General features: G+C 49.4%; 2 protein-coding genes across 2 annotated transcripts; both read left to right on the top strand.

Annotated features, from left to right (window-relative positions):
• Positions 1 to 15,458: 15,458 nt before the first annotated feature.
• CXCL14 (C-X-C motif chemokine ligand 14) lies at positions 15,459 to 23,577 on the top strand. Its single transcript, XM_035560816.2, has 4 exons — positions 15,459 to 15,825; positions 16,697 to 16,802; positions 20,856 to 20,966; positions 22,603 to 23,577. The coding sequence occupies exons 1-4, from the start codon at positions 15,762 to 15,764 to the stop codon at positions 22,616 to 22,618; spliced, it is 297 nt and encodes a 98-aa protein (XP_035416709.1). The 5' UTR covers positions 15,459 to 15,761; the 3' UTR covers positions 22,619 to 23,577.
• A 17,043-nt stretch (positions 23,578 to 40,620) lies between these two features.
• NEUROG1 (neurogenin 1) lies at positions 40,621 to 41,157 on the top strand. Its single transcript, XM_035560821.1, has one exon. The coding sequence runs from the start codon at positions 40,621 to 40,623 to the stop codon at positions 41,155 to 41,157; it is 537 nt and encodes a 178-aa protein (XP_035416714.1).
• The last annotated feature ends 29,479 nt before the right edge of the window (positions 41,158 to 70,636 follow it).

Below are 70,636 nucleotides of genomic sequence, written 5' to 3'. Positions count from 1 at the left end.
TGCATGAAAATCAAAACATCTCCTGCACAGCCGGGGCAGAGCGTGGGTCTTACTGCGTTGACTGAACAGTCATCCATGTGAATAGGAGTCTGTAATTCATGTGGTACCTTTCCATAAACTATCTTTTAATTTATTCTAAGGATCCCAGAGGAAACTAAAAATCCTCAATAGGCACTTCAATTTCTTGCCATGTCAATAGTTTCAGCCGTATTGCACTCTGAAAAGTAAAAAGATAATATGACCAAATTCTTGGAAATGGATTGCTGACAATATGTGTGTATGTGTTTTTACTCAAATCTATAAACCAGTTGTGCATCACAAGACATACAAGTCACTAACCAGTCCATAACTCAAGATAAATAACATTCCCCAAGGATCCTACTGGTTATATTAAGCACACAGATCACCTAAAGTCAGTTGTCACCGCCGGCAGGAACCAACCTAAAATAAATCACCGAAGAGATTGCAGTGCAATGACTGGAGCCAAAGGTTTTGGGGGAAAGGGGTCGTTCGGGGATCTGTGTTTGCCTCCTGCCCAGCTTTGTCCTTGAACCCCCTCACTCCAGGGTAGGGAGTATTCACGGGAAATGCAATTAAAATATAAACATTTGAGGAAACCCTCCATGCAAAATGTTTTACCCCAGCTCTACACTGAGCAAAGCTGACTTTAGAAAAGCCTGGGGCAACTGAGCAGCAATATGACAGCAACCACCACCACCAGTTACTCAATATATAATTCAGGCTTGACGTAACACTGTCGTATGGGTGGAGAAGGTAACCACATCCCTCAGGGGGATTTGCTACACGCTCATACGGATGAGAAAAAAATAAATCCAGAGTGGCTGCAGGTAATCAAACCTCAGCAGTCGGGGCTGATCGCTGCCTTGTCCGATGCTGCAAATTGCTTTTGTCTGGGAGGAGATTTGTGGAGCTCTTCGGCACAAGAATTGTGCCCATAAATGACTGGATTTATGAGCGTGCCCCCGGGCTGTCAGAAACACTGCTGCCGCAAGCTGAGGGCAGCAGGCACCGTTTTCAGCCAGGAGGTACTTCAACGATGAAAATACCAAATGATACACTGTGACAGTCATTTAAAGAAAACTTGTAAATAGTTTGCAGGCAGCACCTTAGACCTTTGCCTCACTGTTTCCTCTCCCGTGACAAACCCAAAGCATTTTGGCAAATGCCTTTGCCACCCTCTGCCACTGCTTCCAGCCCCAAATGACACAAAAAAAAGTGAAACATTTCCCCAAACAGAGGCTGGGGAGGATGGTCAGAAAGAAATTAAAATCAAAACAAGTTTTCAGCAGGAAACAATGGAACAGATGTAAGAATATTTATTACTGGAAACTGCTAAACATGCCAATTAATTTTGAAGGGACTTAAATGGATTAAGCCATTTTTTACTGGAAAATGTGAACAAGTCATGAATCATAGTAGTACCTTCAGCAACCTAGATGGGTTTTCCTGGAAGCCTGTACAGAAATCAAAGAAAAGAAATCTGAAACGTCCAAACTGGGCAATAATCCTTCTGTTGCATCAATTGCATCAGTGCCCCTGTATCCCTAGAAATGACTCGGTTTTATCTCTCTGGGGACTGACACCAAGCACGAAACCGTGGTAGTTGCTCAGAGCACACCCAGGCCAGCAGATTCATCCTGGGTCCAAGTGGCCAAAATTCCTCTTCCTTGGGGAAAATCCACAGCACGGACCGGCCCCAGAGCTTGCGCAGATTTCTTTCCCACCAGTGCAGACAGCCCCTTCCTAGGAATGAGAACTGAAAAGTGCTTTTCCAGTAAATCTAGGAAACCATCTAATTTTTCCAAAAGGAAATTAAAAGTACATCACGACACTGAAATTTGTCCCTTGTAAATGCTGATTTTGCAGAGGGACATTTTCCTTCAGAAAACCATCCAGAGACACTCTGCTCAGCTCTACTCATTATCACTCCCTTCCCTTCCTCTCACATTTTATATAGCACTCCATGTTTTCTTACGCAAAATTGTCTTGTTCTTCCCAAAATAGTACTATGTTTAGAGAGGTTAGAAGGAGGCACTAATAAAATTCTGGTTATTTAAAGAGTACAAGATAAATGTGAGACACTCACTCTCCTAAACAGAAAGCAGCTGGAAGAATACTAACAATGTCAGTGCTATGTGTAAACTCCATTTTCCTATCGAAAACTATGGAAACAGAAAAAGAACCCAGAAAAATTCACTCTTTGCTTAAGCTGAGACTTATTGCTGCTGATTCTGGATGTAGCTGCTACAAGAGACAGATTGCTTCGCGTTTCCAAGCTTTGCTATTCTGATCTCAGCGAGTTTCATTCTGATTTCCTTCCTAACACTTTAAAGACCAGAGAATGGTATTTTCTTTGGCAGATTCATAGCAACTGTGAAAATATTTTGTCCCTAAATGCGAGGAGGTTTTATTTTCCGCACAGCGACCTAAACCCCAGAGATTTTGACCCATTTATGCAGATTGAATAACACACCTCCCACTTCTCGGTATTCGGTGGAAGCTTTGGCTCTAGGAAGAACCTAAGACAAGACTTTTTCAACAAGGGCGTGGTGGTATTTGAGCAGTCCCTGCAGGTCCTTCAGCAGGCCATGGGGTGAGATGGCCACGTCTGAAGTCCAGCCCCATCTCTGCTGGTGAGCGAGGACACCGGTGTGACTGCCCCAGTGTCTGCTGCCAGCTCGGGGCAGCCAATTCCCACCACACGGATCCTCAGGGAGAGGAGGAAAACACCATAAATCCAGACTGAGCCCTGCAGGAAGGCTCTTCCCCCCGTAAGGCCAGACTTAAATCCTAAGTGTTGCTGTCATGCAACAGACACGGGAGCCATCCTTGTGGAAAGGGTTAAAAAAAAAATCAAGTAAAGAGAAGGAAACGGCCTCAGGGCACTTCAGCTGCTGAAGCAGGTGTCACTTAGGGAAACCTCCCAAAACACAGCCTTTTCCCTACCACTGATAGGAAGGCCCACAGGAATTGCTCTCACACTTAGGCCCAGGTGCTACAATCAGCCGCGCTCAGCCCAGGGGGGACAGACCCTCTGCGTCTCGCCGGCTGGTTTGTCTCAGCCGTAGGACAGACGGAGCCAAATCACACTGCTGGTGACACCGGTGCTGTGACGCTGCTCCAGGCCACACAGTCCTGCTGGAAGGACACCGAGGAGCAGGAACTGGCCGTCGTCGGTCCCGTACAGCAAGCAGGACGCCTCAGGCCAGGCCTGCAGCAGGGCTCCTCCTGCAGCCAGACCTGTTCAGTTGTAGCCCTTCCTTGCTTATTAAATATTTGATTATGAACTCTAAGTTCCTTGACAAAGAGGACGTTCTTTGTTTTTCTTTTTTTTTCTTTTTTTTCCTTTTTTTTTTCCCAGCATAGTTTGGGCACAGGAAAAAAAAAACTTGCTGTGGCGAGTTGCTCACACTGTCTCCAGATGGATGGGTGAAGCCTCCAGCACACAATGGAATTGGTTTAAATAACAAATACTGCTACTCATGCTGTGTTTCTGGATGTAATGCCACTGACTGATCAATAGTTTCATGCCCTTCCAGAACATTGCCACATTGGCCAGCTCTGTCCCATGGGAAGGTCAGCCTCCATCCAACCAACACCAGTGGTAGGCAATAACCCCATCCTCAGAGCGCTACCCAGCTCCTCTTCCAACCCAGTACCCCATTATTTATGCAGCTTCTCCTCACTGGATAGAGATACAAGGCAGCGGATTTCAGAAGAATTAAAGAATTACTGTGGTTGAAAAGGGTAATGACATTCATCACCATAAGCTAAGATTCAAGTTGATGTTGTGGTAGAGGCATTAAGGCACAGGTCTTTAAAGTCAAACACACAACCACGAGCATGGGGAGGAGGAGGAGGAGTGGCTGAAGGCTCCCATTGCTGCCATGTGGTGTCCACACAACCGGCGCTAAAAGCTCTCTGCTCACACCATCCCCTGTTTAAAGGAGAGCTGCATCCACCCCAAAAACCTGTGTGTACGTGGCAGAAAAGCAAAGCAACGTGACACTCCTTTGGCTCAGTCCCCGGAGAGGTCGTGTTTTACTAAATTAATAATCTATTTAGATCTGTTCAGCTTCAGCTTCTTAAGAAACTAATCCAGACAAGCCCAAAAATACTAATAACATTTCAGTATGGGCTTGGAGAGAGATTAGGGAACATTTGTTTAGCTTCCAGTGTTTTCTGATTGTTCTCAACCTTTCCTTGCACAAGCACCTAAATGAGGAAATACGACCAAAAAGACTAAGTAGTAGGGTTTGTGTTGAATTAAATTCCACTAGGAAAAAAAAAAATCGAGGTAACCTCAGTAAAACTGATCCACTTAACATTCAGCAGAAGAAATACAGAGGAACACACTTAGCTCTGCATGTAGAAAATTGGGGATTTAAAGCTCCATATTTTAAAATTGCTTCAATGAACTTCTTCAACTGCAACTTAAATCTTAGCTCCCAGCTCACCTGCAACTCCCTGAAAGTTGTCGTACTTGAATTCTCCAGCCTTTATTTTTCTGGGGGGTGTTTGGTGTTGGATTTTTTATTGTTTTGGGGTTTTTTTTGGAACCTTCAGCAGAAGCATGTTGATCCAGGTGATGGAGACCAGCACCAAATCCAGATTTTTTTATTCACAGAATAAAAATCAACTTTCTCCTCAAGTTCCACCTTTGGCCCTTAAATATTTGCAGCATAAATATATCAAGGCAAGGCAGAGTGGGAAGGCTCCAAAGTGCAGATGTGGAATTCGGGTTGCTCTGCTTGTGCCTGCAGACGGAAGGAGTGAGCAGAATATTTCATTACCTCCAGAACAGCATAGAAAAGGAGGCTGGCTGTACAGGAAACATCTCAGGGTGAAAACAGCAAGTAAAAACGGCTGGGAAATAAAAATAAAGCCAGTTCATCAGGGGAGAGCTGGGGCAAGGTGTTTTTGCTGTAAGCATCACTGCAAAAAATATTGGGCAGAGAGTGCACTGGTCTGAGCCTGGGGACCCCGCAGCAGTGAACCCACCTGGCGAACTTGCTCGGATTTATTGGCTGATAAGTGGCTCACGCAAGTAGGTATGAAGCCATAATGAGATTATGTGTGGATGATAAGGAGGTTATAGTCTGTAAGGAAGCACAACGCAACCCCCCTAAAAGGCTTTGGTGATTAATGGCAGCAATGTTCAACAGCAGTTTATACAAGGTTTGGCAGCTGGACAAACTAAAAAGGCCGGACGAGGTTGTGTTGGAGACATGGAAATGGAGGCATGGGGCCAGTTTCTCTCATCCTGCAGGAGAGAGAAGTGACACCCATGGGCACCCACCCAGCAGTCGTGGGGCAGAAGTGCTGCCAGGGCGGGGCCACAGCATGTGTGGCTCCAGCAGCCAGGAGAGGACAAGGATGCTCACGAGGGCTAAGGCATTGATTATGCAAAATTCACCCTGCTTAAAGGAAATCACACCTTAAAAATCTGATTTTGAAAAGGACTGGTCTCATGATTTTGCCTGTGCAAGCCCCATGGTATGGGTTCTAGGAGTTCTTTGAATAGTTTACAATCTTTGCATGGCCATGAAGTCCTTAACATTCCCACTATTTCATGAGTTAATGGGCACTGCTGTTTTACAGGCAGGGGGAGTGGGACTAGGGCACAGCAAGTGATGTCCAGGCGTAGCCACAAGCTGGGGCTGGAGAACACAGCCCCGGGCTGCCACCGCCTGCCCTTGTCCCATTGCCCTGTGGCTCTCTGGCATCACCAAGCATCATCCTGTGGGCTGGAAACAGCCCCAGGAGCTTCAGGAGCCCAGCAGTGACAGGGTGAAGACACGCAAAGACACCACAGGCACCACCCTGGGAATAGGAGAAAATAAGTGGGAAAGCACAAATGAAGGCAGAAATAAGCCCTAAGGATATTTTAAGTCCTTGCAGCTCCTGCCTCTCCAAAGAAAGGCTCGAGGCAGAGCTGGAGGCTGTGTTATAAGTTCCTGGTACTTAGTACAGGTGTCAAACTGCCTCAGCCCTCCCCTGCCTCCCCCGTGTGCGGCAGGCACCTGCAGCACCAGGCTGGGGGAGTCCATGCGGTGTCCCCCTGCAAAGAGCAGGCAGGTACACAAGCTCAGAGTCACCAAATTGCCCTAAAGCAGAGTGCTTTCCCAGCTCCCAGCCCCATCACTTGCAACCCTTCCGAAATTGTCTGTGAGATATCAGCCCTCCGTTAAGCTGCACTGGAAATAGCTAGCAGGTTTAGATACTTCTTGTGGGAGGAGAGAGAGACAGTGCAGTCACACTGCTTCATTTCCATAAGAGACATGGCTAAAGCTGCTCACGTTATCAGGTTACTGAAATGTTGCTTTGGTGCAGGGTGCCTTCATCATTCCTCAAATAATTGCATGTTTAATCTGCTCAAGAGAGGCAAAATTTATGGAGGTATTTAACATAGCTGACATCTGCCTTGCTGTATTATGAAGTGTTTTTTAATAAATCAAATTCTTCGCTGTAAGACACAAGTTTTAACATGAGGAACGAAGAACGGAGGAAAGGCATCTGCCTGGACCCAGGCTGAACATACATCAAACCCACGGGCTCCTGGGCAACAATAGCCAGAGCTATCAGCGACCTGCCCATTTTCATAAATAACGTCCTGACAAAAATGAAAACAGAAGGTGATTCGTCAAGTTAGTTTTCCTTCACGGGTCAAAGTCGGGGTGATTTATAGCATGCATCTTGAACAAATTAGGGAAAAGACATGGGATCTGGCCACCGAGTTGGTTAAAACTACACGCTGAAAAGAGCCAGATTGTTCCATAGCAGATCTTCAGCTGATGGGACCATGCTGCCTGACATGTCCTGAAGGCCTGATAGGTGCTTTATATTGTTTAAGGAATTCCCCAAATTATGTGCAATACTCTATCAGTCCTGCCAGTCCTACATCTAGCAAACTCCACCATTGAAAGGCATTGTGTCTTGGACGTGGAAATGTCCAAGAATGATACAGCATAACTCTGCAAAGCCAGAGATGGGCCTGGAGAACACCTGGAGGACCCTTCTGAGGCAGAAATGCATTAAAATCACAGCTTGCCCTGCCCTGTGCAGGGACAAGGGGCCAGGCTGCCCTGGTAGGAAATCTCCACCACATTCTCCGCACGACAGAAGCAGCCCCCGGTTTTGCACTGGGATTGCTGTCATTTGCACTGTGGTTGTCGTGGTGCTTCTCTTCCCACTCTGGCCTTGCCCAGTAGATGTTGGAACCACGGCTGTCCACAGACCGGCTCTCATTTACATGCAACAAGCACTGAACAGGTTTGAACAACAGTAAGCACTGACACTCTGCAGAAAATCTTTGTTTTTTTTTTTCCTTGGAGGTTAAAGAAAACAAAGCAAAGGGCATTAAGCTGAAGGCTGCTGGAAACATCTACCAGTCTCTTGCTCGTTTCTTTCCACAATGACAGGGAATCTGAGAATTTGGAGCTCATGTGTACCGTGCCTGCCTCTGCTAGAGACAGGCTACATATAAAATTCAGGGGCCTCGCCCTGGAAATTGTCTCCCAGCAGCACAAAACAGAAGTTGAAGAATGCTAAAGATCAGCTTGTCTTATCATGCTTCAGCCCCAGATGGGTTTGTACAGACAGAGGCACAAATTATCCCTTAAAATAACGGGCTGACACTTGAGAAAACACTTACAGCACCTTTTTCCCATTTGTCCTCACCAGCCAGATTCCCATCTCTGCAGCACCAAGCGTGACGCCAAGTGAATTGCACAAGAGGCCCACAAAGAAGGAAAGGGCTGGCACAGAAATCCCAAATGTCAGTAATGCCCAATGGAGAGGGGCAGGCCCAGAGGTGTCTGAAAGTTAATATAATTGTCTTTAAATGTCTTTAAATGTGACTTTAGGATACTACATCCTCAGCTGTCTACTGCTGCTGTGTCCAGAATTCCCAGAAGAAATAAAAGGGGAGGTTTCGGAGAGTTTCAGCATAGCTGGAAATACCACTGTGCGTAGTCATGGGGGTGAAGAAGGGAAGGGGGGGAAATGGTGCCTTAGCTTGAGCTGGGCCATTTTAAGAGCTCCTTAAAGAAAAACAAGGCCACCCTGTCCTACAAATACAATGACCAACTCAGTAATTATGTTCCTGGCTGACGAAGCCCTTCTGACCAGCCAGCGTGACCACAGATAGAGCATCAGGCCAGTGCTGTGGGAAAGGCAAACTTATCCTGCCTTCTTCCCTTTCTTGCAGCCAGCCTTATCTGATAGCTTCATTTGGAGCTATTTACATGCTAAGGCCATTGCTCCGGGTACAAACATGCCTAAAGGCTGTGTGGGCTGCCGCTCACTCTCACAAAGTGCATTTTGCTCTCCAGGAGCCAACCCAGCATCCCGTTTTCGCTTCCGGAGAGCGGCTCCCAGGCAACTTTCTTCCGCTGACCTTCTCCGGTGAGGAACATCAAGGGCCGCAGCAGACCTTTGAAGACACGGCCAACATTCCCAGTGTCTCCTTGGCAGGAGCAGAGCCTGCAGGGCGGCCATCCCACCTGGCGCCCTCGGAGCTGCGGGGTGGGCCGCACACGGCGGGGGCGCGGGGCACAGCTGCGCTCGCAGCGAAGCAGACTTTTCCCAAGGCAGGCACAAAATGCAATTAGAGAAAGCAGGATATTCCGAGTGTAAGGTATCAAAACAACCCACTCACATGCAGGAAGCGGAGCGTGGGGCAAGGCTCGGGCTGTATGGAGCTGGCCTGCGTTGTGCTGGCACCGCTGCTTGCAGGCAGGGCGAGCAACCGCTGCTTAAAAGCTTTCTCGTGATGTTCTCTGTATTTCAGTTTTGGAGCCTGTTACTGCAATTGAGGTGTTCTTGTCACTGGAATGTAGCTCGTAGGTCACCAAAGTGCCACTTCTATGGATATTTCAGTATGGCAAGGGGAGAAGGTGCTGCGTGGCACAGCCAAAGGCATTACAAAGTGGAAAGAAAAGCCCACTGAGATGAGATGCCTGCAAGGGAAACCGGTGCCCAATGTAGCTGATACCACCAGGAAACCACGGCCTAGTGTAGCTGATATCACTGCAAACATGTGCAAAGCACCAGAGATACAAATCCTGATGAAGAATTTATGAAGGCGAAGGAGTTAATTAGAGAGCCCTCAGTTTTAAGAAACAGTGACAGTAACGCAGAGATAAATCATTCATTTCGGCCTCTGGTAGCACTTGCCTGCTGTCAGCCAGCTGGCACAGACCTCAGACCAGGGGCTGTGTGTCAGGGCAGGGGCAAAACCCAACTGCTGGAGCACCGGCAGAGAAGAGGTGGCTTTGGCAGCATCACGTCTCTGCAAGAACCCTGAACCTTTGCTCATGAGAGGCTGGGCACCAGTGGCTGACTGCTGGTACCAAAAGTACAGGGCGACCACACCAGCCTAAGAGCATGGCAATTTTTTTTGCAGCTTCCACGAGCCCAGGGCTGTGTCCATCAGCACCCCACTGCTTTGTCTGAGATGGGCCATTGCCTGCCGACCCCTGCAGGGGATCAGCCTCTGTCACGGGTTTTGCCCTTGCAGTCATGTCTTATCCAGCTCTGCTAAAAATATAAGAGAATATTTGATCTCCTAAAGGGAAAATTTCCCAAATTTGCCATATGAAATAACCCGTAAAGCAGCATTTCCTTTGATTTCTCATTTCCTTTTATTTTTCCATTGGTCTCATCACATTCTCTTGTCTCATCTTATAGAGCAAGGCAAGAGGACGGCTAATCTGTTTTCCCTCTGCCCCTCTTAATGTCTTCTTGATTGAAATTCACATTAACTCTTAGGTCCCCGGGTCTCAGAGAACATCCATAAATCCACATCTTGAGGCCCATGGCCTGGCTGTCACCTGTAGGGGTTGGGACCAAGATGCAACAGCTCTGTCTGATTTCACTGAGTTTCTCTGAAATCTTTCTGGGGACAAAGCGATGCCCTAGCACAGGGGGTGAAGGGAAGGAGGAAGGGTGACTGCCCACCCAGCCCCTCCTTGGAAAGCTGAACCACTAGCACAAAGCCAGACCCATCCGCACCGGGGACAGCCTTGGGCACAGCCCTCTCCCACAGCATTAGGGCTCCATTCTGCTTCCAAATTTCTTTAGCAACAACTGCCTGCCTTTTCAGAGACAGCCAACTGCCAGGAAAGGCTGCCAAAGGCCTTTGGAAAGGATCATGAGCTGGACATATTTTTGTCCCCAGGAGTGAAGGCGGTGGAGCCCCGAGTTTAGGGCAGACACCTCAGGCAGCTGGCAGAGCTTTGCAAGCCCTGTCCCGGTCCCACTGCTGATGTGCAGCCCCACAACATCGTTATGTTCAACATTTACACACTTTATCATCCCTGTCTTGTTCTCTAGCTGATTTCTCATTTAATTTCAGCAGCTAACACCCGTGCTTCTTCACCACATCGGTTCTCCTATGTGCCATCCTTGTGTGATTTTATGATTGATTACAGCCTACTAATCTTCCGTCAAATTTTCAAAGTCTGCATCGTTAGGTCATTCATTTTGTTTATTTTTAAAGATGTTACATATGTTTTCTATCCCAAGGGGAGGTGGAAATCAGTCTACGAAAAATACCCATCATTACCAACACACAGCTCAGCAGAAAATGAACAGAGATGGGGAGCACCTATCCTGGCTGCAGCAGATGGGGCTTAATTAAGCTTGCAAGGGCTTTAAATTATGGGGATTTTTATTTAATACCTCTAATTCTTGATTCTGGGGAGTATCATTGCTGTGATTACAGGGCAAGAGCAAACAGATCTCAGTAACCCCTGGAGCAAGCTTTAAAAGAAACCCTCAGTCTGCAGAGGAAACCCCCTTACATGCTGCATCCACACACCCACTGAATTTGGGGGTGGGTGGATTTTTTTGGAAATTTGAATCTACAGGTCCAAAGAAAAAGAAGCCAGGAGCCACCAGAGAGAGAATAACCACAAAACATGTCGCAGTAAGCAGCTGCTGAGGCTGGTTCCCCTCTGCCCTGCAAGAGTCTGAAATGATGCCCAGCTCTGCCGAGATGCGAGGAGATATACCAGGGACTGGTTTCCTTGTGCCTGAGGGTTTGTGTTTGGTGCTGCTGCAGCTCTGAATCTCCCTGAGAGCTCACCTGGGATTGGGTTAGAGACCTGTTCAGCACTGGTCTCTTTTGGGCACGTTCTGCGGTGAAAATAAAACACCTTGCGGTTCGCTTTTTGGATTCCCCAGGGTTTTGAATGACTATGGGCTACCAGAGGACCCAGTTCCTTTTCGGAGAATTGGCATTAATCAGTGTAGAAGGGGGCTGCCTATAGCTTATTACATACAGCAGCACTCTACCCTTTAGGGATAGGGATACCCTTTAAGGATGGCCACGCAGCATCCTTGCCTGAGCATTCACAGTCCAACACCAAGGATTAAAACCACTCAGGAAAGAGAGAAGGCAGCAGGGCCCCAGTGCCATCCTGAATCATATAAAAGCAGTTGCCTTGCTTGCCTTGGCTTTGTTCCCCTACAATGCAGCAAGTGCCAGGGTGGGTAACAAAACAACAGTCCAACTCGTTGCGTCATCCCATGCAAAATAAATACCTGCAATGACTCTCGGCTTCGATGCCTATTGAGAAAACGGCATGAAGTGCAAACTGTGCTTGCACGTGAAAACAAGCGGTAAGTTGTAGCACGCAAGGAAGTGAGTCAGTAGAAAATTAAACACAACTTACTACTTTCTCAACAGAAAGAGCCATGGGCGGGATTAAACCTTTTGTGCTTCTCCAAAGGTGATTCTCGGATCACCCACACAAAGTGTCAGGTCTCCTTTTTGCCATGCTACTGCAGCCCCTTTTAATGATTCATGATGACAAGCTTCAAAGGGCTTCCACACATGACAACAGCCCCAGATCAGACCTACTCATTCTGATCTCAGCAAAAAAAAACCCTGCTCGGTGAATAATTTAGGCTTGTGAAGAGAGCGGTCTTAAAACTGTTCCCAAGAGAAGGAGCGGAGTCTAGAGTTTAATCTCGTAATGGAAATAAAAATAAAAAGAAAATATCAAAAGAAAGCATTGACTGCAAAAACAATACGAGGCTTATTTTGCAGAATTCATCCGTTGTGAAACTCCGCAGAAGGGAACACAGCTGTTTTCCCTGAATTATGTTTCATGTTTCCCGAGACAAAAGGCGAAATCCAAAGCTTTGACTTTCAACTGACGATAGACAAACACACGCACGGATGACACAACTACTGTTCACGGCTTTTGGGGAAAGGAAAAAGCCGTTTGGAGCTAAAGGTGAAAACGCAGCCTCGACCACAGCCCTTCGCACGTCCGCCAATGACCGAGGAGGGCACCGCAGGAGCAGATTTGCAACACAATCCCAAAATCTGAGGCAATTTCCCTGCTCACTCCCATCTGGGGCTGAGTCCCTACTGGCTCTGTGGCAGGACTGAGGGCCTGTGAGCCCCAGGAGGCTCACACCACCTCGCCCACACCACACGTCGGACCTGATGCCAAACACAGGCTAGTTGCGGAGCAAAAAAGGCTCAAAGAGCGAACTGCACCACCCAGGAAAAATGCTGCGTACAGCACACAACACGTCTGTGCGCCTCCGCCTCATTTCTGCATTTTTTAGCGAGCGTTTAAGTCTAATTCCTGCCCCGAATTCCTGACAGGAGCTGCAGGGATTATGTCACGTCACTGCAAGTGCTTAATCTTCTCCTCACCGGGCTGCTCGGGATATTCTTATACATTAAACACAGAGGAGCCAGTCACATCAGTTTGCCTCAATGGCAATAAATAAGGTTCAGTTTCATGGCCATTTTGCAAAGATTTCCCACAATGGCAGCATCTTCATCTTCCTGGTACGAAGTTCTGAAGGACTGTTAATCCAGGCTGTAGCTCATCCTGTACTCGAAATAACCAGCATTTAATGTGATGAAATGACAGACCTTTCAGAGGAAACAATGCCCTTCTAATTAGCTAGACGAGGCGGGAGATGTGCTGCATACACTGACATCGTGGTGCTCCCCTGGGGACAGGCACGGCTCTCCAAGCACATCCCATCCCATCCCATCCCATCCCATCGGTCACTGCAGAACCGAGGGCAGTGACCAGACCTCAGTGACTATGGTCTTAAATGGTCCTTTCGTGGAGGTAAAGCCAGGCTTTGGAGATCTCCCAGAGACCCTGCAGGCACACGAGGCATCAGTGTGTGCTGATCAGCTTGGTGTGTGCTTGTACAAAGGAAATACACCTGGATGAGCAGGGCTTCTTTAGGGTCAGACTGGTGAATCCCGTACACCTCTCCTTTCCCCCAAATCCTTCGCCAGAACTCCTTCCTTCTCTGTGACTATCCTTCTGAGACTGAGCAGGTGTCAGGGGCAGCCATACGTGGCTACCAAAATCTGTCCCAGCAGGCCAGAGAAGCGTTTGAGCTCTCAGAAATAATTAGTGTCAAAGCCAGCACTTGGCCACACAAATCCATTTCCCCACGTAAATTGGAGCTAAAGCAGCCCTTTGCTTACCCAACAGCACACAAGCTTGGCTCTTTCAACACTAACAAGAATCACACAAGACGAGGAGATTCGCTTTTTGGAAAGCTCAAGAATTTCCTTCAGTTTTTCTCCAGCCTGGACACGAGTTTCCTGGTTTGGGGAAAGTTCAAATTGCCGACAGCTAAAGCTGCACCCAAATTTTTATTAGCAGAGGGGGAGGGAAAAAGAGAGCTTGTTCTTCCCAGACCCCCCCTCTGTGCAGGATGAGCACAGCCTGGGGCTGTTCCTGTGCATGGAGAGCAGCGGCTGCAGGAGGGGATTGCCCCGAGGTGCAGGGGGCAGGATGGAGCTCTTGGATGGGACGGGGGTGACCTGATGCTGAGTGTCCCCGGTGCCCTGTCAGCGTCCCCCCCACTCTGAACCCAGCCTTTTCCCCTCATGCAGCTTTTCTCTTCCCTGTGGAAGCAGCTGGATACCAGCAGTGCCTTTCAGAGGTTTGAACTGAGCTCTGCCATGCCTCAGGTGATTGTTTTTATCACCGGGCTATGGAACAACAAAAAAAAATAATATATTCTCTTTAACATTTAACAGCACACAGAGCACCACGTCCGCAGCAGACTTCAACAGGAGACTCGGAGCTTGTCTAAATCTGTGCAGCACAAACATCCAGAGCCTAGCAAAAACCGCCCCCCCCCGCCCCATCACACCAGTAGCAGCTGTGCAACCCTACCCGCAAATGGGTTTTTCACCCCAAAAGCCCCCAAAAGCCACGTTTGCCGCCCCCCCCAGGCCCCAGTCCCAGCGCAGGCTGTTCCCTGTGTGTCGGCACGTCCCGCATGAAGCCCAGGGCCGGGAACAAGGCGTTTGCCTCCACCGCCTGCATGCAACGTGCAGGCTGTGTGTGGTAGGGCTGTACTCGCTGCCTGCCAACACCCCGGCAGGGAACGCCGCGGGAAGGCCGCTGCCAATGGGAGCCGGCAGGAAAAAAGCCGGGGGGGAAACTCAAAATGCTGCCGGGGCTGGGAGAGCGTGGAGGGGGCTCCCCAGCCGCCCCCAGGGATGGGTTTGGGGTTTGGGTCACTCGTGGGGTCTGTGGGTATGTGAGCAGGAGGGTGGGTACGTGTGCTGGGAGAAGGGCTGACAAGGAGCGGGGATGGGCAGCAGCATTATTTAGCAATGTATTTCAGATGCATTTCGATGAAGGATATCAGACCCAAGTGATCGTTGACAATTTCAGCTCCACAGGCAGAGATCTGGAGTCGGGGTTTTAAGGATGCTTTTTTAGCTGTGAGCGGAGTCGGCACCAGGCTCTGCGAGGGAGAGGGAAGGAGCATCTACATCCACAGAGCTGCTGCCTCTTGTCACCTTGCTCTTCACAGAGTGGAATAGTGCTTCAGCACTTGTTAAAGCAACCCTAAACTGATCAGATTTCCTGAAACACTCTGTAAACCAAGCCCACCTAACACTGCTCTTAAGAGATTTTTTTTTTCCATTGATTTCACCAAATTTTCCTCTAAGGTTGAAAGCAGCCCTAGGTGACCCCGCAGGCAGGTGAGACCTCCCCAGCTCTCCTTCTGTGTCTGGATGCCCTGCTGCCCTGCTCCCACCACCCCACTGCCCTGCTCCCACCACCACGCTGCCTTGTTCCCACTGCCCAGCAGAAGCATGCAGGGGCTCTGATCCCCAGGGCATCCCTGGGGCCACAGCAGTAGCAGGGCACCCAATCCATCCCATCCCATCCCATCCCATCCCATCCCATCCCATTGCACCCCATCGCAAACCATCCCATCCCACCCCATGCCAAACCATCCCATCGCAAACCGTGCCATACCACACCACGTCCCGTCCCATCCTACCCCACCCCATCCCACCCCAGCCCATCCTGACCCACCCCATCCTGCCCCATCCCATCCCTTCCCATCCCATCCCCATCCCCTCCCCTCCCTCCCTCTCTCTCTCGCCCCCTCCCCGCCGCCCGCCCTCTCTCCCGGGGCCGGGAAGCGGAGGGAGCCGCGCGGTCGCTCTGCATATTAATGAGCCGGCAGCTTTAAATGAGCCCTTTTAAAAGAGGACACGCGGGGGAAAGCGGCAGAGCTCGGGCAGCAGCACCGCCCGCAGCCGCTCCTTCCCCTGCCCGCAGCCGCCCCGGGGATAGGGACCGGGACCGGGACCGGGACCGGGACCGGGACCGGGACCGGGACAGGGACAGGGACAGGGGCAGGGACCGGGACAGGACCCGGCGAGGGGACGAATTAAACCCCCCCGGAGCTTTTGAAGCACCCACTGGCTCACCATGAAGCTCCTGACAGTGGCTTTGCTCCTGCTGTTCATCGCGATGTGCTTAGCCAGCGTGGAAGGTAAGGGTCTGGGGTTTTTTTTCTTCCTATTCCTATTTAAACTTCTCTCCGGGAGGGTTGGTTTTCCCCTATTTTTCATTTGTTTCCTGAGACCCTCGAGGAGGGTCTGGTGGTCCCCTGCATGTCGGGAAGGTGATGCACGTAAAGGTGTAAGGCAGCTGTGGGTGTCCCCAAAGGTGGAGGCAGCAGGGAAGTGCAAACGGCAAAGTTGGGGCTTCCCTGCAAGCCCAACAGCCCCCGGTGCTGGGCACCAGGCTGTGCCCCCGGTATTCAGGAACACACCTCCAATATCTCCTGAAAACGCACGGTGGCTTGCACAGGAAAGACAGAGCCAGGTTTGACGTGGTGGCACGAATTGCACCAAGGCTGCCAGCGTGCTGCCTTCTGCTGCGCACAAAAACCACAGCTAAAAAAAAAATGCTCAGCTTTTGTCTGGCTGCGAATGCATCGGAGCACCCGGGAGAGGCAAAAGGACTGAAAGTCCCACAAAGTCCAGGCGAGACACAAGTGCGGTGAGAACCTCACCGAGAATTGCGTTAGCTTGTTCAGTTTAAAGGGAGTCCCGACTCTTTCATTTCCTCCTGTTAAATGCAATCACATTTAATCACAGCAGGTGCACTTTAAAAAGCTCCCCTCTTTCCCGAGCCTCAGAACACACGTAGTGCTCCGAAGTACATTTCTCAGGGAGCCGCTACCTTTCCGTGGGATGTAGCCAAGGCAGTATTACTCTTTTTAAGCTCAACAGCGTTACAAAATTCAGCTTTTTCCACTGAGGCTTGCAAGACCGAGCTGGAGTTTGTAGGGGCACATAGGCTGCGGGAGGGGACGCTTGGTATGCAGGAGGCTCTGCAGTAAATGCCTTCTCTTCCAGGCGTAAAGTGCAAATGTTCAAGAAAAGGTCCTAAGATAAGATTCTCTAATGTACGGAAGCTGGAAATAAAGCCGAGGTACCCGTTTTGCGTGGAGGAGATGATTATGTAAGTTTTCCTTCGTTTCTTGCTCTCCGTTTCCCTGTCACTGAGTTGCATTGCTTTACGCTGCAAGTTCCCTCTTTGTTCTTTGCTTTCATCATGCTGCGGCACTCCCAGAAAGAGTCATTTGCTGTAACAGATGCAGTAAAATTTGTAACTCTGATCAAAAACCCAGCTATCAGTTTTTGACAGATTTGTCTGCCCGAAGGATTATTTCCTGAGCAGGCAGCAAGAAAAGGAGAAGCGTTAGTCTGAGTGGAAACAGGGACAGACGCTACCGCAAGCTGTTGCTGTAAAACCCAGAACTATTCGCTCAAGTTTCTTTGGATGAGCAGAGTAAGAACAAGAGCAGAATCTGGTCCGTGGTGCTTTCTGCAAGGAGTTGTTATCCCAGCCAGAGTCTGATTTTTTTGCCTACCTCGGCGGGCAGCGATCGATCCCCCCGTGCCCGGTGGGAGCACCCTGGGTGCCAGCAGGCGCTTCCCTCCACCCTTCACTGCCAGCTGTGAACAATGCTGCTGGGATCTCAAAGCGGTGCCCTGGTGAATTAAACTGAGGCAGGTACGGGGATTTTTGATATCTGTGATGGCTGGCTCAAGAGGAGGTGTGTTTCCCCCCCTCCCCCTTTTAAATGCGGGTGGTTTGTGGGTTTTTTCTGTCCTGTTTTGGATAATTTACAATGCCCCACAAAGCACCAGCACGTGGGGCTGGATAACAACAGAAGGGCAGGTTAACAGAGAAGACTGCAATGAACTCCTGTCACTTAAGAGGGGAAAAAAGGATCCTGAGAGCAGCCGCACACCCCAAAAAGCCATGGACTGATTTACTCCAGCTTTCACTCCCCATCCACATCATCTCAGAAAGGTGCTGTAACAGGACCTCAGCGCCCTGCCCCGCCACGCTGCGCTCTGTAACATCCCCGGGGCCAAATCCTGCCCACGGGACTGGCACAATCACGGCGAGACCCCAGGAGCCTGATCCCGCCCGCGCAGAAGTGGCTGGCCAGGCTCCACAGGGGCTACGGAGGAGGGACGGAGCTCCACACCGGGCTTCTCCGGATTTACACCAGCATCCCTGGGAGCAAGGCACAGCTCGGGGACTGTCGTCCCCAATTCTCTGAAGCCAGGACGAGCTAACGGCGACTGAAGAGGAGCACCGCTGCCCGAATCAGCTCCTTGCAGTTTTACTTTCTTTGCATCGACCTTCGAGCAGCAGAAGCGTGGTGCAGGGGAGCTCTCCCTCCTTCCTCCCACACCATCAGCCCGCGAGCGGCAGGGCCAGGCTCGGCAGCCTGCAGGGAGGGGAGCACCCGGGTGAGGACATACAGCTCATTGATGAAACTTCTCACTTGAAAAAGAAAGCTGGGAAATCGGCAACACCTCGCACAAGCAGGCTGGTTGATGCCGTTCAAGCCCAGAGGCTTGCAGCAGCTCTGGGACAGAGCCATCCCACTGCTTTCCCGTGCTCCTGGGGACACCCGCGGGGCCAGCTGATGCCCTGCCATCGCTGCCCTTCCAGCCACCCCAACGCAGCCTGAGGTCCATAACCAAGCTTAAATTAATATTTAGAGAGCCAATTTGTCAGGAGTCTCCGGACAAGGCACGGAAGAGATGAATTCCTGCACCCCCGCTTTTGTTGCTGTGGTGATTGTTTAATGTGAGTCAATGAAGCTGGTTCCCCTCCTGCCCTCCTCAAAATCTCTTGTCTTCGCACGTGAGAGAAACGTGATGTACGTGGTGTTTGGCAGATTAGACGTGGGTGTGTGGACGCGGTTTAGGAAGGAATGTGTCTTTGGCCACACACCCCCAGCAGAGCTGTGGCACAGGGAAAGAGACAGCCAAACTGAGTCCTCGGTCTGGTCAAAACCCCTCAGGACTCAAACCAGGACCCTGGTGGCCCTGGGGACAGGGTGCTCATAGGCAGAGCTGCAGAAAAGATGCTTGGGGGCACGAGGCACTGAGAGGTCACAGGCTGACCCAGGGGTGCTCATCCCAGTGCTGGAGGGATGGACACTCCAGGAAGATTTGGGCTCAGGGACCTTCAGACACCCAAATCCCTCCTGAGGGAGCTCACTGGAGGTGTAAGAGACATGGAGCTTCAGCCAACTCCTTGCCTGGGATATCAGGTCCTGCAGTGCCCCTTCATGTCCCCTTACAGCTGCCAAAAAATCTTGCAGCACATCTGCACCCTAAGGGGGCATCACCAAGAGACCAGTGCACGGCCAGGTTAGCTCAGGGTGCCCCAAAATGCCACCACCCAAGGCTGTGCCCTCAGCACCAGGAAGCGCACAGGAATCACTGGGGACCATGGGGACATGGCAGGGATGTCCACTCTGCCATCCCACCTCCAGAAGAGAAAACCTACACCCAGCATCAAAGCAAAGTGTCTGTCAGAAAAGCCTCAGTCGTTCCCCGGAGAGGCACACCATGGATCTCCTCCTCTTTACACTGCCCTAGTCATCCCCGAGCTGCCCTCCTTCACTCTTTCTGGTGCAGAACTGGGAATTGCTGATTTCCAGAGCTGCTCCTGCTCCTCTCCTCCCGAGATTTAGCTTGTCCATCACTTTCTGGAAATGCCTTCTATGCTCCATCATACAGAAAACTCAAGCCAAGGTGTGACATCAGGCAGCAAAGACGGCACAGCCGAGAAGGTGGCTGCTGGATGGAGAAACAACACGCTAACCTCGAGTCCCTTAAACCTTGTGTGCCTCATGCCTTCGGTGAGCTCCTGGATTTGCTCCCCTCCTCTTCAATGTACTGATCCCCTCGGGGCTGGCTGAGAGTGCCCTTAGAGCAGAAACGGACCCTAGCTTTCAGCGGAGACCCTGCCCTTCAGTTGTCTGCAGCCCCAGAGGTTCTCAGAGGCCATCAGCTGTTTTTCTATGCATTGGGAAGGGCCAAGCCCTCCCAACAAATCACCTGAAAATTGCCCCGTTCTGGTGAATTCAGCTCACACCTGCTGGAGGTGGAGTGGAGACGGCGAGCAGGGAAGGAGGTTGGTTGGGTGGGAAGAAGAAGAAATTGAGCCCAGTGTCCAACACTGAACTAGGAAACGTGGTGAGCCCCCCAGCTGGGCTGAGAGAGGCAACCTCCAGGGTTTTACATCGAGTGAGGGCCGTCCCCTCTGCACCAGTGGGGAGCTGGAAAAGCTTGCAGGGGCTTCTTGTTGGGCTGGGGGAGATACAGCTCCTTTCGGAACCAAACCACGCTAGAATCCCATCGATATACACAGATAGTTCTGGGTTTTTGCTGTTGTTTTGCTTGTGCTCTTAGCAGTGTTTAACTAATTCCATTGCAATATTTTGGTTAAATCGAAAACCGTTTCCCTGTTACGGGTGGTATTTACAGAAAATTAAAAAAAAAAAAAAAAGAAAAATTGAAAAAAAATCTAACAAAAATTTTAGGTTTTTAGGTAGGGTTTTTTAATCACAAAAAAATGAGTAACGAAAATGGAAAACCATTTGACTTTAATTCCTGAGATATGGTAGCAGTCTTAATAGTCCTGGAGTGCCACCCTCTTGGGTAGCAGCCCCAGGTCTCCCACATCACCTCGGCTGTGGCAGACCGACCAGGATGGCTTCACTGAGTGCCCTGCCATGTGCAAGTGTTTAAATATTGCTGAATGGGAGGGCTGGGGGGGATCGATGATCCAGGTCAGATCTTTTCCCTTGCATGCAATGTTGTTGAGCGTAAGGGAACCCTCTCCTGCAAGGACCTTGCGGCTGCCTGACTGAACCCTAATCAAGTCAGCTATTAACCTCAAAAGAAAATATCTAGCAGACAGGCAGAGCAAACTCCCTGATTAAAAATAAAGGGTATGTCTTCAGCTGGTACGACTTAGCCTAGCTCTGTGGACAGGGCTGACACGCACTGATTGATAACAGCTGAAGATCCGCTCCAGCCTTTTTACAACTCAGATGCTTGCCATAAAACTCAGCGGGAAAACCCTGCCGTTGCCTGCCTGGGTGAGTGCCCTGGGTGATGTGGGCATTTCCCCGGAGGCAGAGCAGAGGGCTGGGCCTGCTGCGGTGCCCCTAACCCCTGCCCGCTTCCCTTGCAGCGTGACCCTGTGGACGCGGGTCAGAGGCGAGCAGCAGCACTGCCTGAACCCCAAACGCCAAAACACGGTGAGGCTGCTGAAATGGTACAGAGTATGGAAGGAGAAAGGCAGGTAAGCGTGAGTTTGCTCCGCAGGTGGAAATTTTGGGGGCGAGTTGGGTGAGCAGTGATGCACAGGCACGCGCTGTGGCCGCTGCATCTGTCACGGAGGAGGCATTTCATTTCCAAACCTACAAATATCAGCAGATGCTTGATGTGATTTCTTTCCTGCGACATGCACTCCTCTCTTCTATTTTAGGATTAGGCGGCTACAGCTATAAATAGTCTTTGTTTTCTGTTAAACTATTTGTCAGCTGATGTTCTCAGTTACGTACGTGTACTCACCTCCTTTTTACGGGTAAAAAGCCAAGATGAAATGCTAAATTACTTCCACACAGTCACAAGGAAAGCAGTCAGCCCTGCAGGGAAGAGGCTGCCCCACTTCATGTCACACGCACCAGTCACAGCACCTCAAAACCTATACTTTCTAATGCCACAAATCTTTGCCAATTTTAACTACCACATCACGCCAGGGAAAAAGTAACGTGCTGGTAAGATGCACCGCCACCTTCTCCTTTGCAAGGAGGATTTAAGTTCTTTTTTTGCAAACTGTCAGGTCTAGATAGACGAGATGGAGACAAACAGACACCTGATGGTTGGTGCTGTCGCCCCTCTGCGTAATCAAGGGAACGGCCAAAGTCCTGTCATGGCCAGGAAAGAGCCTCCGTGTGCAGCACAGTCCCCCCAAAGCCTGACCCTTCTTTTCCACTGGGGAATTCACTCCCCGAGCCAAATCTAAGTGCAGACAGTGAGTTGCAAGCCCCATTTCCCTGCAGAGATGAGCAAGGCCTCACCGAGCTCCAGTGCAGCTACACAGAGGCTGGACAATGAACGCAGCATCAACGTTTTTTCACATTCAAACACTTTTTTTTTTTTTTTTTTTTTAAATAAAGCATCATTGAAATGACAGAGGATGCTCAGCCCCAAGCTGTGCGCTCAGGAGAGGCACAGGCTCCCCCTCTGCTGCTCTCCTCCAGAGCCCAGAGCAAGGCAGCCGAGCTGGGCTGCAGCCGAAGCAGCACCAAGTGGATGTGTCAGACATAAAGGGCCTGATTTAAACCAAGTCTCCGTAATAAGTAAACAATTTGTCAGCACCTTTGGGCCAGCTGCACCAAGCCCACTGAATTACTCCCCAGGGAAAGGCAGGGAATTTGAAGTCAAACACGAATGTTTTCCCCAAAGCAGCATTGCCCCTGGTTTTTCCATTCCTTTTTCCTGGATATCCCCTTCCTTTTGCCAAGGAAGACTGCTTTCACCTAAAGACCTTGCCCAAGAAGGATTTTTCAGCAAACAGCGCTGCCAGGTTTTCTCCTCAGGTCATAAACTAGAAAAAGTAACACGGAGTCTGCTGTTATTCCAAGCGTGACAGATACTGTTAATTTATTATCCATTCTAATGCAAATATACAACTCGTGATGTACTTCATACTTGTGCATGCAGGACGGATTCTCTAGCGGTTAAAGAGTGTTATAGGATGTGGATTTCCTCATCTTACACGTCCCAATAGCTGTGGCAGAGCACATCAACAACTTGCTTCCCAATTTACTTAAGCAGAGGCTAAAAGTCTGGCTTCTGGTTTTTAATTATTTGGAAGGGAGCTGCTTCATTCATGGTTTAAATACTTTGCTCTTGGCTTTCCTCCTGTCCAGGGTTTATGAAGAATAAGAGGAAGTTGCATGAGGAATGGAAAGGACTCCCTTGGCTGGTGTAGGACTGGGCTCTGCAGAAGATTATTCCTCTCTCACAGACACAAGACAAATTCTATATTATTATAAAGCACTTTTTACCAAGGGTCAGTTTTTACATTTTATAGCCGCGTGCAAAAGGCTTCCAGATTTCACGAGCATCTGATGCACTTCAGATTTCACACCTGTCTGCTTTGTATTGAGGTTGGGAAAACTCATGCTTTGCATTTCAAAGAGTTTGTTGGGTTTTTTTGTTCTATTATTGTTTTTTGTTTTTTGTTTTTCTTTTAATGTTATTCATTCATACTTCACTATGATTGCAATCGAGCTTTATAAGCTCATTAAACAAACAGCAAGGTTTGTACAGGTATTATACAGCTGTGTCCCTTGCCCTTTCGCGCTGGGAAGGCGGTGGTGCCCGCTGGGGCATTGCCTTCATCCCGGGATGAAGAGGAGGGTGCCACCGAGATGCCACCCGGCCCAACATGAGGTCCCTCGGCTCATCATCGAGTGAGTGTGACCATCCCTGTGTACCTCTTCTCTTACGGACTCGGGGTCTGGCTGCGAGGTGAAGCGAACCACACATTCCCATGTCAGAAAGCATTTCCAGCTCGGTTGGTTGGTTTTTCTATTACCACTAAGGAAATTATTTTTGCCTTTCCCACCTGAAGTTCTTACGGAATGTTTGTGGCTTCAGTACTGAGACATTTTAAGCTTCAAGACTATTGTGTATGATTTCCTAGATTTGTAGAAAAAAAAAAAAGCCTTCAAAAGGTACCTTTTTATGAAAAATATGATAGGGCAAACATATAAATACCTATATATGTTTTAGTCACAATACAACATATTCATTATTTTGAATGTAATACTTCAATGTTAAGCAGTGCATTCCTCTTTTTAAAATAAAATAACAAAACTACCTTTTCATTTGTAAATATACTATAGGAAGTCTCCCTATATTATCTTTCTGTATAATGTACTGTACCGCTAAATTATCATATGCTATTTAAATGTTTGAAATATTTAGAAGGTTGCATGCAGATTTCATATTTCTTTCTAAGACAAAAGGGAAAAAAAAAAAGTAATAAAAAATATATTTAAAAAAGCTGACAATTGCTCTTAAATTTCCTTAAACCACCAGGGAGCTCCAGCCATTTCTAATAACATTTTTAGTGAGAAATTTGCTTTGGGAAAAACACTAAATCAGGGAGGGTGATTTAGAGTCAGGGCAACTTGATGACACTAGGATTAGAAAACATTATTCTGGTCCTATTTAATTCCCTTTCTTGTTTTAGGATTTGGACTTTAATAAATACTGAGGAATCCAGCTACACAACCAATGTCTATGCCTTGTGCCTACAGCCACTACCCTTGGGTTATGTTAAATAAATATAAACCTACCACCCCAGGTGTATATAGAAGCAAATAAAACGCAGTGATCTAGAAGAGGCTTTGGCTAGATGAGGGCAGGTTATACAGGGAAAGTCAGGTGAGCCTGTGAGCCTGCACCTCTTTTATTATTGCAGCTTCTGCCCTTGCCCAAAGGGACAAGCTTTGCACCCAACAAACCTCCCACCCAGCCCCTACTCAGCTCCTGCCCCTCCTGATGCTCTCGCTAGATCCTCGCTGTGTTTCAATGCACAACACATTGAAATTCCTCACACCCTGAGCGGCTGAAAAGAAAAGCAACAGGCAGGAATGGTAAAGGCAGCGAGAGCTTCACTGCATAAAGGCAGCCGGAGTCCCTGAGCAGCCCTGCTGCTCTCACTCGCCTGCTCCATTGCTGAGATGGGTGCGACTCCTGCCGAGGTGATCTGTGCTGTCTGGGCTGGACAGTCCTCTGGGAAATATCAAGGCAGTGCCTGGCCTCAGCTCAAGAGTTTTCTCCAGTCTGGATAGAAAATAAAGCACCTATATACTAGTTTATATAGCTATATACTGTGCAGAGCTGCAGGAGAAGGAGCTGTTAGATTTCAATTTTCCTGCTCTGCACAAGGAGGCAGCTACACACTTCATATTCCTATTAGTAGCATGCTTGAGAAAGGTCTCAGAGCATGTAAGGAATAAAAACAAAACCTCTGGGGACGTTAACCACAAGGCGCTGCTTCGGGCCGAGCATATGACACCAACCTACGTGCAAACCCAGGCCCGGGGGCTCTCGAGCTGCCCCTCGAGTTCCTTGAGTCACATTTCAGTGAAACCAGTAGTTTTTCCTTGAGAAGGCTGGATTTCAACATGCCGACAGACTTCAAGAAACAGTTTATGCTGATTTAACAACTACCAGGCAATGAATCTGCTGGACAAGCACCAGCGAGGTTGCACAAGAGGTGCCTTACACCACCGGGTGCCCAGAGGTGCCGCAGTGATTCACACTTCGCAGGACAGAGCCTGTACGAGCAAATCTTAGCCCGGGGCTGGTCTTCCAGAACAAAGCCAGTGGAGAAAATTGGACACAGAGGAAAAAATTAAGTATTTTTCCCCCTCTGATACAATGGGAGTCTAGAGAAAAAGAGCTGTTCGGTTCAATGTGTTTAAGCTGAAATTCGTCCTCAGGATAAAGCCACTCGCAGAAACACGGATCAAACCAAGAAAAGGAAAATCTGCTGCTCTGAGCTGGTTGTTGCACGCCTGTTAGACCACAGCTCTGGGCGGGTTGGGTGAGGCCCCACAAACAGGAGCAGCACCCACTGCGTTCCCTGCTACTGCAAGGGGAAATAGGGCGCCGGACTAACGGCTGCACACGGGCGATGCCAGCTGATTCCCTTCACACTGAAACAGTTTTGCTAAAACATTAAAAAATAAAAATTAAAAAAAAAAAAAAGGTATGTAGGCACCTCCCTCAGCTAGGTTTGGTAGCAACCTCAGGGTTCGCCTTTGTTTCCCCCAGAAGATTTGCAGGTCGTGAGGCCACAGGAGCCCTGTCCATCCCCCTCCCCTACACATAGGCCACATATTCACCCTTCGGGACTGAAAAATGAAGCCCTGTCACCCCCACCTTGGGGACAGGGACCTCCCTGGTGCCCCTGTCCCTCCCTGCCCTCTGCCGTGGGTATCACTGGTTGAGGAGCAGCGCTCTCAGGTTTTATTTCAATAAAAGCAGGAGGTTGAAGCAAGCAGCTGCGGGGAGAGGACACAATAGCAGCGGGACCTGCCTGGCCTTTTCAGCGAGTGCACTACACAGGATTAGTAATGTTATACAGATCCTTTCACCACTTGCCTTTCACTTGCTCATATACGCTGTGGGTCAGCAATAGCCAAAAAGTTTATTGAGGCGCTAGCTGGCTGATGTGCACAGGATGACACGGTCTCTGGGCTGGTCCCGTTCCTGCCCCTATACCCCTGAGCTCCTCAATTTGTGGGAACAGGATCAAACGGGAATAAAATCCACCACCCCCAGGACTCGACATCCTGCTGATTTTCTTTTCCCCTCTGAGGCCAGCTTCTAAAACTGAGGCACCTCAATCCAGACGCACGCAGCATCTGAGGATCTCACCGATACCAAGTTGCTCAGCACCTCTGGAAACAGGGAAACTGTTTCTGGTTGAGTTTGGGTTCAGGATCCAGGAGGCTGGGCAACCTTTTTCAAAAGCCTCGTCCACACTGACTTCATTTCAGGGTGGTTCTCAGTTTCAGCACTCTGTAAATATTCTGTCGCAGCGCTTGTGCTGGGATTTCTGCTTGTTCGGTCTGTTCCCTTCAGTGGGAGGTGTGTGGTCACACATGGAGATAGGAGTATTTTTGAGGTCTGTAGCTCTCACTTTCGCTGTGTTTGCTCTATCAGGAACACTCCGTCTGTCATTCACTGATTTCCCTCTGATCACAAACTTCAGGGAGCTGAGTGACCATCCTTGGGCCATCACCTCAATCTGTGGTGTTCAGGCAGCGATGCCATAGCAGTCCCCAGGCCACACAAGAGGTGCTGAAGTGTTTAATACCCAGCACAAACCCAGAAGTTGGCTCTGGGTTTCTTTCCAAAGACCCTCATTCCTGTAAGCCTGCAGTACCCAGGACACTGCTGTGCAAGACCCAAGGGATGCTTGGGAAGGGGCTCAGCCCTGCTTTTTCTTGGGCCAGCAGCTGGAGGAAAGAGGAAAGCAGGGCTGAAAGGACATCTAGTGGCAGCCCCAAGCCTGCTCAGCCAGCCTGTGGACACCTCTCCGGCCCTGGGGCTGCTCAGAGGATGCTTACACACAGGTGTGTTCGCCTGCTGTGCACGCTAAGGGTGCTGTGGCCCAGAGGACAAGTGGCTGTCACCACGCCTGCAGGACCACAGCCATCACACCAGCGCAGGGTGCTGCTTCACCGCACAGCCCTGGGATGATTCTATCCCAAACAGCCTGCCCCGAATCCTCCAACAGATCGGCAGTTTCTGCCCCATGGGCCAAGTCCCGTGGCTTCGTGCCAGCTTTGCTACTCTCACCCAGCATCTCTCCCCCTGCTGCTGCCTCCCCAGCGAGCCCAGGACCCAGCAGAGCTGATATTCCCCAGGCACTGCATTCAGTTCACATCCTCAGACCTGACTGCCAACTTCCCAACAGCGAAAGAAAAGGAAAAAAAAAAAAAAATCCAACATACACCCATCACCTTGAATGCCTAAAGAGGATGACTTGCTCCTTCTTGCTGGGTATAAGCATATCTTCACCCAACCATCAAAATAAAGCCAAGATCCCTGGAGGAAATGCTTTATAGACATGCACCAACATTTATCTTAGGAAGGATGAGTGGCAGGTGGATTTCTGGTCCTGCTGCTGACCTCTGTGAAGCACTCATCTCCCCTTTGGTTTGTCTCTCATCTTCTGCCTGTTGCTATTATCAGCTCCTTGGGCGGAGGCTGCTCTGGTGACACAGGTGGAGGGCACCCAGCCCAGCAGGAGCTGTGCACGCGGGGCCAGGGAGGGAGCAGTGACACGACACGAAGTGACAGGGAGGCAGGCGGCCAAGGCCTGGGAAAAATCACCACGCCCGTGTTTCTGTTTTTCTTCCCACAAAACAAAAGAGGTCGGTGAATTCCTTTTGGATGGGTTTCAGAACCTCAAAAAAAAAAAAAAAAAAAAAAAAAAAGCCTGCTGCTGTTTGCTTAAGGCTGATAATTACAGGAGTAATTATGATTTATTCCCATCATAAATCTTAGAGCAAGAAAAGGATTTTGAGGCTTGCAAGATTTGCTGGATGACAGAAGCAAAACACAGCTCTAATTGCTCCTCTTTGTTGTGTTTAATTAAGGATTCTGAAGCAACTGATCCCTGTGTCTTTTCATGGTTAGAAACCTGCAAGGAAAAGAAACCCTCGCTGCAGAGCCACCAATTGGAGCTTTGTTGGGTTACTAGGCACTCACTGTGCTACATCTGAACACTCGGGACTCCCAGCAAAAGAAGCTTATTAAAGGAGAAGAAATGTTACAGCAGTTTTTTGGTTTTGTTTTTGGTAGACTTTGGCAATTTTGAGCTCACTTCTAATCCCGGAAGAAATGCTTTTTGTCTTTATCCCTCGGCATTTCTGCCTTATTCCTGCCCATTCCATTGTGCTGCATAAAAATTCTTCTCTATTACCTTCAGAATTGCACCATTTACAGTTTTTTTCTTGGGGTTCACTTCAGCTTCTTTTCTGACTCCGGAAGACTTCGCACTTCTGCAAATACCTCAGGAAAAATGAGTGAACCTGGAGTTGCCCAGCTCCCTTCTTCCACCAGTAATTCCCAGTCAGGCACCACTCCTCCCCAGCAGGAACCAGTTTGCCAAGTGCTACCTCTCCGATTCAATGTGTAAGTGACTGGCAGGGTGTTCCCTCTCCTTTTTGTGCAACAGCTAAAGGAAAGCTGCCAGGGAAATCCAGTTCTTCACTGCAGGAATCTGTGTGAAGTTGTCACACGTGGCCCTGAGCAATGCCACCAGCCCACGAGCCACCCAGCCTCCTGCTCAGGCTCTGCGAAGCTAAGGGGTGAGGCAGCAGGACATCCTCGGGACGCCTTGTGAGTCTGAAGGCAACTGGGCTGAGTTTTGGCAGAAAGCACTTGCACATGGTAAGCAGGGCAGAGCTTGGGCCGTGGGCAGGACCACCAAGCATCGCATCCCCCAGAGGAGCACACGCAAGGAAGCAGGCAAAAAACAAACAAACAAAAAAACACAGCAGTCCAACCATATGGAAAAAGTGTCAAATTAAACTTTTTTTTTCTAAAAAAAAAAATAATAACAATAAAATAAATAAAAGCTTCCTGGGTTTATCATGCCTGGGAAGCTTCTTCTAATATGAGGGGAAAAAAGGATGGGATGAAGGAGGACAAGAGCAGCTCAGCGCGCAAAAAAAAAGAAAAAAAATTAAAAAAATCAGCATCATTACTGATCAGAGCAACTGGATCTGACCTCAGCTGCTTTGTTTTGACTATGGAGCCAGCACACTGGGTCCCACTCCCAGCCCAAAAGCCCTCCTGGTGCTACTTGCACTGCCCTGGTGCCCTGGCATGGCCGTGTGCCAAGGGCCATCGCCTGGGGACTTAATTGCTTTTATCATAATTGACCGCAGAACCTGGAAAGCATCAAACTCTAAAATCAGGAGTTGGGACACAAACAGAAAGATGTTGTTTCCCTGTAGGAAAAAAAAAAAAAAAAAAAGGCCTTTTTCCTGTTTTCCTAGAGTTTCATCCCTGCGCTCTGCAGTGACTTGCTGCTCACGCAGATGTGGTATGGAACAGATAGTACTCCTTTTCCTCATTTACCTTCCCTTTTTTTTTTTTTTTTTTTGGATAATCCTTCCTAGAATTCACTACAAGCAATGACAAGAATTTGGCAGAAGAAGTTGAATACAATGGAAATCAAAGGGATTTTTTTTTTTAAAAAAAAAAAAAAGGTCTTAAAGCAAAGAGTGGTCATAAATAAAATAAAATAAATAAAATATAAAATAAAATAAAATAAAATAAAATAAAATAAAATAAAATAAAATAAAATAAAATAAAATAAAATAAAATAAAATAAAATAAAATCCCATGCTCTGAGAAGCCCCAGAGGGCTCTCCGCCCTTACTGGAAGCAGGCACCAGGCTCGCCCCGCAGCCCCGCGGCTTGGTAGGGGCTGCCCCCTGCTGGCTGCATCCATCACCTGCAAGCCCGGGGATCCCCTGGGGTCACTAACAGGTTGATGACGATACATAACACCAAAGGCTGAAAAATATTTTAAAAAATAAAAATAAAAAAGATTAAAATAGATAAATAAAATAAAATAAAATAAAATAAAATAAAATAAAATAAAATAAAATAAAATAAAATAAAATAAAATAAAATATTAAAAATATATAAAATAAAATAAATACAATAAAATAAAATAAAATAAAATAAAATAAAATAAAATAAAATAAAATAAAAAATAATAATGATCTATTTATTTCTGGGGGAAAAAAAGGCACCTCTTTGGGATAGTGACAATCTGTACATACAAAAAAAATATACAAGTAATAAAGAAGAGATCTTATAAATGATCTCTCTATAATTTTGCAGCCCCATCCGGGTCCCCTCTGCAGTTTGCACCCAGGGCTAGGAGGTTCGGAGCCTTTCCTAACCCTGGCAGCCATTTTGGAGAAGTTTGGCTGCACTGACTGCGGAGAAATTATCTCTAATTCCCACCAGAATAAATGGAAACGGGATCAAGATCTGCGGTGCATTAATCCTGCTCTGAAAGAAAAATCAATCCTCTGGGCCTTTCTCCAGGAGGGTTAAAACCAGGGGAAGGCCATAGTCTCAAGTGCTACATTCACTTGATAGTTAGCAATTGCACTCATCTGACTATTTACTTGTGAGCATGGAACTTGATGTAATTTAATACATGCTTTAATTGGAAAAGAAAGCAGCGTCCCTGCAGCAGAGGCTCAGCAGAACCACGGCAGCCAAGCCCAGCTCCAGCCTAGGGCAGAGCTGCATGAACCCCGGGAAAAAAACTCACCTGAAACAACATTTGCTGTTCCTTCACCATGCTCCTCCACTGTCTTTCTAATTTCCTGGCATCTATAACTAATAATTTGTATTTTTTTTTTAGTGTTTTACACCTTCAAGCCATTCTAAAACATCTTAGCAGACCCAAAAGCTGCAGCTACCCTAGTAGAAAAGTGGTCTCAAGGCCTAACGCATACCCTAAAAACTCCTCTTGGCACCTACCTCCTTGGCACCTTGGCACGGAAGGGGATGGGGAGCAGGATGTGGCCTTTGCTATTCATGAGGAAATGGTTGGCGACCTGCTAAGAAGCTTGGATGTGCGCAAGTCGATGGGGCCGGATGGGATGCACCCGAGGGTACTGAAAGAACTGGCGGAGGAGCTGGCCGAGCCGCTTTCCATCATTTATCGGCAGTCCTGGCTATCGGGGGAGGTCCCAGTTGACTGGCGGCTAGCCAATGTGACGCCCATCTATAAGAAGGGCCGGAGGGCAGACCCGGGTAACTATAGGCCTGTCAGTTTGACCTCAGTGCCAGGAAAGCTCATGGAGCAGATTATCTTGAGGGTCATCACGCGGCACTTGCAGGGCGAGCAGGCGATCAGGCCCAGTCAGCATGGGTTTATGAAAGGCAGGTCCTGTTTGACGAACCTGATCTCCTTCTATGACAAAGTGACGCGCTTGGTGGATGAGGGAAGGGCTGTGGATGTGGTTTACCTTGACCTCAGTAAGGCTTTTGACACCGTTCCCCACAACATTCTCCTCAAGAAACTGGCTGCTCGGGGCTTGGACTGGCGTACGCTTCGCTGGGTTAGAAACTGGCTGGATAGCCGGGCCCAGAGAGTTGTGGTGAATGGAGTCAAATCTGGTTGGAGGCTGGTCACAAGTGGTGTCCCCCAGGGCTCAGTACTGGGGCCGGTCCTCTTTAATATCTTTATCGATGACCTGGATGAGGGCGTCCAGTGCACCCTCAGTAAGTTTGCAGATGACACCAAGCTAAGTGCGTGTGTCGATCTGCTCGAGGGCAGGAAGGCTCTGCAGGAGGATCTGGATAGGCTGGAGCGATGGGCTGAGGTCAACTGTATGAAGTTCAACAAGGCCAAGTGCCGGGTCCTGCACCTGGGGCGCAACAACCCCAAGCAGAGCTACAGGCTGGGAGATGAGTGGTTGGAAAGCTGCCTGGCCGAGAAGGACCTGGGAGTATTGGTTGATAGTCGGCTGAATATGAGCCAGCAGTGTGCTCAGGTGGCCAAGAAGGCCAACAGCATCCTGGCCTGTATAAGAAGCAGTGTGGCCAGCAGGTCTAGGGAGGTGATTGTGCCCCTGTACTCGGCTCTGGTGAGGCCGCACCTCGAGTACTGTGTTCAGTTTTGGGCCCCTCGCTACAGGAAGGACATGGACGTGCTTGAGCGAGTCCAGAGAAGGGCGACCAAGCTGGTGAGGGGTCTGGAGAACAAGTCTTACGAGGAGCGGCTGAGGGAGCTGGGCTTGTTCAGCCTGGAGAAGAGGAGGCTCAGGGGCGACCTTATCGCTCTCTACAGTTACCTTAAAGGAAGCTGTAGTGAGGTGGGGGTTGGTCTGTTCTCCCACGTGCCTGGTGACAGGACGAGGGGGAATGGGCGAAAGTTGCGCCAGGGGAGTTTTAGGTTGGATGTTAGGAAGAACTTCTTTACCGAAAGGGTTATTAAGCATTGGAACGGGCTGCCCAGGGAGGTGGTGGAGTCGCCATCCCTGGAGGTCTTTAAAAGACGTTTAGATGTAGAGCTTAGTGATATGGTTTAGTGGAGTACTTAGTGTTAGGTCGGAGGTTGGACTCGATGATCTTGAGGTCTCTTCCAACCTAGAAATCTGTGTCTGTGTCTGTGTGTCTACCTGTGGGTACCTGTGTGCCACCTACTGTGCCCAGTTCGGCTGCGTCCTTAAGGACTGGTCCCAGCAAACCCAGCACCTGTACGCTGCCTGGGAGCTGCCAAGGGCTCTTATACTTGCAGTTTAACACTATATTTATATGAAGTGTATATATTATATATACACCCAGAGGCATTATCATGAAGAGATACTGAAAGAGCTGGTGCTCAGCTGCCAGTGAGAGACAGCAATGCCAAATCCCCTAACCTCGCTGCGAATGCTTACAGTGGGAGGGTTCAAGGAAGAACTGAAAATCCTTAAACCTGTATTTTTGTCCCTGAAGAATGGGAACATTAAGAGAGATTCTGCACATCTCACACTAAGGTAATGAACTGCAAAGCAGCCCCGTTAAATGGCCATTTAAGTCAATGCAAAGCACTCCTTTACCTTCTAGAAAGCAGAGCAGATCTACAAGTCGTTCACCGTTTGCTTTTGTCCAAGTTTAATGAAATTTGTTCGAGAAGCAATAAGCCATCCTTCAAAAAGATGCGTTTGCATAGAAAAAAAAAAAAAACAGAATTGCTTTAAAAGCTGTTGGTGCATCCTCTTCACTGTGCTGTCACTGAAGCATCCTCCTTCAGAAGCAGCCAAATGTTTCATCCTGACATCTTCTAAAAATCACGTTTGGTTTGCTCCTGCACTGTAGTGTTCACGCTTAATGCTGAATTTTCTCAGAGCCAGAGACGGCTTCCAGTGGGACACGCTCTGCAGGCTGGCACAGCCTGCTGGACATTACATGCACAGGGAGGTATTCGCAGAAAAGCTCTTCTAAGTCAATTTTTCTCACTCTGAAGATCTTACGCTTGCACTCAAGGCCACATAACAATTTTACCGAGATAATAGTTACAAAAACAGAGAGATGATTATTTTTAGAGACAAATCTTTCCTACCTGCAATGAGAGGGCGGATGTATTTGAAAACCGCTCGATATAAAAACATTTCTTTTTATTATTATTATTTCCTTTTTAATGTATGCGTACTCTAATTGGCAGGGCACAGCAAGGAGTGAGGTGTGATAGGAAAAGTTCATCGGGACTCCACGAGACCACCTCTGGCCTGGCCTTCCTCTCCCATTTTGTGAGCAAAGTGCATGTAAGCAAAAAACACGGACCACCACTGCTCTCAGGCATTTGTCTTGCTTTTAGCCATGGCCAGAGGCAGGCAGTGCAAAACAAACCCTCACAGGCTGCGGGATGCAGCCGCTGGATCATTTGGGGGGCAGTTTCTGGCCCTTTGGTCTTTCCTGGCCTTCCTGCTGGGGAAGGGGGACACTGGGGTCGTGCAGCCCCTCCGTGCCGTGCCCATCCTACAACTTCACACAGGGGTGCCCATGCACCTGCGTGCCCGTGTTCACACGCGCGTGCAAGCGCACGTGGGGGTGCACACGGGTGTGCCGTGCTCCTGGAGGTGCCGGTGTGTGCACAGCGGGTGCAGGCACGCAGGGGGGGCTCCAAGCCCGGCCCCCCCGCCCTGAACCCCAGGGAAGGAAGCCGGCAATTCTCCGGCGGGCGCAGCCCGTGTCGGTACAATGCCAGGGAAGGGATTATACCGGGATTAACATTTTAAACTCCCTCTCCAGACCTTCCGACTCAAAGATCCTCACGCCAGCAATCGTCCTGCTGCCGCCGGGTTGTGGCATTCCGGGATTCAAACCCCACTGCCAGGTGAAGTGGGGAGAGCTGCCCTGGCCCCCGCAGCCCCCAAAAACCCCAGCTTTGAAGTTTTTCTCCTCGTTTTTAGCCATTCTCTCTGTTTCCCCCGCTGCAGCCGGGAGAAGACCCCACGAGCGCTTTTCTTGTCGCCTGCCTCCTCCTAATTCCTGGTAATTTATCCCGTATTAAAACTCCCTTAAGGAAGAAAGGCCCGGGACCCAACACCTGCTATGCAAATGGCAGCAAATCCCCCGGCCCCCCTGGCGGGCAGTGGGGACCCGCGGGCTGCCGGTGGTCCCGGAGCATCCTCCCCAGCTCCAGCACCGGGGGGGCAAGAGCCCCCCCAAGAGCCCAGGCTTGTTGATTCCACCCAACAGCTACAGGACTTGGTTTTTTCCCCATTATCTTTTCTGTAATAAAAATAAAACAACAATAAAAAATAAAAAATAAAGAATAAAAAAATAAAAAATAAAATAAAAAATAAAAAATAAAAAATAAAAAATAAAAAATAAAAAATAAAAAATAAAAAATAAAAAAAGGAAAAGCCAAATTTTCTCCTCAACAGAATTATTGATAGGAAAGGTATAAAAGAAAACCTGAGCATCCCAGCGCGTATTAATCTTACTGCTTTGCACATCGCCGGGGGGATTTCATCCGCACCACGGTCAGTGAATTTTGTCCCTTTCTTTTAGGATAAGTGTTCGAGCTTCAATTAACAAAATACAGATCCACAAAAGAGGGAGACTTGTGGGCGGGGGAAGGTGGACGGGGGGAAAAAAAGAGAAGAAAAACCTCTGGCACAATGAGGAGGGGGGAAGAAAAGGGCTCGTTTCTCGGGGGTGACATCCTAATCTCATTTTTCCCAGCTAATGTGGTAGCCGGGAGGCTGGGGAGGGCCAGGAGGGAGCGTGGCCCGGCAACACGCCCGCACCGCCAGGGTCCGTCCTTTTTCCTCCGGGACCACTGGGACCCTGGATCGGGGCTGCTGGAGCTCAGGACCACGCCGGGTGCAGCCTGGGGGTGCCCCTGCCAAAAATGGGGGGGCACCAGGGTCCTGGGCTGAGCCCTCCAGCCCCACGCTTTCTTCCCGTCTCCCGTTAGGATGATCATATATTTCCCAGCGCCGGGCGCTTGACTGACATTTGGGCTATTATTCGGGGAGATAGATTGTTTGGCCCGAAGATGCATTGTTTGGGCTCCTCATAAAAGAAACGAGTTAAATGCCGCAGCTACCACACACAAAAATGATTCCTTCTGGCCATAAAACCAGTGGGACAAGGAAGTGGTTGTAGGAGTCAAACATAATTGATGCCCCAAAAGATGTTATAAATAATCTGCGCGGAGTCCTCTCTCATGTGCCTCAAAACCACAGAAAGTAGGGCTTTTTTTTTTTTTTCTTTATCTCCCCTTGAATTCAGGAGCATAATACACCGTGAGCACCAATAATTGATGTATGTTATAATTCTTCATTACCCTATCAGTAGTCTGGGAAAATTGGAAGAAAAGAAAATGCCAGAAAGTTATGGTAAAACTTAAGATGCGACAGAAGTAGCTTTCTTTGCTCATGCTGTGAGTGTTTGAATAAGAAGAATGTCCCTGCACTGTAACAAGCTAAAAGAATGAGGAAGACAAAGGATTTCACGAAAAAGGTTTAGATAGAAGACAAGGCAAGTGAAACTGAAAGGAAGGGAAAAAAACCATTTACAATGGAACAATGCATGTACTAATCGCTTTGATATATTATACAAACCCAAAGACCCAAAACATTGTGTAATTATTTATAAATGACTTCTCCACTCCTGTGTATAATACCGAAGAAAGAATAAAACTGCAGGCTACTCTCTAAACTATTTCTAAATAGACCTAGCTCAAAAGGAAGCAGAAGTGTTTGAAAAAAAAATAATTAATGGTTGATTTTATGGTTGTCTCATTAAAACATTTTAATTACAACAAACAAAATACATTTGTGCTTGCAGGGAACAATCGCTTACCTACTACCCCCCCCTTCCAAAAAAAAAAAAAAAAAAAAAAAAGGAAGAAGAAGAAGAAGAAGCTGGATCACACGTTTGAAACCTGCAGACAGAGCATCCCCGCTATTTCTGCAGAGCCCTCGGAAGGGGCCGAGCCCCTCGTGTAGGATTTTGGTATGGAGTCAGCTGTGCTGTGCCAGGACCCCCAGCACCCAGTGCCCTTCCTGCAGCGCCCCCAGCACGCGGCCTGAAGCCTCACGCTGGCGGGGCAGGTATGGGAAGAGGCCAAATAAAGCCTCAGGAAGGGACCTGGAGCTGCTCCCAAGGCGGCTTAGAAGAAATATGGGAGAAAAATCCGCTGCTGCAGCAGGGGTTAACGCCGCCACCTGAGACCTTTCCAGCACGGGCTGGCAGGGCTGTGCATTAGCCAGCAGCAAGTGCGTGAACCCCTGAACCCTCCGGCAGCCGCAAGCTGTAAGCTGACTCCGGCTCGGTCCCGGGGGCACAGCTCCGTCTGTCCGTCCATCCGTCCATCCCTGCGAGCAGCCGCCGCGCTCTGTGCTGCCCACGCAGCCCCACTGAGCTGCCAGCCCCTCACTGCTCTGTGTCCTAACGGGGCTGCGGCAGCGACCTGGGCATCCTGACCTTCCCTTTGCTCCTGCAAGGCTCCCTCTCGAGCTCCCAGCTCCCAGGGCGACGACTCAGCCACCAGTCACGGCTGGTCTCCAAATACGGATCGAGCATCTTCTGCAGGCAGCTCTGCCGCCTCGCTCTGGTGACGCTTTCAAACTGTGAGCACAAAAGTGGCATTTTCCTGCTCCACACCCTGCTTTGACATCCTCACCACATTATTTTTAAGCCCTCATGTAACAAAACGTAGTTTGGTGAGTTGTTGCATCTGTGCATGTCCTAAACCTATGAAAAAGCAAAGCACCCCTAACTTCTCCAAGGCACCTTCCCATTGCGGGCGCAGTTGTGCTGTGAGCTGTGCGTTTCCCCACTTGCAGAGAAGAGTGGCACTGCCCCTGCTCTAATCCCCACAGCTCTGGTCAGTTTGGAAATGCAAGGCCAATTTCTAACCCGGAGATCCGTGCAGCTTCACAGGGTGTGATCAGCACCTACCAGGGCATGGGCTCCTCTCCTTGAGCTGATGCTGGAAGCGGCGCACTCAGAGCAGAGCTGGGCACAGGAGCCGTGCGGCACCTCTCCGGCAGCCTTTCTTCCTCCTTCCCCAGCTCACAGCCTTTGGGAGTCCAGCCACAAGTGACACATCGACCAAGGGCAGGTGGAGGAGCAAGCTTCATGCCTGAGGCCAGGCCCCCAAGCGATGACCATGCCACACGGAGCTGCCCCATGACAGTTTTCTCTGGTCTCAAGGGGTGACTTTGGCACCTTGCACGCCGGACCACCGGTGCATGGCACAGGTGGGGTGATCCTGCTGTGCTCCTACGGGTTCCCCAGTCAGAAAGCCATTTCATGCTTCTTTCTCCCCCTTTTTTTTAAGAGTAATGTCTCTCAAAGCAAACAGATGACATATTTATGGTAGGCTTCCTTAGAGCTCAAAATACGAACCTAATAACCTTGACAAGTCCATCTGAGACCAGTTCCCCTTACATCCAGGTGGAGAACCTAATATCGAAGGACAAAGGCCAGAATATGGCCATGAGTAAGGTGCCGGGAACACATGCTGTGTTCCATTTGGGGATTTTTTCTTTCCCAGTCCCAGAAAAGTTGGTGAAAGTTTGGCAGCTGACTTCCCTAGGAGCATGCCCATAAGGTGTAGGAGCTATTATCTGCGTCGGCTGAATAATTTATCTGCAAAATTAGTAGACTGCCTGCGATAGAACTGGTTGAATTATTCATCGGGAATAAATTATCCAAGATATTTAGCACTTCTTTCTGTTTGCGAAGGCTTCCTGAAACAATTCTGGTTCTGTGAATGCATTCGTTATTCATAAGTATTCAGTGAATAGATTATGCAAACAAATTTCAGCCTATGGGTTGTTTGTGAAACACTCACTTCAGCGCTGGCTATTCATGGCTGTGACTGATCACAGAGACACATGGTGCTCTCTCCCCTCCTTGATTGGAGCACAAACTTTTAAAACAAGAGAATAACAAATGACAAACTGCAAATGATGGATAAGGACTAATGAATAATGCGCTTTCACTGCAAACTTTCAGACAAGTGATCGGTTGTGCCAAAGTCTGTGAAACTCTAGGGAATCATAAACATTTTAATGAATAAACTATTGACTGCTCAAAGACACCTAAACAAAAGGCAATAAAAGTGTTGCAGACAACACCGGAGTTTATATCACTGTATACAAAGTGCACGCTAACAAAAGTTTAACATTTTTGGCCATATGCTTCCATAACCTTTACATTTCTGCCCCTTCTGACTTTCTCCTGGTTTGTGCTGGAAACTCCACCGCAGATCTCTGCCTGCTGGCCGAGGACTCTGATCGTGCCGTCACTTAAGGACATGAGTCGCCCAGTGGAGTGGAACTGCTTAGTGCAGAAAGTCATTTAGGTATGCACGGGCCCTAAAAACATCAGCTGGATTGCAGGTCCGGTGATGGAGAGAGCTCAGTCCCTGCGCAGCACAGCCGGGCCCTGCTTTTGCCCGGTTAGTTTGTGCATCTGAGGTCCCCAGAAAATGGTAAAAAGCACCAAGCAAGCTGCTCCTGCAAGCTCGGCCCCTGGAAAAGTATTTCTGTTTTGAGGCTCGTTAATATTCATCACTCGGGGCTTTTCGGACTGCTCACTTCTGTGAGTGATCTTTTTAGCACAAAGAAGATTGTTTGTGGCGGTCTGCTGGTGTCACGGATCATCTCGAAGTGGGGAGGGTGGAAAGCAGGAGAAATAACCCCAATCAGCAAACTGCTCGCTCAGGTTCAAGCCAAAGAACAGTCGCCATGAAATTAAAATGCTGAGATAAAGACACTAACTTCTGCTGTCAGTTTTCCCTGTTTATCAAAGGCATAGGAGAAAATCCCCCAGAAGTGGGAATGAGTCTACATTTAATGTCAGGGGAAATTACGTAAATAAATCAGAGTTTAGGCACAGAAGTCTAAAAATGACTATTGATGGATGGTGAAACTGAAAACCATCCAGGGAGCCAAGTACCTGAGTGCTGACAATGGGGCTTCCTTACAGCATGGGGACGCAGGGTGCAAGAAGCCAGATGTCAGACCCAGGAAACTTATCAGATACTTCTAGAGCTGATCTTCCCGAAGTTATGCCTGAAATAGCGATAGCGGGGCACTTCGTGGGGACGGCAGCAGGTAGATCAGCTTTAGGATAAAAACAGCACGGTCCTTTTTGTTCGTTTGTATCCACAGAGAAAGAGTTGTCTGTATACCTTCAGAAACGCTGAAATTTGTAAGGTGAAATTAATGTGGAGTTTGTAACTTTCTGAGCACCTGCAATAAGCTCTAAGAGCCGAAGAACACCCAGATATTCAGTGCTGAAAAAACGGCGTCGAGCTAAACCTTTACCATTTCAGAACATTTTCGCTCCGACGGGCAGGAAAACTGCAAGGTGGAAAGAAAAAAAAAAAAAAACAAAAAAAAAAAAACAAGAAACTCTCAGCACGGGCCTGACCGAGAGCTTAAAACCAAACCCCCCCCTCAACCCGGCTCAGCCTCCCCGAGCCCTACCCGGACCAGAACCGGCCGGTGGGAGCGGGACCCCCAGCCCGGGGCCACCACCTCGGGGGGGGGACAAAAGCAGGGGCTCGGGGGGAGGAGGGGATGAGGCGGGGGGTGGGGGGGGGGGGGTCGCGGCAGATGCGCGGCTGCCCGCGGTAATTGCGGGCACGCTCCGGAGGGCGCGGCGCACGGGGCCGACCTGCCGCCTCGGCGCGGCCCCGCGGGGCGGCCACGGGGCCATTGTCCGCCCGCCGCTATAAGTACGGGGCTGCGGCGCCGTCGTGTGCCAAAGCCGCCGCTCACACGAGCGGATCGCTGCCCGCAGCACTTCAAAGACAAGAGCGGTCGCGTGGCCCACGTCCCCCCCCCCAACCCCCCCCCCCCCCCAGCCCCGCCTTTCTCCGCCGCTCGCTTGCTTTTTTTTTTTTTTTCCTCCTTTTTTTTTTTTTTTTTTTTTCCTCTCGCCGAGGAGCTGAAGGCCGCCCTCGCTTTCCCCTGCAGCGGGGAGCTTCGCTTTTTATTTATTTATTTATTTATTGTGTGTGTGTGTGTGGTTTTTTTTTATTATTATTATTACTATTTATTTTTTTACCTTTTTTTTTTTTTTTTTTTTTTTTTTTACGCCGTTATCGCTTAACAGCGGCCCCGGGACGTGCCTTGCCATGTGAGTACCGGGGATGCAGCACCTGCGCTGCCGTCGGGGCCAAGCACCCCCCCTCCATCCCTCCCTTGGGTTACTCGATTTCCTGCGATTTTTTTTTTTTCCCTCCCCCCCCCCACCTTTTACCCCTTATACCCCTTCCCCGGCCTCTTCGCACCTTCCCCCCTCCCTTCTCCCCCCCCCCCATCCCCGTAGTGACTGGAGCCCGGCTTCTCTCCCGCAGGATGCCCTCGGAGGCTGCCAGCAGCGGCGCGGAGCCCCCCGGAGCCCCCAGGGAACGGCGGCGGCGGCGGGGCCGAGGCCGGGCTCGCACCGAGGCTTTGCTGCACACCCTGAAGCGGAGCCGCCGGGTGAAAGCCAACGACCGGGAGCGGAACCGCATGCACCACCTCAACGCCGCCCTGGACGAGCTCCGCAGCGTCCTGCCCACCTTCCCCGACGACACCAAGCTGACGAAAATCGAGACCCTGCGCTTCGCCTACAACTACATCTGGGCCCTCTCCGAGACCCTCCGGCTGGCCGAGCAGTGCCTCCCTCCCCCCCCCGCCTGCCGCGGCCCCCCCGCTCCCCCCAGCCCCGGCAGCGACGCCGGTTCGTGGCTTTCCAGCGCTTCCCCGGCCCCCCCCTCGCTCTGCGCCTCCGCCTCGGGCCCCAGCAGCCCGGCCACCTCCGAGGACTGCGCCTTCGCCTCCCCCGACGGCCTGCGGGGCTTCCGCGGGCTGCCCCCCCCCGCCGCGCCCCCCGGGGCTCCCTGCCGCTAGCGCTCCCCCGGGGGGTAAAAGGGGGGGGGGGGGCACCCTCCCGCTGCACTTTCCAGCCCCCACCCCGAAAAAAATAAGAACACCCCCCCCCCCCTTCCCCAAGCCCCTCTCCCGGGTGCCCCTTCTGCCCCCCCCCCCCCCCCTTCTCCTCCTTCGAAAAGCCGGGGAGAAAAGCGACAGATTTGCTGCCGCAGACGAGGTGAAAAGTCAATTTTACAATTTGTAGCTCTCCGGCGAAGAAAAACGAGCATGAAAATTTGGTTTGAACGCCCTGACAATGCCATGAAAAGGCTTAGGGGGCCGATGCTGCCCGGGGCGCAGCACGGGGCTCAGCGCGCATCCAGCCCCCCCCCCCCCCCCAGCGCCCGGGGCGGCTCAGCCCCTCCCGGGGGGGCCCCAGCACCGGGCCCGATGGGACCCCCGCACCCAGAGGCTCATGCATTATAGATGCTGACCCCCGGCGCGGCGGCCTTGCTTTGGAGCGGGAGCAGACACGGGGTATTCAGCAAGCGGGCCAGCGAGCGGTTTAATTTATTCAAGATGTTCATTCATATGAAAATTGTATTTTTGTACATAAAGAGCTTTATTCTATTATTATGCCTCTTATCAAAGTGGGTTTTGTTTTTGTTTTTGTTTCTAAGAAATTGTGCTTTACCCTGTAAATAAAATTTTTTTAACGTTTTTACTGAATTTCGGCGGTGCCTGTGGAGTTTGGTTTCTTAAACTCGGGATTTTCACTCCTCGCAAGGAGCCTGGGCTGGAAGGGAAGGGTTCGCCCCGAGGTGACACCAGCGTTTCTCACGCCACCCCGCTCACAGACACGTGCAAATCCTCCCAGCCAGCTCAGGGTACCTGCAAACATCAGCTGCCCCCCGCATCTCACTGGGAAGGGATTAGAGACCCGCTCGGGACACATGGGCAGAGAGCAGGAGCAGTGCGGTGCCTCTGGCACTGCTGGCTTTTAGGGCCGGCCTTCCCACGGCTCATACAGGGAGCTGGGAGCTGTCGGGGGATTTGGGGCGAGGAGCGGATGCTGCACCCCTGGACGGGGTAAGGTTGGCTGGTGTGAGCTGCCCCTTCTCCTCGAAACCCGGGGTGCTGGTCACTGCCACACAGGGAGCACAGAAAGGGCTGAGGCTGGAGGCACAGTGCGTGGGCCTGGCACCGGGCCTGGCACAGCGATGGCTCAGCAACAGTTTCCTCTTCCCCCTGTTTTACAGGGGCATTTAAGGCAGTTCAACCATCTCTCTCCATTTGTCTCCAAAACTCGGATCAATCTGAGCTGTAAATGGGGTGTTTGTGGGGCAGGGAGGTGGGTGCTTGGGTATAGGGCACTGTACAGGCTGGAGTATGCTAAAAAGTCAAGCCTGACACATCCTGGATGGGACAGCCCATGGTCAGTGGAATTAATTGATTTCACTTTCCTATGCCTCAGTTTCCCACCTGTACAGCTGGGATACCACCATCCCCGCACGTTGTTGGTGAGCTTAATGATTTCACTTAGCGGAGCTCTCAGAGCACTCAGATGCTCAAAACCCAAGAAGGAATTCAGCCTTTGGGACAGGATCATACACTGAGCTGGGGAAAAGGCAGAAGGTAAACACTGAAATCATTGGGCAAAACCCTAAGAAGCCCTTCAGCACACATCAAGGCAAAACCTGTGCCTTGAAGTCACCTCTCCTGTGTAACAAAGAAGGTGGAGATATTATCTAAAATATAACACAGGATCATGCAATTGCCAAATAAATAAATAAATGAATAAATAAAATAAAGAAAGAAAGGAGCTGAGATAAATTTACACAGGCACTCAGTGTCAGCATCTCCTCCTTTTCAAGTGCCTGTGCCTGCAATCTTTCAGTCTTTGTATTTCTTTAACATAGCTTTCACGTGCTTGTCTCTGCATACACATACATCCAGCTCTGTTTCAGTAAGGGTAAATGCTAAAAAGGAAATGTCATTGTTTTGAAATTTTAATAGCACTTTAATACTTATATTAATTAAAGACACCAGCAACAAGTATAGTCCAGTTCCTTAATGATGTCCCGTTCAATAAAAGAGATTTGTGAAATCTAATTCTGGCAGTAACAGGTCTTGATCTGTGACGCAGTGAAGCTTTGCTTGCACCTGCCCTTGAAAGCCAGGAGGTTTTGTATGGCGTAGCCTCCAGGGGCTGAAATTTAGTACAGTCCGTGGAGACGGAAGGTCATCTAAAGTCACTGGGTCCCAAGACACTGGACTTCAATCTCAAAGAAAAAATAAAAAACTCCACAAAACTTCAAAATATCCTCTATTCCTTTGTGTTTCCTTAGCTGCCAGCAGAGATCCGTGGGCATTATGCAGCATATAAAGACCGTACATCTACGAGGACTCAGTTTATGGCGTTAATGTTCCTAATGGGCACTGAAAGCTGCGTGCTGCGGGAGGGCACAATCGGATTCATACATTAACATGAGTCAGAGAACAGTTTTTGCCCCGAGCGATGATAGGTTCAGACATAGTTGAACAAATCTGCCGCCGGGACAGATGGAATGCCCATATTCAGGGGCTGCAGCACCCAACTGCACCCCGGTTCACAGCAATGTGTTTGTTTTTATTTTTCTGAAAAGAACGGCTCGGCGAACCGACAGGGAGCTGGAACGGGCTTCCCCGGCTGCAAACAGGTGGCTGGCAGTTGCGCTAAATTCACCTCTGCACACAAACAGAAAGGGAAAAATAGGTAAATTAAATGCTGGAATTGACAAAATCCTTGGCAAATTCTTTGATAACACCACAAAGTTACCGGGTAAAATGTTTCCCTGAACCGCCACCCATCTCAGTGTCAGCGCAACCAGTGGAAAGACCCCTGCTGGCTTCAGAAATCGCAGGCTCAGGCACTCAGAGGCAGTGAAATAGCTTGAATTTGAATTTTGGCACCACACTGCATATATGAATATGCATTTTCTTCAGATGTCTGCTGATGGGCGTTGGTAATCCCTTAACCTTGCTGGATCAAAGCAATCACCTCCAGGACATGCCAGGGTTAGGGACCCTCAGCCAGGAGGTCCTGCAAGTCCTTGGGTCTCATACATTTCGCCTTGGATTAGGCAAGAAAGTGTGAGATGGCCCCAGAGACAGGGTATCTCTGCTAGCTGGGAAACCTGCTGCGAGTGCAGGCTCAAAACACAGTGGAGATTTCCCCACTTTCTCTCTGCTGAGATTTACTGTGTGCAGACAGCCCGATACCAATTGCTAGGTGCTCCTGTGCTGTGCCACAGGGGCCGTAGCAGCCTCTGTACCAACCTTTTCTGCCCGATATGAGGTTCTAGAGAGTCTCCGCGAATGACCTATGCTCAAAGTATACACAGAGGGAACAAACAGCTGTGAGTCCAAAACTCTGCACAGGTTTTAGATAACAAGTATTTTCTGTGATTTCGCTGCCATGTGGTGCACTGCTGGGGCTGGTCTCAGACAATGCCTGGGGTTAGTTATTAACAAGAACATCTTCAGAAGGATTTTCATTACTGGGTGTCAGTCCGCTGTAGATTCTGATTTTACTCTGTACATGATCTGGAAAATACAGTCTGCACTACTACCTGTGAGCACATGAAATTTTATACTATAATTATAGATCTCTGGGGCTCAAATGCTCCATTAAGGGTGATTTGTATAGTAGGCACAGATTATCAGAACAGAGGCAGGTGATAACTAATTTCCAGGACCTTTTTCATTGGTGGCATATGCCATTGAAAGAAATCATCTGGAGGAGCAAAGTTGCTAAGGATGGGGCAGATTTACTGACTGTCAGGTATGTGAGCACTGCAGAATGGAGATGCCAAAATACTGCATAAAATAATCCCAACTTCTGACACCTTAATGAACTTTTACTTTTGCAGTCTGCAAATGACATTACTGAATCATTTATTAATCTTGATTAACAAACTGACTTGCTAAAAGCAGTTTATGCTCAGTATTCCAGTAATTCTGTCCGTGATCAACCAGTCCTTTTTCTCTCTCCCTCCTCAACCAAAAGGCTGAAGGATCAATATTAAAAAATACCGAAGACAGATGTCATAGAGCCATGGTGAAGCAGCAGATCTTTTTAAAAATACAAACCCTTTTTAACTCTGTTTTACAGATTTGCATTTTATGCTCCGTCAGAAGACAGATATCCAGGGAAGGTGAGAAAGTGCCAAAAAGAGGAAGCATCACTGATGGAGACTATGGAGAATTTGGATGCTGAACAGTATGTTAGGTCCAGACTTTGAAGGTTACTTTAGAGTTTCCCTGCCCTGTTCAGAAAGGCCTGTGGGGCCCAACCCCATCACTAACCACCAGGGCAGTGAGGAGTGTAGGGCCAAGCTGAGAGGTGAAATCGCTGTGCCCTCTGCAATGGGGTTTTCCTCCCCACTGCCTCTCTGCTGGGGTTACTGCCTTCTCAGAAGAGATCAAGGCTTCTGTGTGCTGAGCAATGCTTCTTTTTATTATTATTATTATTATTATTATTATTACCATTACTACTATTTTTATTCAGTTGTCAATCTTACAGTTTAAGAACCACTAGACACGAGTGAATAGCCTCTTCCCAATGGCTAATGCCTTTCTTCATCAGCGTGGAAACTGATGGCACAGCACTCGTTGTTATTCACGTCTCCCTCTTTCACCTCTGGTTGTGTCTGCAGCAGCATCTGCCAGCACCTCCTGTCTCACTATTTGAAAATCTTATAAAACTCTGATGGCTCAAAGAGAGAGAAACAAAAAATCACCTTAGAGAGGCTGGGACAGAGGTGCTGTCCTTCCCTGTGCTATGCACGCAGCTTTGTGGGTTTAAGAAATGGATCTTGCTCAGTTCCTCTCCCATTCATTTGACTTGTTGGCTGTTGGTAAGATTTTGGCAAGGTTTGGCAGGAAGGGGTGCGTGGCATGATGTGCAGGATGGGATGAGGATCTCCTGTTCCCACCAGCCATGGTCCTTCACTAATTCCCTCTTCTCTTTTCCCAAAATCTAAAAGTCAGTCCCTACCTGCAGTCTGTCCCCCTGGGGGCTGAGCCTACTGGTTCTAGACATAACTTTTGTATACTTCGTGCACAGTAAAACAGCATAGTTGGACATAGAGTAAAAACTTGCTGAAAGAAGACTTTTAGGGGAGAAATTAGCTTTATTCTTTGCGTAATAGTGAGTAAGGACCAGCCAACATGGTCCTGCATCCACAGTCCTAGTGGAAGTGTCACTGTTGAGGTCAGAGAGTGCTGGGTTTTCTAATTTCTAACTGGAAAAAAATGCTCGGACAGCTTCACTAATGTCCTGCTCTGAGCTCACTCCTTTAGCTGCACTGTTCAGTGTCCTGCTCCCTTACTTTCCACCCAGGAGCTGCATTGTGTTTTGGAAGAAGCCAGCCTGTGTCATTACACAGCCTCCTTTCCACTCCTGTTTCATGCCCGTGAGATGTGCTTACTGAGGAGCTCAGGCATCTCAGGCTACTGATGCCTCTATTTCCCAAACAGGGATTTGACAGCTCCTGAGGACTTCACTATCTCTTTCTTGGATTATTACATTCTGCACATTCCGAGGTAATCTTTTTTTTCTTTTTTAACTTGAAGATTTCACAACATTGCCTTCTAGGAAGGCATTTAAAGCTGTCTAATGGCAGTCCAAGGCGATTATGGACTATAATGGTTTGTTGCACAAATACTGGATTAAGTTCCATCTGTAGGACTTAATTGGACTTATTCCTACAAACAAACAGCGTGTTCTGCCTCTCTCTGCATGGCAGATGTCCGCAATCTTTATAAAATCATGCCCACGAGTACCTGCAGTGGGGCTGCCTGCAGCAACATTCGGCCTCTGCAGCCCAGCGCAAACCATGCAGACATCATGGTTCTCCAACGTGCACGTTGCCATTGGCCTAAGAAACCAAAAGAAACACAGCATCTGCAAATACAAAAGGTGCCAACACAAAATCCCATACCAAAAATGGTGTTAGTCCACTTCTGAAAGTGGCAGGAGAGGGGAGATGTAACCCTAGGGAACTGGACACCCTGGGTCCCATAGTTTGTCCCTGTCCAAAATTTAGCACTTCAGTTTAGATAAATAAGGCAAAACAGAAAGCAGAAGTGCTAAAAAACAAAGGGAGGAAGATGAAATGCCAAGCATGGTCATATTCACATTGAATTCCCCATGTTGACCTTCAGGATAACATACCAAAAAAAGCACCTCACAGGCAGGATCAGAGAGACTGGAAATCACTAGTGGCAAGTAAAAGCTTAGCTGCCTCCACTAAACAGCCCTTCTCAGCCAAATTTCTCCTTTAAAATAATTAGTTTTGAAAAAGCAGATCTCTCCTTCGGCAAGGCCAATCTCCTTGTAAAAGACTGGCATCTGGCCTTAGGATTTTAGGGGACACTCTGTAAATCTTGACATGGACCAGAAAAAGCATATACTCTTCCCCTGTGGTTTTCCAGTTTGGTCTCTTGGACTTGTGGCAAATAGACATTACTTATAGATTATTTTTCCCAGAACCCAGAAAAGCTGGAGACCTTAGCAGTCAAAACCAACAACTGTACGCAGCTGGGTCAGTCCCTCCCTCCGAAGCCTACATAACTCAATTTACATTTCTATATTTCTTTACTCAGCTATCCCTAGGTAGAAATGCTCAAGTTGTTTCTCTCATTCATTGGTATGAGTATCCAAGGAGTGTAACTCCTGAGGTAAAAGAATATGGCATTTTTTTCCTTCCTATTCGAGTGCCATCCACCCTGCACCACGTCTTTGAGCTGAAAGGAAAACCTTCCCTGTCACAACAGCAGTAATGGATATTGCTCTCTCAATTACCCCTTGCTTCACCAGGAGAGCAACTGATGCGCATCGTGTTTATCCAGCTCACTGAAGTGCTTTCATTATCTGAGAAAAGAGGTTAATTAGGATTTAATCAATCTTTTCACAGGGTACAGTTTCCTCCTCTCCTATTTGCAATCCAAAAAGATGTCAGCTCCCAAAGTCGTAATGCCCTCTTGGTAAATCAAGTGGCAGCTAATGAGGTCCGCCTGGTGCTGGGGACGGAGGAGTGGGGCTACCTGGCTGCGGACACCACCTGCACCCACTTCTGGCCCCACCAGCGGGGTCCTGGGTGCGATGGGGATGCTCCCTGGGTCAGCTGGGGCACAGGGACAGGGGTGCATGCCTCTGGCTGCCTGCAGGGCTCCGAGGAGCCACGAGATGCATCCTGCAGTAAGCACAGAAACTCTACCCTCCTGAAGGAAACAGATGGGTCTTGTGGTTTTTGTTTTTTTTTTCTTTTTTGTTTTTTTAAGGGTGTTAAAAATAAGCTGGGAAACATCTTTGCACCTGTATGGGGCTAAACTTCAGAGGTGAATAAGAGATGCTAATGACACTTGGTATCAAAATTGAGGATAAGAGCATTTGCCCTCTTAAAAGAAACATATGTAGAAGGATGGAGTTTCCTTCATTAGGCAGGAGGCGAGATTTTATTCTTCCCTGAAAACTGCCAGCAGCAAAACCGAACTCTCCCTGATATTGTGAGTCCTGCCGGCATCTGGCCATGGCTCCGCACAGCCGCCCTGGTGCTGAGCTGTGGCTGAGACAAGCACCCACCAAAGCAGAGGGGACTGAATTTTGGCCGCCCCCACAGAGGACCCTGGTTGAGATTCTGGCCCAGGACAGCTGTTCCAGCCGTGCAGCCTTCCTAGTGCCAAGAGAACCAGCAGAGTTTGTAATAACGTTGCCTTTCTGAAGTATTTAAGCAGAGAAAGTGTCCCATGCAGGCACACGCTTAATGCTTCTTGGCTACTGGGCTATTCCGCCCATAGCCACGGCTGCTGACAATGCGGGGCTGAGCCACATGCCCTGTGGTAGCCACACTCTGGGTTTCTTTCCCTGACTTTGGGAAATTCATTGTCTTTAGCACAGTCTCTAGGTTCAAAGTCTGCTTTCGCTCGGCGGGGCGCCTTTTCTGGGTTCATAAAGCTACGTTCAGAAATCTTTGGGCAGACCCAAAGCTGACAAAAGTGTCATTAAATAATGCTGCCCGTGAATGAAGCTACCAAAGAAGACATAGTCCAGTTTGCATCTCAGTTACCAGAAGAAAGTGCAATGACAGAGTGAGTAATTGGCTAATTGTCTATCCGAGCCCTATTTTAACAGTGCAGTCGTGCGATCGCACCATCTGGGGGGGAGCCGGGGAGCGAGCCCCACGCGCACACAAAGCCGGCCCAGGCCAGGCCTCTGCCTGCCTCCTGGCAGCCCCCCGAGCCCCCCGGGCACCGCCTGAGACCCTGAACTTCTGCTGAGAGCGCCCGACCCGAGAGCTGGGGTCTGCCAAAGGGTTTCTGCGGGGTTTCGGTGCGCTCTGAAGCCCACCTGAGTTGCGCCCTGAAATGAGCCAAGTGGCACCGAGGGGCGATATCTGCCTGATTGCCCGGCTGCTAATTAAGTGGGCACTGTCGGGTTGGAGGTAGGGGTAAAGAGCTGCCATCCCCAGGCAAGGCTTGGGCCCAGCTCCCCGCGCACGGGGCGTGCAGAAATGATGGCATTTCCCCCTCCTCGTTGGGAAAAAGCTGAATTACTGCCTTTCAGGCCCCATCTATTTTCCTCCAAAGTTACCATGAAGCAAAAAAAAAAAAGTATAAATCACACTTTTAAGTGGGCCTGGCACTCGGCTCACAAGAAGAAGAAGAAGAAAAAAAAAAAAAAAGAGGTAATGCCATAATGTAAAATAGTTAAAAGCTTATTAGAGCCGTTCAGGGCAGTATGATTTCCACTTTGTTTCAGAACACCCCAAGCCCATCCTTTCATGCTATTGTGAAGGCAGCAATTCAAATCTCCCTTTGTCAGTATGAATAGCCCCTCTTAAAGCTCTTTTATGCCAACATATTCCCTACAGGCATATGCCCTTTAGCTCTATTACTGATTTACCCAAGTATTCAGCCCATACCTTCTGCTTTTCTTTTGCACTTACTGAAGTTCCCCATGACACGAGCTGCAGCCTCCGCTCTGCTGCCGGCCCCGCACCCCGGCCCCAAACGGGGACGCTGCTGTCCCCGGCGCAATCCTGCTCGCCAGGAAAAGCCGCACAAAAAATAATAATAATAATAATAATAATAATAAAATAAAAAATAAAAAATAAAAAACCTAACAGAGGGGACTTTTCGAATGATTGATTTCGCTCCCCCCACCCCGCGCCTCTCCCCCTTCTTTCCAGGCCCGCATTTGTCAGCGCAAACAAACGGGCGAGGGTCCCCCCCCCTCCTCCCCAGCCTTGCAGAGGCTTTGAGGGGGGAAAAATGCGTGCGGAAAAACGCAAGTGGGCCTATTACCTCCACTTACCCTAATTAGACTTGCTTTGAAGGGCTATTCAGCGGGTTTGAAAGGCTGTCCTCTCCCTGCATCTCATTGTGCAATGTTTGCAGAGACATTTGCATCTGTTTGTGCTTCGGAAAATAGCAATGGATGCTTTCAAGAAAAAAAGCAAAGCCACCTCCGAGCCCCTCGCAGCCGTCCGGGGCCGCGGCAGCGCAGGGGAGCGCGGGGCGGCCGGGAGGGGGACACGGCTCCCGCCGGGCCCTGGGGGTTCCCGCAGCCTCCCCCCCCCCCCCATTTAAACAATTGCCCCTTAACAATGCAATTTGGAGGCATAAAAAGCTAGCTGCTGACTAGATTAAATCCAGATGACACGGGACGCAGAAACAAAACCATTAAAAAAAAAAAAAAAGAGAGAGAGAGAGAAAAAATCCCCCCCCAAAAAAAGGAAAAAAAAAAAATCGAGGCTAAAGTAAAACGGGAGGCACCCTAACAGGATAGAAAGTGTGAAATCCATGCGGAGCGAGAGAGAATAGCGGGCAGCACAGCCCGGGCTTTCATACGCATATGGCCTTGACCATTTGACTCTGGGCCCATTGAGGTGATCAGCTGGAGACGGGAAGGGGCATCTCTGGCAGCGCACACGTCCCGCTCGCTCCTTGAAGAAAGCCCGGGGAAATAAAGCTGCGGAAAGGTGATTGATAGTAAACATTTTGTAATTTGGGGGGATTAAACTCGCGGATGATCTTGATCAGGTTCTCAAGGCATTGCCAGAATGCAATTACATTAGAATAGCCGCTGCAGGATCGCTGCTGGCAGAGCCACAATATCCGCCAAAGAAAGGGGGTGTGAATGGGACAAAAGGGTTAATTTGAATACGTGCTGAAAAGACTGGAGGTGGACAAGGAGCTCTGCAAGGACTTCATCAGGAGCCATGGCCAGAAGGAGACGGTTTTGCAAATACAGAGGGCGAGCGGAGAGGATGTTTGTAAAGCACACTTGGAAAGGGGGGAGAAAAAAAGAGAAAAAAAGCCCCACAAAGCTCAAACTGCTTCTTTCTTCCATTGCCCTTGGCTACGCTCAGAGGAGCACTTTAGATGGATTAATCACAGGGAAAAACAATAGGATAAAAGTCTTCTTCTGCTGGAGAGCGCTCCTCTGTCCGTCTGTCCTCCACTGCTGCTCTTTCCCACCCAGACACAAACTCCCGGCATGGGCCTGGGCTCAGCACCATGCCCGCAGCTCTGCCCGGCCTCTGGCCTGCTCCTTTCCATGCATTTTGGGGCTGGAAGTCCCACAGGTATTTTGTGTGGCACTCCCAGCTGAGGTGATGCTATCAGGAGGTTGAAGGTTGGAGCAGATCGCTCCCCCAAAATGCCTGGCACGAATTAAGCATGCAAATCCATTCTGCTGCTCCGGAGACAATGCACCCCGCCATGCCGGAGAGAAATTCTCCTGCTCGCTCAGGCACCCATGACATGTGCTTTTCCGCTCATCTTTTTAACTTTTAAACACACACTGGCATCTGGAAAATGCTCCCATGCGCGGAGCAGGCCTGGCAGCTCTGGGTGGGCTGGGGGGGGGGGGCGGGCAGAGAAGTGCCCCATCCCACCTCCAGCAGCACGGGGCATGTCCCACCCCTCCGAGGGGACAGGGAAGGTGCTCGCTGCCACCTCCTCCCCACCCTGCCTGCTGGAGGGTGCCGTGGCTGCACCCTCCCCGCTGCAGCACCCAGTTAAAGAGGAAGAAAAGGTCGCGTGCCCTCGCGGTGTGCTGCGAAGGATCCGAGCCTGAGCCGGAGCAGCAGGGCCTGGAGCCAAGGCGGGGGGAAACACACTGGTGGGGAAACCTTGGTTTCAAGAGGGAAGGTGGGAACATGCTGCTGTTGCTGCTGGCTTGTGATTTATGGCAGATCTTACACTCTGCAGCTCCCTGCACAGTGGCCGGAGGCTGTACGAAGATGGTTACGGTGACAGCAGGAGCTGGGCACGGCTTTGAGCTCCAAAGCCAGGCAGGTTGGTGACCCTCAACATCTGAAATGAGCCCAGAGCTCCCCAGCAGGGACACGGCTGTGGGAGCGAGCAGCCACCCCAGCTCTTCTGGGCACTGAGACCTGCTCAAAGCAAGGCACTGCCGGTGCATAACAACAGCGGTAGCGACCCAGCTCGCTTACAGACCGCTGCCTGTCCTGCTTGTGGGGCTGTACTCACTGCCTTCCCCACCGTGATGCCACCCCAGGGACACTGCCACCCCCAAGGGACAGTGCCAGCCTGGCCAGCTCATCGGTGATGGCACCCCTGCAGTGGGTCAGGTTGGGGCTCGGCAGTCTCCATGGTGCACAGCCTCAGCTGCCCCAGTCCCTTTTTGACATTTGAGACACCGAGTGATATTTCAGCATTTTCTGCCCGAAACACCAGTAGCGTTTAGCTCCGTGTTGTTGGTTTTGAGCATTCAGATGCACAATCTCCACGCTGTATCTCAGCCATTGCATCCATTAAACACTCTCCAAAAGCAAAGCAAACCTGTTTGATTTTTATATGTAGGAAAGCAGACCCCCACTTTCCATCACCCCCCAGCTTGCTCAGCCCCCCTGAAGCCAGCAGAGCCCCCCAGCTGCCCCTTCTCCGGTGCTGCTCTGCCCGGCAGCTCGTGTGCCTGCGCTTCGCCCCGGCTGCCCCTCGCTGCCAGTTTGGGGAGGGCTTTTTCCACCGGGTTTTGTTTCCTTTGAGCACACCCCGTGTTTGTGTTGCTCTTTCTCCGCGGCACAATGCGCCTCTCCATTTCCTCGGCCGGGGCTGGCGCGGGCGTCAGATCTCGGCGGAGCGAAGTCGCAGGGGTCGCGGGTCACCCGAGGGCATCGGGGACAGACAAAGTCTCTTCAGCGGCTAATGTAAGCCGGGTAGCGGCGCGCTGAAAGCGCATCCACTTGAGACTATCTACAAGGCACTCAGCCCTCTCTAAGGGCTTATAATGTTGACTCTCCTGTCATTGGATCCAACCCTGCTCTAAGCCCTGGAGGTACGGGGGGCTTAGAGACATTCATTCAGAAAAATAAATCCCCCTGCTCCCATTCTCTTCATGAAGATAAATATACCACAAACAGAACAAGGAAAGAGGCTGAACTCCTGATCTCTGCTCCAGCCGCTTAAAAATTGCAATTAAAAAAAAAAAAAAAAAAGAAAGAAAAAGAAGAAAAAAGCACATTTTATTATACTCCTTTATTATTTGCATTTTAAAAAAAAAAGAAAAAGAAAGAAAGAAAAAAAAAAGTTTATTAGACTCCGAAAGAGTTTATTAGTATATTTTATTTGTACAACTTGCTTTCCATAGGAAGTCACTCCCCTCAAGAGAGAAAATGGGGTTTGTTTGCACCTAAGCTCACTGCTTCGTGTGGCGTTGCAGCCAGAAGCCCCCTGTTCCCTCGTGGAGGGGCTCATTTCCCCACCCCAAACTGCTGCTCCCCACAGTGCAGTTAAACCAGGAAAGCTCCTGGCCGGGCAGGACCACGGCTTGGTGGGGCTGTGCAGAGCCGGGGGGACCTGGGGCTCCAGCTCGCAGCCTGGAAAGGCTCTCCCAGCACCACAGACCTTGGGGTACGACCATCAAACACCGCATTGTCAAGCCTCACCACCTGCTTTGCCTCTATTATTCTCACCCAAATTTTTGTTTACGTCAAATCTTGCTGAAATACTCCTTAGATTGTGGCTGTGCTGAAGGGACTTTGGGTGGCTGTGGATCTTTTTAAACTTACGGAGTTTTCCTGAGAAAGGTTCCCTGGTGTCCCCTGGGAGTGCAAAAAGAGCAGCAGCTCCCTCCAAGCCCCTGTCTGTAAGTGCATCCAGATGGGATGCTCCCAGTAGCTCCACATCCCCACAAGCTGGCTTCTCGTGGCCAGAGCTCCCTGTTTAAACCGGTGAGCACAACCGAGCTGCCGGCCAGCTGCTCGAGATGTCTCCAAGCCTGCAGAGGGGACGTGCGGAAGGTCTCCGGCAGAAGCACAGCCCAGCAGGGGCTCTGATCGACAGATCTGAGCCCGTGTCAGCATCAATTCCTCCACTCCTGTGTGGCTGGCTCACTGCAAACACCACCTTTATGAGGATTTTGCCCTGACCTCCTGCTAGACAAAGGCGTGAGCGTCACGTTGGGCTCTGCCTCCAACATTCAGGCGCTGAAACTTCACCAGCACCTTGAAAGCAAAGCCTGAGAGCCTCAGCAGGCTTTGAAGTAGAGAAAATTCTTTCTTTTTAAGTTCAGAAAAACAGCTTTCTACTTCTCTACCTCCCCTCCTCTACCCCATTGGCTGTCCCTCGGCCACCCTTGCTGGCACCTGCGAGGGCTCAGGGGGAAGGGCCCAGGGTCCCGCGGTGACACCCAGGCTCCGTGGCACCGCGAGGCTCTCAGGGAGGGAAAATGCACAAAGGGGCAAAATTGTTGCCCTGGGTAGGGAAAAGGCTGAGCTGGTCAAACAGCTGATCTAAAGGGGGAATAATGGGATTTTGCGGGAGTCACATTGATGTTCGGATGAGAGGAGCCTCTGGTTGCTTTTTTTTTTTTCTTTCAAGCCACCAAACAAGATTCTTAAAGCCTTTTAAAATCTGCCTTTGCTGAGCTAATTATTATCACCAGAGTTATTAAACAAAAGCTCAATGGCTTTTCCAGTGGCCCTTCAACAGTTTTGGGGCTGCCTCAATAGCAAGAACTACAGCTGCCTTTTTGCCACATTCTTCCACAAGTTCCCAGATGTTGATCTTTACTTTAAACCCCACAGAAAACCCACAGAGGAGGTGGGCACCCACTGCCCCGGCTCTGCCTCCTCTCACCTGCCGCCCTGTGCTGCCGGCACGCAGACGTTTTCTTTTCTGAAGTCCACCAGCGGAAAAATAAATGTCACAACAGAGTATCCAGTTTTTGAGTAGCGTGACGGAGGCCTGCAGGAAGCCTGCGCCCGGCGAGGGCTATCCAGTGACTTATTGAAGGAAGCCATTGACACCTTGTCCCTAAGGAGAGGCTGCCCTGGGAAGCCACCGGCACAGAGAGGGGCTTGTGGGGTTTCTGTCTGAGCAGGTCGCCAGGGAGTTTGATACACTGACCTTTTTCTTTTTCTTTTTCTTTTTTTTTTTTTTTCCTATTTCAGAATCAGTAGTTGCATGGCTTTTAACCAGAGATACTTGAGGAAAAGTAGAAAACAATAAGCAAAGAAAAAAGTCATAAGCAAATGAGTGAGGGCAGCAATAGAGCTTTTTAGGGTGGGTGTTTCTTCAGAAATACCGCAGCAGCAGAAGTGGCTCAGGACCTCGTTTAGCACCTCAGAGGTCAGTAACTGTTCAGGGCTCCCCAGGTGGGAGAGTTTCCCCTCTCACCAGCAGAGTGGCAGAGCACCGAACTGTCCAGCGGTGAAAGGATCTCATCCAGTGCCTCCACCTGAACCAGCAGAGCTGCAAGCCCAGCATCCCTAATTTTTAGGGAACAACTGCTAAAAGGAAGCTGCTGCTGGAGCAACCCAGGGACTGGTTGTGGAAATGGTTGGAAGCTGTCCCACAGAGCACTCGTAACCCCACAGCTCACCCGTCACGGGCCGGCCCTCGCCGTGGAGCAGCACTGAGCCGCTGCGGCGAGTCCTCCCGCATTGTTTGGAGAGGGCCCTTCAAGATGAATGGACTTTTTTCTCCGCAAGTGAACATCGAAACAAAACCCCTCCAGCAGCTCAGGGAGAGCCGCCTGATGGACAGCCAGGAAATGGGGCTGATCCATCACGCGCTGTCGGCCCGGCGCTGGCACCCGGGCTCAGGTTTCGGGGCAGAGCCCACTAACGAAGTGGTCTCGTTTGTGCTCTCCTTTCCTTCCCCTGCAGCACACAACCAAGACGTTCCCTGGCAGTGCCAGCACCCATCCCTGCAGGCCCTCAGTGTTAAATACACCCCGGATGAGTCCTCGCAGGCTGGTCCTTCAGCCCCAGCTGTTGGAAGGAGCCCCCGGGGCTGTGCCCTGGGGCTGGCGGGGGACGTCTCCCCCCTCCCAGAGGGGCAGGGAGCATACACTCACTGGAGTTTGTGCAGATCGAGCACAGGTGCCAAGCTGGTGCCTTCGCATGTGTCCCCGGCACCATGCCCACCATAGCCACAGCTGCCACAAGGAAATGCCACTTTTATGTTCATGAAACCATGTGGGTTTTTTTATCACCCCATATGTGCTGAGGCTGGGCAGTGATGGGGCTTTTGAACAAAGATAAGGTATCTTTTTCCCCTACAAACTGCCCAATTAATACTTTAATCGATTTTTCGGGGCTCATGCTAAAGCAAAGCCTGGAGCTGTAGAGCTAAGCTAGATGTGAAGCTGTGCTGCTCGCCTGGACCTGGCACAAGGAGGGCCCTGTGGTGATGCTCTGGAGTCAAAGAATTGCTCCAGCACGGAGACACAACACCCTTTTCTGATTTCTTGGGTACCAGCAGGTGCCGAGCAGCATCTCCAGCCCTGGTCCTACGTACCATCCTCTACCAAGGCAACATCCCAGCCCTGCAAGCTGATCTCCTCTTCCTTACCTCTTCTTCTGTCCCCTCTCCATCACCCCCGTGACCGGAGGTGCACACAGGAGAAACCCTCAGCGACCACCCCCCTGCCAGCGGCACCAAGAAATCGCCCCCCGGCGGCCCCCGGCTCCTCTCCCTTCCCCTCCGCAGAAGTCATCTATTTTGTTGTGTGTACACACAGAAAACAAGGGGCTGCCCCTTGTTCTCCTCCAGCCATGACACATCAAATTATCCTGCCTCCAAATATCCCATCTGGCTGTTAGTTTTTAGCTTTTTTTTTTTTTTTTTTCCCCTCTCTAGGTTGTTTCTGCTTTCCTCCTCCTCCTTTCTCTGCTCTCCAGCCCATGTGTAAAAGTAGCAGGGGGGCCTTTATGAAAGGCAAAGCCCCACGGCAGCAGCTTCCCAGCCAAACTGCTCTTGTATTACTTTTTGATGAGTTTTCAATTTAGGCCTTTGCAGACAGGGGGAAGAAGGCGACTTGAGAGACAGAGGGGGGAAAAAATGCAACAGATGGGGCCGATTGTGCTCTCTAGGCAAATTAAGGAAGACATCTGTAGCTCCCAAATACTGGTGGTCTAAAGCAATTAGTCCCCTGTGAAAAGGGGCCTCTCTGAGCCTCCTCCAGCCAATCCGCGCCCCGGCAGCACTCACGTTACAATGGCCTTGACCACAATTCACTGAGCCAAAAAAAAGAAAGATTAATCCAGGAGGAGCTGCGCGGCCGGGCTGGAGTTGCTAGGCTTAAAAGGGAAGGTTACGTCCGTTTCTGCCCGGGGTTTTGAGCAGAAAAAGCAGGCTAGGGGGGAACTTCTGGTTTCTTCTTTCCGCCCGTCACCCAACATGTACCTGTTTTACGTGTGTGTGTGTGTGTGTGTGTGCACGTGTCCCTGTACCAGGAGAGAGCCGTAATCTGTAAATTGCTCGGGGACCTCAATTTTCCACTGGCTTGTTCGGAAAGTGATGAATGAAGACGCAAACCCCTGCGGTTGGAATTATCTCCCCCAGCCCCCTTTCGGTCGCCCTCCCTCCTGTATAGAAAGAAGCTGTTATATGATAAGCCCCCTCTGCAAGCGATAATTATAAGGATTGTTATGATGCCAGGGTTCTGCTCACACAATTGGAAATAGGAACTCCGGCTGGGCTAATCCGGCCGTGTGGTCCCTTATTTCATGCGACATCAGGAAGCTGCGAGTGGAAAATTCAGAATAGGACTTTACCCAAGCTGGTTCTGAGCCCCCTCCCCCTGCCCTCCTCTCCCCTGGCTCTTTTATTCATGCATATTTATGATCAGTAGATCTCAGCGGAGGAAGAAAAAAAAAAAAAACACATACAGAAAACAAAACCGGCAGCACAATGGGGAGAGCTGCTCATGGGAGGTCACAGCACCTTTAAATTACACCTCTTGGCTTTGTTCACCCCCGCACAATGGAGCTAAGAGATAGGAAGAATAGCACCCTGCGCCCTGGTGCATCACAATTCTCCCAATGATTTCAGAAAGAAAAGAGAGCCCCGACTAATTTGATATCTTATTGGGTTTCTGTTAACCTAGGGACGTGCCTCGTCCTGGCCGCGGAGGCTCGTCTGGGGCTGGGCCATACAAAGAGCATTACTAAATCTCTGCACTGCCCTGGGCTTTGCCAGTCAAAGAAGATCTGTCTTGGTCAGGTTTGAATTTGAGCTGAGTTAACTGGTTCGGAAATACAAAAGCACCACCCGCCCACTGAACCTTTGCCCCTTTAAATTAATTAATTTAATTAACGTGCTTATTGTCATGGCACCCGTCAGAATGGGATCTTCCTGGGGCCGCACCAAACTCAAACCTGCCTCGCGCACAAAGGGGACGGGTCCATGGTTTTGGAGCTGCGTTTGAACCAAATGACTTCTCAAGGCCCTGAAATTTGAGTCTATATATTTATTGCTCACTCAACTTTTTCCTAGCCTGTCACCAGGACTGAGAGCGGAGCTGGGAATTGCCATGAAAACAACTGCTGCCACCAGCTTTTGCTGCCACATCCTGGCAGTGGGAATGAGTTAGATGGGGAAAAAAAAAAAAAAGCAATTTTAAGGTCAAATCCCATTTCAAACAACATTTGCAGCAAGCTGTTGAATGCACCAGCCCGAATATTTAGTAATAACTGCTACTGAAGACAAACTAGACAGGGAAAAGTGAAGCTGGTGCTGACAAACAGCAAAAGTCCCTTCAAGAGAAAGAAAACAAGGGAAGGCCCTGCCCTTGCCCAAGAGGACCGGGCAGCCTGTGAGCATCAGCCCCCGAAGCCCAGCCTTGTCCCTCTTCTGTTGTCCTCCCTTTCAAGGGAGCAAAATAACCCCAAGTCATTTCTAGACCCTGAGTGCTGAAAACATTTAAATGTTGCAAATGTTGCCAATGTTAAATATTACATGGCCAGAAGACTACTGGGAATTTGGAAAGCTATTTCAGTTCCAGAAATGCTAAATGGAATCACCACTATCCCATAATGAGCCTGAAGAGCCTAACCATCGATGTCCATGCCCACGTAAGCCCAAACTTTGCTGTAGTCCCTCCGTGTAACTCTGGGTGGTATTACACCTAAGAGATGTTAAAAATTGCTTGCTGCACTCAAACTCTGACCTCTTTTCATTGAAAAGAAATACAATATTCATACTTCCCTACCTCACTTTATTATTCATGATGGCCAGAATTAATGTTTAAATACACTTGCACTTTAATACCAACAAAACCCATCTCCCTCCAACTCTGCAAGCCTCCCAGCCCTGCCTAAGAATGCCACTGAAAGAGGAAGAAGAAGCAAGTCCTCGTACCCCTAACAGAGGAGATAGGGAGAAGCTTTCGAGGTGCCTTCCAGCTGCAGCTGGGTGTTTTCCCAGCAATACATTCGTATCTGCTGCGAGTGTCCTGCAGAAAGTTGCTCGCCACACTTATGGAAGAGGCTGGGGTATGGGTTTCCTTGCCCAGGAGCTAGGGCTTGACTGACATCACCATGGGTACCAATAACAGGAGATTTCCCCAAAGACGCCCAGGGCTTTGAAGAATGGTCTTTCAGCCTGTGTTGAACGTACAGATAAAACGTCCATGGCAGAGCCAAAGAAACTAATCAGATCAGCTGTGCTTTGTGTTGCTGTTTGCTCAGGTCACTATCCCATGGTTTACAGTGATCTCAGCCAAAAGCCATACAGATGTCCAAATTGGCCTCCTGGCTTGTTCCTTGAGAGTCCTACTTTGGAGAATAACAATTTCTATGGGGAAGTTCTTGGCCAAGTCCCTCACATTTAGACCCATCTCCAAGGAGAGAGTCCTGCTCCAGCTTCCAGGCAGAGCTGAAACATCCCAACGCCACGCAGTGCCAAAACAAGCACTGAAAAATCGCAGGTCACACAGCAGGAACACGGAGACAAAGATTTATACGTGGAGAAGGAAGGATGGGGAAAAAGGAGGTGAGACTCCCCAGATGTCTGCGGGATTAGATTTCCACAGCCATTTAAAAGAGTTGGGACTTCAACATGCACATCTTCGGGATATCCCTGGGAATTTCACAATTCTTTCTGCAGCTTTTCTGCTGAGTGTCGGTGCTCACGTGCTTCGTTTCCCCTGCGTGGCTCTTCCTGGAGATCAAGATATAGGTAATGTAGCAATAGCATGGCAGTGACAGCGCGACTTGAGTTACTTTTTCAGTAATGTAATTGTTAATAATCTGCTTAACTACTGCAGTGGCTGTAAAAAGGAAGCCTGACTGGGTGGCACCATCTGCCTCCCTGCCTGAGAGCGATGGGGTTGCCCTTGGAGCCTCTAAAGTGCTGCTGGTTTTGGTTTCTACTCAGTTTTGATTGACGTGGGCTGGAAGATGAGGTTTAAAATCAAGTTCTCCAGAAGCAGCTGATGTCCCCCAAATGCTGTTGGTGCTCCTGCAGCAGGGCTCGGCTGCCCTGCAAGCCTCCTGTGCCCCGTATGAGCCCAAAAAAGCAGCAGCAGCTGCAGCAAGTTCAACAGACGTGCATCGAGCACCACCCTCTGGCACAAAGCTAAACTGGAGGGGAAAACGGGAAGGATTTTTCTCTATAAAGAGGAATAAAACTTTTCTTTGCAAAGCACCCTGAGCACAGTGACAGCAGGGCAGGTGTGTTGTGCATAGCACTGTGGCCTGAAAGGGGGAAAGATGTTCTAGAGGAGTCACAGTGGCCATATACAACTAATTAGTAGATCTAAAAGGATCTGTATGGCTTAGATGTTGCAAGGAAGATGCACACCAGAATAAAGGAGTGACCTGAACCTTTTAAATCTTGCTCCTGGGACCTGAGCTTTGCTACCTTTGGTGTCGCGTTGGAGCAGCAGCCCCCATGGTCAAGGGGAGCCAGTGCACAGGTACCTAAATTCAGTGCCATAAACCCAAAACCGAGCGGAGGAGTGGGAGTCTGCTTTGCAGGGGTGGGAGTCTGCTTTGCAGCAGGGGTCACTGCTCCCCCTGCATCCCAGCTGTGTCAGGGAAACGGCTCCAAAAGGCCTGGGCTGGTGACCTGGGCACCTGGGATGCCCCATCCTTCAGTGCAGTGGCTGAGAAGCCAGAAAGCCATAGGAAGGCTGGGCTTTCACTTTTGGAGAGGTGCCTGATGGCTTTTCACCTTTGGAGAGGTTCTTATGGGCAGGTCCCATCTCAGCATCTCTGGCACTGGGTCCCAGCACCACAACCTGGTCAGCCGGGCTCTAAAAGCTTTTCTCAGCTACTTCTATTCTTCATTTTCCTAACCAAAAGGCCTCTCAGTGGCCAGGGGGCTTTTATGGGTCAGGTCCACCTGCTCCCCCCCACAGAATGGGGGACAATTTAAAAAAGGAGAGGGAAAATACAGTTTCCGTCTTGGTCATGTCACTTGATCTTTCAAAAAATAAAAAATAAAAATAATAAAAATAGTAATAAAGCACGGCCACCCTGTATGGTCTAGCCCTGAAACGCTTAACCTGCTCCTTACCTTAGCCTGGGTTTCCCTGCCCTCTGTTCCTACTGTCACAGCATCACAGAATGGCTTGGGTTGGAAGAGACCTTAAAGATCCCCTGGTTCCAACCCCCTGCCATGGGGTTTCTTTATCTCAGAGCGTTTTATAGAGATTAATGACAAGTTCATGGCAGGGATTTTTTGCTGCCAGGTATTTCGCAGGGCCCACGGAAGCAGCAGGCTTTGTTACAAGCTCCTTACAGAGGGCCGGGAGCTGACAGATCTGTGCTTTGTCTCGCTTCCAGAAGATGGAGCTCGAAAGCCGGGAGTAGTTGGAGCAGCGTGGGAAAGCCGCCGCCTCCTCCTCCTCCTCCTGGGCCACACCAGCCGCGGACGGGGCAACCTGATGGGGGTTTACAAGGCACTTCTTTTCAATAATGATTAATAATAATAATAATAATAATAATAATAATAATAATAATAATAATAATAATAATAGAACTTCATAATCACTCACAAAGTGAATGATTTTGGCAATACTTTTGTAACAGCCATCACCCATCATTTTTCCCTGTCTGCAGAGGTCTTCGAGTTTTTAATTTTCTGATGTTTCACTTACAAAACTAAAATTAGGAAAAAAAAAAAAAAGATGAGATTATCCAAGAAACGCCACTTATTGAGATACAATAAGTCCTGTTGTTCAGCTATGATTAGGGAAATAAATTTCCTAATATCATTTGCCATAAAGCAATGAACCACTTAAATTCTTAGATAGCAGGATTAAAAACTTAAAACTGATTAAAATTCATTTGATTCAACCTCTTTACCATTGCAACTCAAGCACAGGCTAAACTTAATAGGCAAAATCCACTGGAAAAACTCAGCTGGATAGTTGTGAAAGTCTGTTTATTGCGTTTTTGTACTTCTTTTGGTTTCATTTGCTCTATTTTGTTGAGGATGGGTTGGACCAGGCTGTGTGTGAGGAGGATGCCTGCAGGAAAGTGTCCCTGCTGCCACCTTGGAGGCTTTGCAAACAGCTCTTGCTGTCTGTTCTGCTCTCCTTCCTCTTCCCCATCCTGCCAGGGCTGCGAGGAAAAGCCTGATGGCAGCAAGCGAGCAGGCGGGGACTGGTGCCTTTGGCACCTGCTGGTGGAGGGGGGGGGTCTTGCCCCTATTTTATCCCACAGGATGAAGCCAGCCTGGTCAGCAGGGTCTATGGGTGGAAAAACACCCCAAAGTTGCAATGTTCCCTCCCGGGTCCTCCTGCCAGCTCGATGCCTCCCGTAAGCTGCATTCCCCCTTTTTTTTTTTTGCTCCCAGCTCCTCCAGCACACACAGCTTCTCCAGTTAAATGTAACCCAAACGATAAACAACGTCAAGAAATTTGTGTGGCTGCAGCGCTTTCCCCTTCCCAGTAGCAAGGAAATCAGCATGTTTTGTTTTGTAGATTCAGGTAACAACGTCATCTGAGTGCTGCAAATGATTTATGCCCCTTTCAGCAGCAGGACTCTGGAAAACTACTTGGAAGATATGAACACCAAGCATTTTTTCATTTTCTCATCAGATTTCAATTGTTATGATATATGCCCTCGAGAGACTGCGAGGAGGAGAGAGGGGGCAGGGGAAAGCCTTTTATAGTATATTGAGATCCATATGGAAAAAATATATATTTCCCACACATCTGATTCAATACAGCGTGCACATTTGTAAGGCATATGTGAATGAATGCCAATAGAGGTGAATTTTTATGAAACCAGACTGATTACATGGCAAAAAATATATCGGCTGAAGCTAGATTTATTTACAGCATAGTAAATTGGCTGCTCAGAAGGGCTGGCACTGTACTGGCGATCAAGATGTCTGGGGAAACGTCGAGCTGGGTTTGACAAAAGCCACCTGGGACAGCCCAAGCGCCCGTTGTTGCGTCTTCTTGTTTCACAACAAACCCTGTGCTGAATAACATTTGCATCGGCCTCCCAGGGGTAACATCGGAGAAGGGAAGGAAGAATGTTGCAGGCTAAAAATGTAATGCATTAGACAGAGCTCCAGAGACTTGGATTTTATTCCCATTTCTGCCCCTGGCCAGGGGGGTGACCTGGACAAGCTGTTTTCACATTAGCTGGAGCAGAGTGCCCCCCTCCATCAGAGTTGTGGCTGAAGGGGAGGAGGAGGAAGGTGGGATCCTTCATCCCAGGCTGCTGCACAGCCACTTCGGTGTTGCCTTCCCCAATCACGGACCCTGCAGGATCCAGACAGGCTGGCAGAGGACAGCACCAGCGAGATGGGCTTCCAGGAAAAGTGGTGACAAGGTCTGGTAGCCCTCGGTGGACACACAACAGCCATCTCTACTTCAGAGGGAAAAACAGCCATAAGAATAAGGCTGCTGCCCTTTCCCTCTAGCAGCTCTTGCCCAGACTATGGGATTTCAGCATCCAATAGAGTTTTCTGTAACTTGGAGTTGCCCTTTGCTTACTTTTGTCCCATATTTGTCATTCCTGTTGTCGCCTTTCAACTCCACCATGATGTACGTAGCAAAAGGGACTTGTCTTTTATTTCCGCAAGTTCATGAGTGACTTTAATACATCACCCTATAATTAGTGGTTCCTTTTCTAACCAGGGATGAGCTGGAGTGAAAGGGATCATGTCAAACATGAAGAAATTGTGTTGCACCACTGATAATCCCTGGAGACGTTCCGTAAGTGCTAAAACTTGTCCTGTTTCAGAGTAGATGGTCTCGTTACATTTTCTTCTGTTGAAATGGTGGGGCAGGTGGAATCTGTTGTCCTTCCTGGAATGAGGCTAATCTGGGACAAAACTAATGAGATTTGAAATATTTATTTGCATTGCAAAACAGCAAAGAGGGGCTGAAAGAAGATACCAGAATCCTGTTTAAAAGCACACCAGCATGTATGCCTGCACACACGCTCACTCACACACACACACATTTTTTTTCTTTAAGCAAAAGCAAACCAGATTGCATTACCCAATAAGATTAGTACTTTATTGAACCTCATTATAGGTTCACGTCCTCCCATAGTCATATCCCACTGTGTTATTTTTGGCACATGGAGCCATCATGATTTAGTATCCTGTGTGAGAAAAATGAAGTCTCTTTCTAAAATATGTTGACTATTATTCCAGATGTGGTAGTTGCCTGAGATTCTTTTCAAGCAGGTTTTTATGGCTGAGGTTGTTTGAATCAGGCATTATTTATTTATATGTTGGAGTTAAAGAAGGGGTGGGAGCAGTTTTTAATGAAAGCTAAAGGAAAAGGGATAATAAAGTGTGCTCACTGGAGAAAGAAATATTTACACATAACTCTTGTATGTTTCCCAAGAAAAATAAAATGAGGGTATATTGAAAAGCACAGTTATTATTTGGCATTCTCCTGCAACAGCAAAATCCCAGGAAAAGGCTGAATTTTAAGTAATTAGACTTTCCAGTTAATTAACTGGTTATAGCTAACCGTGTTATTGGCAGGAGGTCAGGGAGAGGCAATGAGTCACCGCAGATTCTTGCGAGGCAAGATCACGGCTTTGCGGATCGGGCCGAGGCGGAGGCAGGGGGGCGAGGGGAGCGGGGCTGGCTGCGGCCGCACAGAGCTGCCCTGCTGGCTGCCCGAGGCTTGATTTACGGCTGGCCCACCGCGAGCAGAAGAGGTGTTTGCACAACCCGACCGGGCACAGACATGCAAAACGAACGTGGGGAGTCAGAAGAGAAAGCCGCTCAGGCTAAGGAAGAAGGGGAAATTAATGCGTTGGGTGAGGAATAGAAAGAGATGAAAGTGGCGATGAAACTGCCCAGGGAATGAGAATTTTGGCACTGATGCCAGTCGGGTGAGGATGTGGCCCCCACGTGGAAAAGGACGGTGTCCATCGGTGTGCTTGTGGGTGTTAACTGGCCTCTAATTCTTACAGTTGTAAGAGAACTTTCTCCATGAGCGAATTCCTTCTCAATGCTCACGGAGGAGCCTCCTGTGGGTAGAAGACGTGATGCAGAGCAGCAGTTCCTTTGGAGCACGGAGTGCCAGCATCTCCACAGAGCAGTGGGCTGGGATTTGAAATTCAGATTGCCAAGAATCCCCCCTTAGAAGGCAATATATATATAGATATACGTAAACCTCCACAAATCCTGAAGGACACTCATCCAGAAGACAAGCTCATAAGGAAACATGTTCAGGCCCAAATTTCCATGAACCATCCAACAAGCTCATCCAGCCCCAAGTCTGTTCCCACAGGGATTTTGCCCTGTATCTTCCCTCCTGCGTGTCTTGAGCAGACCTGGAAATGGAAGCACAGAAATACCACTGGGCAGAAAGCTTCCTCGTGGTGTTTCCCCATCGCTAGGAGGACCAAAGCCCTGGGAACTGTGCTGCATTGCTGGGCTGGTTTCGCAGAGCGAGACGGCACGGTCAGAGCTGAGCACAAAGGATGGGTTTGGATCTTTCTCCAGCCTTCTTCGAGGGTTTGGTTTACCAGGATTCACCATCAGGAACTTGTTCGTGTGCTTGGTGATTTCTGGAGCTGCAGCCCCCCGCCAGCAGCCTTGTGGCCAACTTTGTGCTGCTCCGCGTTTCCATGACAGCTGTGTGCTGGGACATCTTCTAAACACAGGCAGAATAAGGAGAGAGCCTGCTGTTGGGTTTTGTTTGTTTGCTTTTCCCTCCTGATATAACAAATGTTTCCAAACATGAAAAATAAATAAAATAAAATAAAATAAATAAAATAAAATAAAATAAAATAAAATAAATACTTCCACATCTGCGTTCACACCTAGACTCCCTCAGCAGTTATTTCAGATCCACATTTCAAAGGCCGAGCTGCTCCCCAGCTGTCTGGACAAGACGTGTAATTCCTCACGCCATGCTTTTCACATACGAGCAGCACTTGTCCCTTAGTACTGATGCCCCTCATCCCTTTCCAGGCAGTACGTAGGATATGTGGTTTGAAGATGTCAACAGCCACTGCTAATTGCAAGGTCGTAAGATCCCTGCCTTTTGTTTCTGTATTTCTACCAAGCCACCTAAGGGTGTTGATGTAACCGCATTGGGAAATTTTATAGAGCCCAGCCCACAAACAGCCACGTCTGATCCAGCTCCTGCAGATCCTGCCCCAGATTGCTGCCCCATCCCTACACGTCCAGGCTGAGGGGTTTAACGGAGCTGATCAGCGAGCAGCAGAAATGTATGAAATCAGTACAAATTGGTTAATTTGCTGTGTAGGGATATAACAAAAGCCTACTTTTAATTAACAACAACATATCTTACATTATGCCTGAATCCAGTGGCAAGAGCTGGTTTATTATGAAAGCATCACATGGCTGGCAACACACCTGGATGCAGAATTAGCTCCTGGAAATTAATTCCTCGACCACAGAGTTCCCTGCTCTGATAACGGCTCATGTGAATTTAGCTCACTCTGCACAGGAACGGATGAAGAGTGCTCATACACTCCTCACAGCCTCTTGAGAGAGTGGGAGCAGGGACCTCGCTAGATTTTGTTGCTGCTTCATGAGCCAGTATTATCTCTTGCCTCATGAGCAGGCCCCGTGATTCTGTGTTTAGCACGTAGGGATAAAGGGAAAGAGAAGACAAGTTCTCAAAATCAACAATGAACAGAGCAAAATATCCTCTGGCAAAAAAAAAAAAAAAAAAAGCACAAGCTTGCTGGGGTCTGCCTTCAAGAAAAAAAAAAAAATCCAGCCCAGGCACAATGTAATTCTTATTTATTAGCGGCTCTGTGCAATGCAGTGGGAAAAGTGGCATGGAAATGGAAAAAAAGTGGGGATCAGTTGGCTCAGAGCACAACAGGGGCCTATGTGCGGCCTGTATGAAGCCTGCAGGTGGCTTCGTGGGGCTGTGCCGACAGCCGGCCTGTGCTCCTGCCCTCAATGCCTGCCTTTATCCGCAGGGCACGCGCCTCAGCCTCGCTCACACATGCACACACACACACACTTGTGTTTATAAAAGGGCTGAGAACTTCTTTACAAGGGTAATACCCAGGAGATGACAAAGGAAACGTGGCAGGGAGAGGAGCGCAGGGCTGGGTTATGGCATTTTTGCACCCCCTCGAGCAGAAGCTGGTGGTCCCGCAGCAGGCCCAGGCTGGGTGTGAGGCTGGCCGGGGTCTGCGAGCATCCCAGGGGACCTGGGGAGCCCGGCTTCCCTTCCTCTTCTGCCGGGCTGACACTGCTAGAGACCCCCGATGGGCCTGCACGAGTGAGAAATCGGCATTTTTTTGGCTGGCTTTTCAAAAGAGCACTCGGCAGCTCCCAGGGTTCTTGCTATTGGCAAAAAAATAAAGAGGATAAATCTAGAAAATGAAATGTATATCTGCTGCTCTAAATCTATTTGCTGATAGCCAGATGTTAGCTTTAACCTGAGTATTTCAGCTAGGAGGCACAGAAGGGCCGGCTACAGATTAGGTACAGGGAGGTTCGCTTTTATCCTGTGGCCTTCATCAAGTCCTCAGGAAACTGAGGAAAAAATATTACCCGTTTGATGCCATGATAACGCAAAGTAGGTTGGGCTGAGGTAAGGGCACGAAATGGAGGAGAGCTGCATGGGGAACCGCAGATCCTTTCAGATGATGCAGATATTTTCTAAAAAGCACCAGGCAGAATGCAAAGAGAAGGCAGAGCTGTTGTCACCCTGAAAATTGGCTGCCTCCCAATCTGCTGATGTGCTCGGATGAGGTATTTGCACAAAATATCACATTTTCAAGCAATCTGGCCATTCCAACTGATTTCTCTCTGTCATGCTTCACCCTCACGGCGGCTCTTTCTCCAGCAGCATGCTGCCCCTGACTGCAGCTCCCAGCGCCACTGCCCCCCTGCTGCCGCCCCGGGCACCCTGGTGCCAAGTCCCCCACCAGTTCTGGCACTTTCCCATTGCCTCTTCAGAACACTCGACATGATTTTTTGTGCAGAACATTCTTTTGGGGGTAAAAAAGCGAGAATTTCACGTTTCAGCCATTGCATAGGCACACCGAGGTACTAGCGTGAGGTTTAACATTTTTCCAGCATTACTCAGCACTCAGGAAAAAAAATTTAAAAAAAAGTCAGACGATGGATTTATATCTTTGCATTTCAGTGGATGTGAAGGGTCTAAAATCTCCCTCATGTTTCTTTTTATTGATTGCTCCCAAGATGAAACAATTGGAAGTTTGAGTAAATTTATAACTAGCTTGTGAAATAAACCTCACATCTAGCAAAGAAATTACACTGAACAGGAAACAAGCCCACAGAAATTCATTATGTTCCCAGAATTAAATGAAAACAATATAGTTTATGGAGCATAGAATGTAGTTACAGTAAAAATGAAAGGAAAATCCCCCCGCTGCACCGACAGCTTGCGCCGAGGTCCGGGGTCCTCGGGAGCGAGCACGTTGTAGCTGCCAGCTTTGTGTCATCACTTCGGCACTCCTGATCTCTCAAATGTGCACCAAACTGCAGCAGAAAAACACATGGGTACGGTCTCGTGCCTCTTTTCATCCCAAAAATGTGACCTGCTGAGCCCCTCCATAGCACTGGGGACCACAGAGGGCAGGAGATGCAGTGATCTTCCTGGGGATGCAGCATCCCACAACCGATGGCACAGCCTTTCGGGCTGGCAGTGAAAGGCAAAAGGCTCTTGATAGCCAGCCTCCCCGAGCATTTATTTTTAGAGGAAGAAGCATTCCTCTCCCACCTCCTCTGTGACCTGAGCTGAAGGGCTACTGTGGGAATCTGTTTGCGGGATTTACAGAAGCGGAAAACTGCTTGCTGCTGGGTAAACATTGAGAAATACATATATATATATAATAAATGATGTTTCCATATCGCAAGCAGATGTTGGGACATAAAAGGGTAACTGTAGGTTCAAACACATCTTGAAAAGGCTTTAAAATCCTGACCAGCGATGCCCAAACCCATGACAGCAATGTGCAGCTGTTGGGCTGTGGCACCCAGTCCCCAGCAGCAGGGCCGTGGCTCAGGCTGTTTATTAATGGCCCTGCAGGTGAAAAGGGAAAGATATGGCGCACATTTAATGATGCTGGTTTTGCCCAGCCACCCCCATGCTGTCCCCATACCATCCTTGGCCAGTTCAGCCCCGTTTGCAGCTATCGCAGCAGCAGCCAGAGCTGCATGTTTGTTGCTGATGAAAGCAAAGCTGGTTTCAGGCTGACAAAACCAGGTTGTATTAAACCGTGCTAATTAAGAACTGACCCAACATGGGAAAGCCGGCTCGGTGGCCCATAAAGAATAACTCTGACAGTTGTTAACAAATGGCCGAGGATCTCGGTGTGCAGCAAGCCCTGGTCACCAGGTTAATGGAGAGGCCGCCGAGTGCGACAGGCTCCTTCCCTGGACGTACAGACACACGGACAGGGGCAACTGACGGCAACGGGCAAAGTGGGGACCAGCAGGTCTGGGGACACAGCTGGAAAGTCCCCATGGCCAGTGCTCACCCAAGCCTGCAGCCCCAGGAGGGTTTTAAAACAGGAACAGGGAAGGATCCTCCCATGACTGTGGCTCCCAGTTCTTGTAACAAGGGAAGAAAATTTGGCTGGGCAAGCACAGCAAGGGAATGGAAAGAATGAGTGAACCTGATGGGTCTGGGGTCCCCTCCCAGTCTTTGTCCCTTGTTCCTGCCATCATCTGAACATGCATCCCCTGAAGAAGGGAGGGCCAAGTGCTGTGGCAGCTGCACGGCACAGCTCAGGCAGCCCTCCACTGCCTGGGGAAAGCTGCTCGA

This window comes from Cygnus atratus, chromosome 14 (genome assembly GCF_013377495.2).
Source record: "Cygnus atratus isolate AKBS03 ecotype Queensland, Australia chromosome 14, CAtr_DNAZoo_HiC_assembly, whole genome shotgun sequence".
Classification (NCBI taxonomy): domain Eukaryota; kingdom Metazoa; phylum Chordata; class Aves; order Anseriformes; family Anatidae; genus Cygnus; species Cygnus atratus.
Note: the sequence above shows the minus strand (reverse complement) of the source record. Positions and strands in the feature narration are given on the sequence as shown.

Bases quoted from the DNA above. Each gene is read 5' to 3' on its own strand.
- CXCL14 (XM_035560816.2), top strand. From the start codon at position 15,762: ATGAAGCTCCTGACAGTGGCTTTGCTCCTGCTGTTCATCGCGATGTGC. The intron at 15,826-16,696 runs GTAAGGGTCTGG...CTTCTCTTCCAG, and splicing joins GTGCTTAGCCAGCGTGGAAG to GCGTAAAGTGCAAATGTTCA. The intron at 16,803-20,855 runs GTAAGTTTTCCT...CTTCCCTTGCAG, and splicing joins TGCGTGGAGGAGATGATTAT to CGTGACCCTGTGGACGCGGG.
- NEUROG1 (XM_035560821.1), top strand. From the start codon at position 40,621: ATGCCCTCGGAGGCTGCCAGCAGCGGCGCGGAGCCCCCCGGAGCCCCC.